This window comes from Monodelphis domestica, chromosome 3 (assembly GCF_027887165.1).
Source record: "Monodelphis domestica isolate mMonDom1 chromosome 3, mMonDom1.pri, whole genome shotgun sequence".
Classification (NCBI taxonomy): Eukaryota; Metazoa; Chordata; class Mammalia; order Didelphimorphia; family Didelphidae; genus Monodelphis; species Monodelphis domestica.
In genome coordinates this window covers 481840324-481912412 of record NC_077229.1, presented here as the reverse complement: position 1 = coordinate 481912412, position 72089 = coordinate 481840324, and positions in this window count along the sequence as shown.

Here is a 72089-nt window from a genome sequence, read left to right as displayed (position 1 = left end):
TTAATATTCCTTTTCTAGAATTTCTTGAAAATGGTAGGAGCATCTTTATTAGGTAATGGAATTCCTCTAATTAGAGTGAAGTTAGACAATCATTTATTATGAATGTCATAAAGAAAAATCATGCATTTACCACATGTGTATAAGTGTAGGAGTTGGGGTGGAATTTAACTGTCATTTTAAGTCTCTTCTGGTCCCATGTTTGTTTGTTGTTGTTGTTGTTTTTTAACTTAGAAACAAAAAAGAGATTTATTAATTTAGAAAGTAATGTTGAGAGTGGCCAGGAGGATAGCAAGGTGGAACAGCAAGATGGGGAGCAGTTCCTTGGGAGGACAGCATGAAAAGAAAGGCTGTTCCCCCATGGGGACAGCATGGATAGAGAGGCTGTCCCCCAGACGACATCAGTTCTGGGGTTTATATACTCTTTAGATGCTATGTCTTGGTGTGGACGTGACCTAGAGTACTAGTCCCTCAGGCATTTGGTGGGGTGAGGTGGTCATCTGACTGGGGCCTGCCTGGAGGTGTAAAGATTAATATCTTTGTCCACTTTAAATCTAGAGGACGAAAGAGGGTAAATATCTCAGGAGCCTAGGTGGGGTCATGGGGTGTTTCTAGGTTAAGAGTCATGAGGTTGCAAAGGCAAGGGAGTTTCCCTGATAATAGTTCCTGAGTTTCTGGGGGTACAGTGCCCATGTCATCTCCCCCATCTCCTAATATGTAAGGGAAAAGGGACAGTGGTCTCAGTTTTCTGTAACTTCTTTACAGCTGAGAATGGGTGTAGAGATGTCCCTGCCTAACATTAGGAGAGAAAGGTATTGACTGTAGGCCGTGTCCAGAGCATCAGGCTGGGATGTTTGCCGAGGTTATGGTGGTATCTGGCATCTGGGTGACTCCCACGAGTGTTTTTACCCTAGAAGCAACTAGAGAGATGACAAGGTTACAAATACAAGGTCCACATATCCCACCACAGGGGAGTAGCCAAAAACTGGAGTGGTTGCTAATCTCCTTAAAGCCTCAGGTCTTGGATATACCCCAGAGGCACTGAGACCTTGGGCTAGAGGCCTGGGGTTGTCTCCACTTTGGGGGTGCTTCATACAGACCCAACAGTTAGAGGGACCCACTTTGGCTAACACTTCCCCAAGCTGAATCAGAGAATTATATGTCCAGCTGGCTGGGTATGCATGATTTAAAACATAGGAGAAGACCCAAAATTTAAGGAAAGAAATAGTTATGGTCAGGTAGTTAAGAGTTAAAGTAAAAGGGGTTGAAGATAGCAGGGAAGGAAAGGCTGTGGGCACAGGGTCTTAGGGACATGTCCTCAGTGAATGCCTGGGTCCTAGGTAGCTGGGAAGCTGCTTGGAGATGTCAAGGATGTCCAGCGACTGCTTCCCCTGATGGGCAGACAGGTCACAAGGGGAGAGTCAGCCTCTATGATAGAAGTTTAGAAAAGGACTGCGGGGATAGAGACAAAGAAAATTGGTACAATAACAATTGGCATTACACATTTGCATTTGGTTATCTTAGCCAACAGACTTCTTCAGAAATCATCTTCTGACAGGAATAGATCCCTTTAGGAAATCGGATTCCTGAGTTGTTTGCAGAGTTGGTATGTGATGTTTCTGTTATGTACACATTAACTATAACATCTATAAGCACTTGAGTAACAATATTTTACAGATGAATTTCTTTAATCCAGATTCTGGGGAAAATTCAGGAGAGCTTTGAGCTATTCCAAGCTCAAGATACAAACTTCAATTAAGGCTGCAAATACAAGCCATTAATTAATAAACTTCACCTACTTCTCAAAGTATGTTCCTAACAGTTTGGGAATGTTCAATCATTAACCTAATAGGTTGTTTGGGGAAATGGAAACTTTAATTTTCCAATTTGTATGTCCTGATTATGGGGATGTCACAAAGGAAGAAGGCTCAGAAGGGAAACTTATCTCCTCATGTCAAAGGACATAGTGAGTGGCTTCATGTACCAAGCAAGGCTGGCACTGCCATTATTGTTTCACTCAAGGTTTTGCAGCCTAGATGGTCAGGAAAATTCAGTCCAAAGTGAGCCTTGGGCTGCCTTCTCTATAAACATCCTAGGACTTTCTCTCCTTAGAGCACTTGCCACTGGATCCCAGAAGCCTTCTTTTCCTTAAAGGACAGGTTTCACCCATTACAGCTCAGAGAAATTCTGCTTATCAGCAGTCCAAAAACAAATTTCCATACCCTCAAACAAGCTTTTCTGACCATTTGCCCTCTCTAAGGATTCCTTAAAGATTATGAGTCTACATTATAGCAATTATTCTTACATATTTTGGCAAAAATTAATTTGTCACAATTTAGTCATAAAACCTGAACAGAAATGTTGAATTCATTAGCTCTACAGTAAATACAAATCAAGGCTAGATCATATCCTAACCTTAAGCCATCTGAAGGAACTAAGACAAGACCAGTCAGGAATCTCTCTAAGGAATTTTCAGAGAAATTTCAGAATTATTTGTGATTTTCCAAAACTACATACATCAATTCTACAAATTATCCCTAACTTAAAGATCCAATTATGAGAGCAAAACATCTATCTGTTTTCTTTCACCTTCTCTCTCTCTCTCTCTTTTCCTTCAAAACTCTCTGCTTAAAAAGCAGAACACAATTTCCATTCTTCCTTCACAAATCTGCATACTCAAGCTTTATGGACTTTAAAGCAAAGTCCCCCTTTCTTCTGAATTCAAACCCAACATACCTCTTCACCTTCTCTGACTTGCTTTTACCATCATAAGTCAAACAAACATTCTATTGGTATCACTTCAATTGCTAATCAGTAACCCATAAGAATTCTGATTTAAAGGATCATTGAAATACTGTATCTTTAGCATAGTACTCATCAGTTATAAATTTCAGTTCATAGAACAAATTGGTAAACTGAGGTAACCACTGAGTATTGAACAAAATCTATGGTAGTCAAGTTTACAATGAGCTTGTTTATATCCAGACAATATTTAAAATACATATTTCAGCAGCAACTCACATAACATTAAAAAAATTTCATAAAGCATTTAGTATTACAAAATCTATTTTAAATTTAGGGATTTGAAACCTTTTAAGGACCATAAACCTTAAAGCAAGCCTTTTGACGAGCAGGCTGATTATCTATTTTCAAGACCAAGAAGTTAAATGTAATAATAAAGTTAGTCCAACTTTAATACATTGGGATGAAAAAAATTTGATAATTTTAAACAAAAACCCATTTTTGGTGAATTTAAATGCTTTAAGGCATTTTTTCCTTTAAACCTCTTATGATAGAAAGGTAGATAAGGATGCAATGCAGTCTTTTTAAGGCAATACTGCTAAAAACCCATTTTACAAAACCAATCTGTGGCTTTTCTATACAAACTGAAATTTCACTGCCTGACAAAATTAAAATTAGGATGTTATTTTTTAAACGCATATAAATACATGATCACAATTTTGAAATAAAATACTAATAAATACCTCTAATAGACAAATTTAAGCATTATTTCCTTTTGGCTAGCAGAGAGGGAAAGAAGATTTATCAAGTCTTCTTATCTCTCCCTGTTTACCTCAAAACAGAAGATAATTAATAGGTTGTTCTACAAGTTGAAAAAAAAAACACCTTAGTTTTAAAAGTGTGAGACATTTAAAAATCCCCAAAATAGGGCTTTCTCACCAGTTTTTCTGTTCAGAATCAATCCTTCTTCCTCTCTGCAGTAGAGGAGGAAGGCAGATCTGATCAGTTAACTGAAAAGCTTCCCCGTTTCCTTCCCCCATCTTCACCTGGGTTTCTTCGGTGGGTCCTTGCTTTAAAATCCAAGTGAAGAGTAGAGTTTGGAGGACTGGGATCCTGGTGAGAGAATAAATCTAAAAGGAAAGGAGCTTCTGTCCATAAAATATGTCCAATTGCCACCTGTTCTTAGAATTTAGGGTAACAAAAAGTCAATTTCCCTCATCATTTTTGTTGTTGTTGTTGTTGTTGCTCAGCTATTTAACATGAGAGAAAACAAACAAACAAAAAAAATCCAAGTGAATTTTCTCTCAGGCTGCTTAGACTTGATCTCTTCCCAACAGGAGAGGCCTGCAAGCATGCTTCTCCCTTTGTCTTAATTGGGTTGGCTAGTCCCTATCTGGCTTGACCTCAGGCTGGAAAAAAAAAAAAAGGATTTACCATGGATAGGCCATGCCTCTTGCTTATCAAAAATGTAACGTGACCAGTCACCATTACAAAAAGAAATTGGTTGCTTTTTCTTTAAGTTGTTTAGTGCCAATTTTTCCAATTTTTAAGTATACACCCCAAAGGGAAATCTTGGGGTTCTCTCTGTCTCTGTCCCATTTAGATGCGAGATGGCCAATTCCACACCGGAGGGTCAACAACTATGTGTCCACAGAGGTTGCCCGACCAAGAGCACTCAGTTCAAGACTGAGGTGAGCACTCAGTGTAAAACTGAGGCGGGACTCCCCATGCATTAGAACGTCTTCTAATATCAGAAGGGGAAGCTGACAGATAGTCCCCAAACTCCAGTGGCCAGACTGATCTGGGGCTGATGGGAGAGAGAGCACGAAAGAGTTCCCACAAAGATATCACCCAAAAGATGGGGGTTTCAGGAGTCAAAGAAAAGGCTCCTTCCTACCTGAGAAGCCGTGTCCTTGTGGACAATCCAGAGTACAGGAGTAGCTTTCAGGAGAGCCAAAAACATTGGGCGTCAAAATGTTATGGGGGTCGATGTGTACCCCTGGGGTTTCCCTCTTTCTTCTGGGCGCCAAAATGTTATGGGCTGGAAGGATACCCTTGGGGTTCGGGAAGGATACCTTTTGCAAGCATGCAAGACTCCAAAACTTAGCTTAGAAACAAAAAAGAGATTTATTAATTTAGAAAGTAATGTTGAGAGTATCCAGGAGGATAGCAAGGTGGAATAGCAAGATGGGGAGCAGTTCCTTGGGAGGACAGCATGAAAAGAAAGGCTGTTCCCCAATGGGGACAGCATGGATGGAGAGGCTGTCCCCTGGTCCCATGTTTTTGTATTTTGATTTGAACTCTGACTCTGTTTCTATCTCTGCTTCTTTTTCTCTCTGCCTCTCTCCTTTGCCATGTAGTTTTCACTTCATTTGCAGATTTCGTATAATTAATTTAAAATTCTCTCAGATTCCTAATGAGGAGCCACTAAAAATTCTGTAACCTTACTGTTTTGGAAGAAAATTGACCTTTTCTAAATTAGTGAGAGGTGGTAATGAAGGAAAAACTCAATCCTTTTTAAGAAAGAATCTTTATTGTTTCTAACATTCATAAACCTTTTTTTAGTTCAAAATTTTCTCCCTCCCTTCAACCTAATATCTATCCATTGAGAAGGTAAGCAATATGATATTAATTATACATATGAAATTTGCAAAATATTTCCATATTAGTTATGTTGTGAAAAAGCACAAAAAATATAAAACATGAAAAAAAATTACATTTAGAGAAGTTCAGTTCCTTCTCTGAAGGTGGATAGCACTTTTTTTCCTCCTGAATGCTTTGAAATTTTATTGGATCATTGTCTTGTTCAAAGTAGCTAAATCTTTCACAGTTGATGATCATCACAATACTCCTGTTATTGTATAAATTGTTCTCTAAGAAGAACTCAGTTCTTTAGAGAGGATTACTTTTTACCATTCCACTTTTGCCTTTAGCAGAGGGAAATAGGAGGAGGGCATTTCTCTTCCTTTTCACTCCTCCATTGACCATCGTATCTTGCATCTGAGTCACTTACCTAAGGTACTCGTCAGGAAGGAGAGAAAAAGAATTCGAACAGGATATATCTTTAAGGAAAGTTACCCCTCTTGGTGGAAGAGAGAACTAGCTCCAAGAGCTATAATTTTAGGAGTTTAGACCCACAGAGTACTTTGAATATTGGAGTATGTTGCCAGGCCTGTAGACTCATAATGCAATCTATGAATGTTGGTTTATGGGGAAAGAGTACATCCCAAAGGAGAGGTGCTATTGTAAAGATTTTCTTCAGTATACACAGATTTGTTATATCAGAGAAATTGTTAGTATAATTCTTTCACACAGATTACCAAGTTTTATTTGCACTTTTTATTTGGGGAGTTTTTCTTGGCTCATGGTGTTTGTAAAACTGCTGCTTCTCAGATTTCCTGATGACCTTTCTTTTAGTAGTTTTATTAGAATAGTATTTGAATACAGTTGTAACAGTTTGACATTTTGCATATTTCTAAAAAATAATCTTCTAGTTAAAGTAATCTATGTCTTCCCCCTGAGATTAACTTTGATTTAACCTGTATGTATGTTGTTTGTACATAGTTGCTTGTATACGGTTATCTCCTCCAATAGACTATGAGTTTCTTGAGAGTAGGAACTGTTTTTTGCCCCCTACCCCATTTTTTGTTTCCCTAGTCACATAATGTGTGATACCTAGTCAGAAACTACTAAATACTTATTGACTGATTTACTGATTGTACAAATAGGATCTGGAATTTAAATTGCTTTGTTTTTTCCAGTAGAAAACACCAAGGTTAGCCCCAGACAGAGCAGCTAGGTGGTGTAGGGGATAGAGTCCTGGGAAACCTCATCTTCATTAGGTTAAATTTGGCTTCAGACATTTATTGAGCAAGTTATTTAGCACTGTTTGCCTTAGTTCCTCATCTATAAAATGAGCTGGAGAAGGAAATAGCAAACCACTTCAGTAACTTTGCCAGGAAAACCAAAATGGAGTCAGGAAGCATAACCAAAATGACTGAACAACCACAAACTCTAAACAAATATAATACAGATAAAATTCATCTATGCCTATCTGTCTTGTTGAGAAAGGGTACTATAATAGGGTAGGCAATGTCCCAGTTTGGGATTAACTGGCCTTCAAGGGTCTCCTCCTTTTTGGTATCCAAAATCATCAAACTTCTTTCTCTGACTTTCAAGATCTTCTCACATTGTTGTTGCTCACCCAGATCTTGGCAATGCCCCATGCTCAGAGCAATCCATTTATTTTTCCCCTCTTGAAATATATCTGTCCTATGACCCATTTCCACAGGCTTTGGATTTATTCTATTCTATTTCATTGAATTCAATTCAACTCAATTCAATTTTATATAATTAAATTCAGATCTGTTTCATTCCATTCCAATGAACAAACTTGTCATCATAGGATGAATTAATATGCACTGAGGTAATAATTATGCTTAATGGGTTACTTTCCCAGGTATATTTAATTGTATTTCAGCAGAACTCCTGGGACCCAAAAGAATGAACTCTAATGCAAGAATTACAGGCCCTGTGGCAATTCAGTAGGCAAGATTTTTGGCAGGTGGGTAATGAAGTTTTGATGAAATAATGAGGGCCACAAAGCTATCCCTATGGAGCTGAAATAAATACCCCTGGATTCAGAAATGCACATTTTGCTACCAATGGAAGGCTTAGATCTGTTTGTTAGCCTAGCAATTAGGTTAGGGATAACAGCCTTACTAAAACTTATATTTATACAAATATTCTTTACTTAGAAAGTACTTAACACACTTATCTTTAGCTTCTATTTTTTATGTCAAAATAAATTCAATTTAACAAACATGAGTACCTAATGTATAGAAACCAAAATAAACACAAAGTTTACATAAGACACTTGTTACTGCCCTATAGTAAATAGAATGCTTAAACAAGTAGTTATGATATTAAATAGACACCACAACTCTATATTTTATTTTATACATGTTTCCTACAACAGTGTTAGTGGAAATTCTTGGCCTTGAAAAGAGTTAGGTTCAAATCTCACTGCCTATATTTATTAGTTGTATTACCCTAGATAAATCACTTAATCACTTAATTTTTTCTTCTGCAAAGTGGGAATAATTATCACAGGATTGTGGTGAGGGTCAAGTGAGATAATATTTTGATTAGAGAAACAAAGAGTCAATACTAATTAGTAATTAATTCCTCATGTCAGCCCTTCACTATTAAATGGCAATACTTGAAACCTCACTCTCTCAATTGCTTCTGTTTTCATTGATCACCTAAAGCTACTCTTAAAAATCACCAATTGCCAATTCCTATGGCAACTTTTTCTTCTTTTTCCTTTTTTAAAGAATTCTGAATTTAGAGAACACCAAATAAAACAGCAGAAAAGAAGATTATACAGAAAACATCAGATCTCTATTATGTATAGCTTACTTTTCAAATATTTAATTAGTTCAACTTGTAACTTTCAAAGTTGATTGAAAACCTTGTTTTCTTTATTAAAAGGAAATGCTTTAATAATCCCATTTGCTTTCTTTACTTTCTTTTTTTTTTTGCTATCCTATCTCTAGCCTCTTCACCCTCTCACTCTACCACAAATGAGGGAAAGAAAATAAACCAAGCCATTGGAAAAAATCTACATAATTAAAGCAAAACAAATTCACACTTTGACTGAGTCCAAAAATGTATTTATTTTTTTAATTATCATTGCAAATCTGATGGGTTTTAGATGAAACTTCTAAGTTGTTTTAATTTGCCTTATTTTCATATATTTATTAATAGCTTGGATTTTTCCCTTTGAAAATTATTTGTTCATATCTTTCTACCATTTGTCTATTGCAATGATTATTTGTATATATATATCAGAATTTTTCCTTACATGTCTTAGATATAAGATGTTTATCAAAGAAACTTCTTTTAACAAAATTTCCCCTAGTGATCTACTTCCCTTCTAATTTTAACTATATTGTTTTTGTTTGTGCAAAAACATGAATTTTGAACAAAGTTGTACAACTTATCTTCTGTGATCCCCTTTATATGTTGCATAGTCATGAATTCTTCTATCTAAAAGATTTTAAAGGATATTTCTTCATTGTTCCTCCAATTTGTTAATGGTGTCACCCCTTATAATCAAGTATCCATTTGAACATGGAAGTAGCAATTAGATTTCATCTTTTTTTTTTTTACCTTTGCAATATCTCTTGAATACTCTTCCTTCTCTTCTAGGATAGTACCACCATTCTGTTGCAGGCTCTCATCACCTCTTACCTGAATCATTGTGACAGTGGTCTGATAGGTCTGTTTGCCTCAAATCTCTCCCCACTTCAGTCCATTTTCTATTCAGTCACTAAGTGATTTTCCTAAAACTCAGATCTGAACACATCATCCTCATACTCAATAAACTCCAATGATTCCCTAGCATATTTAGAATAAAAAACAAAATCTTATGGCAATCAAAGCCCTTCTGTCTTCCTTTTTGAAAGCCGGCCAGTGGTCTCTCAAAGCCAAGGGTCATTTCTGTTTAGGTATGATAGCTTAGACGAATAATGAGGACAAGGGAGACAACTTAGTACTCAGAAGCTGATACTCAGACATCACAAAACTGTTCTGCCAGGTACAGAGTTCATGTTTATTATATAGCTTCAGTGGTCACATGCTTCTTGGCAATCATTTTTCAACATACATGGTTTCTAGCAAGTAATTGGTTGTGTCACACATCAATTTCTAACAGATTGTTTAATTAGCATTTTATGATCATCTTGCATATCACATTGCTACAAAAAAGGGATAGCGATGGAGAGGAATGATGCAGGAAGGGTAATCAAGGGTCAGTTCCCCCTGACCTGTGGGATGACCAGCTAAGAGAATCAGCTTTCATAATCAATCAGAATTACTTAGGAGATAGGTACCAAAAACATTTGTTGCTGCATGCAGGGTTGTTAAGGGGTGAATTTGATAAACCAGAATTAGGAATTTCCTCAATTTTTATGTTGCATTTTTCTTGTGTTTCATTAAAGCATTTAGAAACGTCGCCTGGTTATTGTACACAAAAAGATTTAATGAAGTTTGTCAGCAGCTTGTGTTTTAGAGAAGTGATTGATATGCCTATCATGTTTGGCCTGCAATGGGTGTGGAGAATCTGAATGTAACTCTACTGAGAGAGAAGGGAGGGGTAGTGGGTAATGATCTTTAGATTTTAATTCTGTGAATATGATCTTTGAGGTATTATTTTAGGGGGATTAGAGTGGGGCATATGTATAAATCCTGTGAGTATTTGTTCTCATATTACGTTTCCTGTAACTGGGGAGAGAACAACAATCATAATAATTTCATTAGTAAGGGAAGTTAGTGGAGAAGTCACATAGAGGGGCTTCAGTAGGTGTCTCATCTTTCCTGGGGACCACCTTGCAATCCTCAGTTTCCAACTGTGACCATGTCAGACAGTGTGGTGTTTGATCGCTCCCTCTTTCCTCCAACCCACTGTTTTGATCCAGGGACAGAATCTGGATTGTCCTGTAAGTGGGAGAAAGGAAGAGTTGGGTGAAGTTTAGATCATAGTGTTTCCAGGCTATTCTACCACCATTGTGACAGAGGCTGGCACTAGGAAAAAAAGTGCCAAGCTGAAGAGTGAAATTGATCACATCGATGGGGGAGGGACCCCAGGAGTGGATTCCAGAGGAGGAGGAGACTCTGGCTTGGAGAACAGTGAGGAGCACTCGGTCTTGAGAAGCCATAGAGAGAAGTTGGGAAAAAGACTTTCTCCTGAGGGTTACCTGCTTTTTCTGCTGGTGACTGGAAATCTTTCCCCCCAACATTTCCCAACTGAAGGGACTTTCTGAAGAGAAACCTGAGCAGATGTTACCTCAGCTCCTGTTGCCCAGGGGTGAGTCAACCTGACTTTTTCTCAGGGGGCTCAGGCTGCCAAGGCCTGAATTCCCCCCAAACTTGAGGAGGGAGGAAAAGGGTTTAAGATAGAGACAGGGATACCCTTTTCCTACTTTCCTTTTCCCATTCTTCCCTGCCCATTATTCCTTTTTATATTACCTGATTGAGTTAACATTAAAAGTTATCTGTTTCCCAAGCTGAGTGAGAATGAACAGATCAAGGGGAGACCTTTAGGTCTTGAATAGTGGAGGGGGGGGGCAAGAAGGACAAGAACAAATTGGGGAGAGCAGCTTTAGCTAAGGAGGGAAGGCAGAAGGGGGAAAATCTTCAAATCCCCTCTACTCTCTCTGAGCCAACCTGTTACATCTGCTGTCTCCCCTGAACCCTGCTTTGAGAAGGGGGTTCTCCTCTATTTCCCCCTCTCCATACCAAAAATCCAAGCTTCCCTCGGGCACAAAACTTCATCTTTTATCTTTTTTTAAGACACCATCACTTGCTGAAATTCCAATTGCTTCAATAATAAAATGCTTAATTGTCAGTTGTTTTTAATTCTCCAGTGCCTTCCACTTTTTAGTTTTTTTCCTCCCCCTACCCCCTACTTTTTGGCCTCTAGTGTAATTTTGCAAGTTATATTTTCTTTGATTTATATTTCTTGTTTTTCCGTTTTTGAGACATGTTTACAAAGTAATCTGCTCACATCTTTTTCTATAGGAATACTTCAAATATCTTTTAAAATTCAATTTTCATCATTTTCATTGATGATCAGTTTTAGGTTTGCAAAATATTTCACTGTGGTGTTGCATTCTGAATTCCTTGACTCTTCTAAAGAGGAGCACAGTATTTGTCCTTTCAGCGGTTTCTGGTGGTTCAGAATAATCTTGTGTTATTTTTACTTTTTTTCCCTTTATATTTGAAGATCTTTCACCTGTATAAATTGTTTTTTGTCAAAGAAATTGTCAAATTTAACTATTATGTATCTTGGAGTTAAAATGATAGGTTCTTCACACATACTGAGACAATCTGTAGATCCTTTCAACTGACATTTTGTTTTCTGTTTCCAGAAATCCTGGATAGTTTTCTTAGGTTTTCAGATTTTTTTTAACTTGTCATGTTCTTCCAGGAAACATATAATCCTTAAAAATTCTCTATTCATCCTATCTTTAAGATTTATCTTCCTTGTATGATTATCATATTTTCTTTTAATATTATTCATTTTTACTTTTCTTATTTCAGATTGTCCTGCATTTCTTTTTATTTGTATACCTAACTAGCTGTTTTCTCTTTCATTTATTTGGAGAGATGCCTCTGTGAATACAAGATATTCTATATGTCAACTATTTCTGCTATTCAGATGACAAAATATGCTTTCATAATTTTTTTTCTCTATTGAATCATTTAGGAAAATCCTACTGTGGTTCTTTGCTATCTTGAGTCTACATATTTCTCTGCCTTCTCAGATATTGATCAGTTTTCCTTTGCCTTGCTATATTTATTTTGAGATGTTAGGACTTAAAAAAATTTTTTTAATCTCTTTTCATGTCTTTCACTTTTTATTTGCTTATGCTTTAAATTTTTATCTGTCTTCTCTGTTCTAAGATCTTTGTTAATTTTGACTATTTCCCCCTCATCATCTCTGCTCTCTCAATTGCTGACTCCTTCCCTTTTGATGGAAAATCCCTTAAGGTTGAACCTCAACTGTGCTTCAGCATCCCATTCTTCATTTCTTACAGCATACTGGTACAGTAGGACCCTCATATCTGCAGGACATAGATTTCAAGACCTACCACAGATGGCTAAAGCTGAAGATATGAGAACAACCACTGATCTCCATGTATATGTGCTCTCTCTCTCCACTCCTAGTCCTTGACTCAGTCTTTCATGACCTCTTCCACCCCCACAAAAATAATTCCTTTAAAAAAGTGAAAGTAAAAACAGAAGCCCCTGGCAGTCTCCCTTTTCTCCATTTCCTCTTATTTTCTTGATGAGTGAAATTTATTTCTGTACCCAACAGTATGTTTATATGTATTCTTCCCTTCTTTGACCAATTCAAGATAAGAATGAGGTTCAATAGTCAATTACTTCCACTACTCCTTCCTCTTTATTTATATAGACTACTACTTATATACCCAAATTATGTGAGATAAGTTTCCCTAACTTACCTTTCTTTGTTCTTGGTATATTACTCTCTCCTTCCCTTTCCATTCTTCTTTTAAGATAATCAAGAGCAGAATTCCCATAGGTTTTCTATCTAACAAGTTTCTCTCTGCCCCCTTGTAATACTATTGCTGTTGATAATAACTAACATTCATAAAAAAAAAAAACTTAAATGTTTGTAAAACATTTTACAATTCTTTTTTCATTTTATTGATTATAGGGTTCAGAGGAGTCACATGAATCTAATCATATTCTAATGTAATTAATTTGTCCCTATTTAGTCCTTATTTATTGTTCATTCATATTTATCTTAACTCTTTTGTTTATCCTTCTAAGTTTTTGCTGAACATTGTTCTTTTCATTAGAAATGCTTGGAAGTAATCTATTTTAATATAAAACTGTTTTCTCTTCTAGAATTATATTCATTTTTTTCTGGTGAGTTATTCTTTATTGTAAGCCTAGATTTTTTTGCCTTCTGAAATATCATATTCCAAACTCTCTATCCCTTTTTAGGTTGCTGTTAGATTATATGTAACTAACACTGACTGTAGCTTCTTGGTACTTTAATTCTTTATTTATGGCTGCTTGAAGTATTATTTCTTTGACATGAAATCTCTGGATTTTGGCTACGTTATGGGGGGTTACGTTTTGGTGTTTCTTTCAGGAGGAGTTCAGTAGATTCTTTGTATTTCCATTTTCCCTACTGGTTCAAAGAGATCTAGGTGTTTTTCTTTTATGCTTTACTGAAATATATTTCAACTCTTTTCTTTTTTATCATGGCTTTCAGGTAGTCCAGTGATTCTTAAATTCTCTGTCCTCTATTGGTTTTCCATGCCAGTTATTTTATTTTGAAATATTTTGCATTTTCTTTTACTTTTCAGTCTTTAACTTCATTTTAATATTTCTTGTCTTATGGAAAGAGTCAAGCTTCTACTTGACCGTTTCCAATTTTTAAGTGGCTTGTTGCTTAAGTTCTATAATCTTTATCAAGGTGATAATGTCTTTTCTAATCTTTGCTCCCATAGCTTCATTTCTTTTTGAAATTCTTGCTTTAATACTCTCAATTATTTCATTAAAATGTTTTAATTTTTTAAAAAAAGTCTTGCTGTCCAGCATTCTAACTGAATTTGTTCATGAGCTGTATTTTTCTTTGATGATTTGTGTCTTAAGCATCCCTTTAATCATAACAATTTTTTATGATGTGATTATTTTGTTTATACATATTTCAGATGACTTTCTGACTGTACATTTTGTTAGATCAAGACTATATATTCCTGGATGAAAGATTTGGGTTGAGTCTGCTGGTGCTTTCTTGGGTTATTGAGTGTTATTATCACAGAATCTAAAGGTCAGCTCTAGCCAAGAATCTCCAAGCTCTCTCAGCACTTCCAAAGTGGTCTGATTTAGAGGAAAACCTTATCATCTCCCCCTGTTCTAAAAGTTTATGACCTGGTTTTAGGTTTTAGTCATAGATCTGTGGGCTCACCCTAAACTATTGCTGGATTTAGCTACTATCAGCTATCTGGAAAGTTCTGCTGGCTCAGAATTATAGAACTATGGTCTTTTATCTTCACTCCTGACCTGGTTACTTTTCTGCAGGCTGCAGCTAGAGCTGATGTCTTGCTCTGTTGCTGTATTGAAAGCCACAGAACTTCTGTTTACTTTTGTATTTGTTCTGTGACTGCTCCTTACTTTGGAATTCTACCCTTTGGTGAAGGATCCTTTCTTAGTGCACCCAGAATCTATGCCTGGTATTCAGTAGTGAGTAACTGAACTTTTAGCTGATACATGTTCTTATGCCCAAGAAAAGTTTAAGACCCCTTATGCTGTATTTGGATTCTTTTCTTTCCCTGGTGCATAGTCTCTTCTATCCTGGAATATTTACACAGCACCTGTTCTGGCCAAATGCTGTCCCCTGTATCTACAAACTTCTGTCTTTCTCCCTTTACCAACTAGATATGGGAAAAATTACTTTTAGTTTTTCCTTTGATCTTCCAATTGTTATCCAGTTTTAATGCATTTTCTAGTTCTTTTTGGAGAGATATTTTTGGTAGAGTGCTTGCTGTACTTTCTATTATTCTATCATCTTGGCTCAGAAGATATTGACATTCTGCCCCCAAGTGATTACTGGGAACATATAATTGCCCCCAACTGTGCCTAAAAGTGCCATAATATTGAAGTGGGGCATTTCATAAAGTGAGTCCAAACACCCAAAAATTCAATTATTGTAACCATTATTTATTGATTAATAAAGAATCTACCAGCTGGGATAGACTTCCCTAGTGGAAGCTGCATCAGACTGACATTATAGGATAGCTTATATAGGTTACAAGATACAAAGTTATTTCCTTTCACATACTGGTTCTTATTTGACAATCAAATAAACCTTGTCACAAACACAGGTATGTGCAGACAGTGATGAGTGGACAATCCTCAGGTTATTTTGGGGTTGTTTACTTTCACAGGTACTTAATCACTTATCCCTAGTTAGCTATATGTCACCTTGCATTCCATCCTGACCTCTTTGATATTCCTGAAGTTCCTTTTGTTTCCTGACCTTCCTAATTCTCATCCTTTGGCTAATTAGAGTCTAGTCTGCAGCCTGCATGAGTTGCTTGGCCTCCTGGGGGAGAAGGGGGCATTGGTCTGTTTCCTAAAAAATGCAGGAAGGGATTGATCTTCTTTATCTACTTCAATTTTATTATCTTCCCTTATTCGGAATACTTCAATATTTATACAGAATTTGTTGATTATTTTTTTTTGACAAACACATATTTTCAGACACTGAAAATATATATAATAGATACAAGTATAATGAAAACACTAGTGCTGCCTACACAAATGCCATGGTCCTTGTGCAGAGCCTGCACTCAGGGAACTGCTCCCTTCTTCCTCTTCGGGGCCTCCAAGGACATTTTTTGCATGCTCCACTCCTCTGTCAAGCCACCCAAAACAAGCACTTTCTCCCTCAGCTCTCTCCAGTAATGGGGGTGGGGGTGGAGAGGAGTGATGGGGGAAAGAGGGAGGAAGGGTTTAGAGACAGGTTGAATTTGTCCTCTGTGCACTCCAACCTTACTAGAGTATTTGATGTCCACATTGTTCTTTATTTAAAACATTTCATGAATATGTGAAGAAAAGTTGACATAAAATATGACATTTTAGACTATTAAAGCATATGATGTTTTTGCTGTCTTAATCCACTTTAAAATTTCCTAAATAGAATTAAGTATGATTCCTAAATTAGAGGAACCTGAACCAAACTATCTTATTAGCACAGTAAAATAAAAACATTTTAATATACATGGATAAAATCAAACAATATGACTCAATAAACATAACAAGCATCTCTTTCATTTTATGACATTTTTATCCAATGATGTAAAAATATCATTTGGACCTGATAAGTATAAAATACTTAATATAGGAATATAGACATTAAGCCTTTGTGCTTGAAGCTAGAGATCAAATTAAACTTCAAGTTTTAAAGAAACTGTTTAGCAAATTTGAGAAAGCTTTCAAGTAGGAGTTGCTTGGGAAAGATGGATTGATAATGAATGTGGGTAGCACAGGAGGGAGAGTTATGTGCCTGAGGAAGTCAAATAGTAGGAAAAATTAGAAACAACCCTTGGAGTTTGACTGTTTAGCAAGGTTGAGAAAGCTTTCAAATAGGGGTTGTTTAAGAAAGCTGGATTGATGATGAGTGGTGAAGGGAGAGCTATGTTGTCCAAAAAAGTCAGGAGAGGGGCTATAGACTAAGGAAGTACTGTGTTTGGATGAGGAAACCTTGATTACTTAAGTGGCATTTGCAGATTTTCTGGTGACATGAGGGAACAGGAAATGGTCAAAAGAACAGCAGGATAGCAAAGAGAAAAAGATGCTTGACAAAATATCCTATCCAAGGAGTATTCCCTTTGAGGGGAGGAAGATTTCCTGCTTCTTCATATTTGCTGAAAAGAAATATGGGTAACACTGAGCTATTTATTAATTCAGTAAAGTTTTATGAAGTACCTATTATAGTCAAGTGAAGTCAACAAGTATTTACGAATTAAAGTTAATTGTTAAAGTTCATAGATGGAAAGGAATTGAAAAAAACTATTTAAATATAGGGGTTGAATGGCCAAGAGTCATGGAGCACTAAAATCTCCAAAGAATTAAAAAGGAGATACAGAGAGCAATAGAGAGGAGCATGGTAGATGTGAGTAAGCTAAAGTAAATAACAAAAGGTAAATTTTGAAGAACTGGAGTAAAATATGTCATTAGGGAACTATATGAACAAAAGATGAGCTGATCATATTGAGAACAAGGGCTTACAAATGCATCCAATAGGGATGACAGAAAAAAGTAAGGCAGCAGTTTGGGAAAACTGTGTAGAAAATTTATGGGAGGATATTGATACAAATCACCTATAAAGGGTCAAAATGGATGAATTGTATGTGATATTTACCACTGGAGAGAACATTGAGATTAATGAGATCACAGATCCATTTGAATATTATATGCAAAGCATTATTACTTTAGCTTTCTAAATGTTTCTATGTTCTATTGATTCATTAAACCCTGTACACTTTATTTTCAGATACAACAATATATCTTTACCTAAATATTTCTGGTCCTCAAGAAGCCAGAAAAGACTATTACCTTTAGCCACAATTTTTCCCCCTATAAGATTTTTGGATGATATCTTACCTACCTATAAATGAGTGACAAGGGTAGCATTGAAATAGATCACCTAGCTTACAGACATTTCCTTGACTAAGCTTCAGTTTTATTGTTAAATTTTTTTTTGTTGGTGATAGTTTTATTTTGGAGTTTTATAACAAAGGTTATTATTATCATCATTATTATATTATATTATAAATCATTAGCATCATTATTTCATGGTGTACACAGACTAATAAAAATAAGTTTATGGTTCTCCTATTACAATAATTAACCATTAACCCAACAGGACCAAAATACTTACACTCTCCCATCTCATTCCTAACTCTACCTACACCCGCAAACCCAAACATGTGCCCACATACACATATGAATAAACCTTTTTTACTCTTTATTACTTATAGGATTATGTACTATTACTAGCTTCATCTCACTCTTGTGTCCACTTAAGCTTCTAATATTTTGCCCTTAAGAGATAATCAATTCTACATACAACTTTGTAATCAGCTAATGTTAATTAGTATTCTCAATAATTATAATACTTACTAAATGATTGTCTATATTATATATAACCTATCTCTCTCTCTCTCTCTCTCTCTCTCTCTCTCTCTCTCTCTCTCTCTCTCTCTCTCTCTCTCTCTCTCTCTCTCTCCATATATATATATACCATGCCTTCCATTCTAACTTATGTCTAGTACAAATTATTCCATTTCATTTGGTGTTCTGAACTGTGAGGCATGTTATTACCTTAGTAAATTTTCCCTTCGCTAATGACCCTGCTACAGCTGTGTCCTCATAATTCAACATAAATTATCTATGGAGTCCTAGTCTACCAATGTAGGTCAATGCTTTTACAGGAGAAGTTAGAGTTCTTATTTTTTGAGACAGAGAATATTTTTTCCCCTCAAATACTCTACAGGGCACATATCAAGATGTTTCTCATTTGATTGATATTGCTAGTGGGAATGGTGCAACTCTGATAAAACTTAATTTCATCCTATCTCTTCCTTTCCTGGAAGTGTTAAAGGATATGAAATGGTCAAAAAAGAGACAGTAATACTGCAGAGGAAGAATCCATCAGAGAAAAGCATAGCTGGAGTGGAGGAAGGAGATTCAGAGAACAGAAGAAAGGTTTTTTCAGGAGTGTCCTTAAGAAACCCCAGTGCTACTAGGAAATAGGAAATTACATTAGCACTTTTGCAGTGGCCTCACAAGATATTAAAAAGACTGAGGGAATAGAGTAAGTGCATCTTAAATCAAATAGGCAAACACAGTAATGAATATTTGAGGAAAGAATAGGGAGGGGCCAGTTAGGCTTTGGCTGTATCCCTTCTTTGTCTTCCCTTGGTAACCATAAGGAGTATTGTGACATTTGCACCCCTGAGGTATGAGGTATAACATTCTGTCTATGTTCCCCAATGAGGAAGAGGTAGTGATGACTATGCTTGCATTTTGGTTCTATTTATGCTATTCTTCTATTACATCCTACACAGGTAATGGCTGTTCTGTTCTTAGGAGGAAAATGCCCAGAAGATAAATGGCAGTCCTCAAGGTGGAAGCCAGATATCGATAAACATATGTATGCATATTCACATACATGCATACATATACATATATATGTTTATTAAAAAGTCAAACATTTTTAGCATATAAAATTCAAGGGACTAGGAGGGGCAGAAAGACAGTTATGAGAGCAGAGACTCAGCCAGAAAAGTCATTGCACTTATAGGACTCAACTCAGCCTCTCAGAGTTTTGTTTTCTGATAGCAGCTGTGATAGAGGAATAATCCAGAGACTTTGAAGGACAGAGCCTGGAAGAAAGGCAAAGGTTTCCATTCTCAGTGGGGGATGGTTGAGAAGGCTTGGGATCTTGAGGAAAGAGGAGATTCCAGGTGAGAGGCAGTTGATCTTTCTATCTTGAGAGAGCAAAGGTGATGGTCTGATCAGAGACTGTATCCTGAACTATAAAAAATCCCTCATTGAACTTAATCATCATTTCCCCCCAAAGATACCAAAAAGTGTGGCAAAACTGTGAGAAGAATAAGAACAGCATAAGAAGAAATCACACAGCTCCTGTGACACTCTGGGTCTGGACATTGGCTCTGCTGTGATAGACCAGGGGTCACAAACCTGAACCTCTCAGAGACCAGGCTGGCAAGCCTGACTTTCTAAACTTTGGAGGGAGGGAAAGGGAGATTTTAGACAGACAGGGACTTCCTTTCCCCTCTTTCCTATAGACCCCAACCTGCAGACATCTTTCTTATTTTATCCCTAACCCCAATTGTTAGAATAAAGTTGTCAGTTATCCTAAATTGACTTCCTTGTCATAGTGGAAGAGGGAGAGAGCTGATTTCTCTCTCTTTCACCAAGGGAAGAGGTTCACCCATTAAATCAGTTATTAGAGGGGAGTAAAGGCAGGGTTAGTGGGGAGACATATTTGAAGAAGACTGAAGGGGGGAATCCATCTCACCCTCCTTCTACCTTCTGGGCATTTATCATCAACTCTTTCTCCATCATACCCAAACCAACCCTGTAATACACAGCTCATATCCTTCTTTGAGAGAACTTTCTGGTATATTTCCATGCTGAATCCAGTGTGTCTCCTCCTAACTCAGTTATACAAGTAAGGTCACAGGTCTAGATAGACTTTGCCCAAAGGGTGTGTGCAGTCCTGGGTCTTAGAATTTGGTACCATAACTTGCTGGATAATTAACACTGATATCAAGAATTGAAGTAAGCAAATGTATTCAGAAACCTTTCCATAACCAAGAGTTGAAGTTAACTGGGAATATTTAGCCTGGTACAGAAAAAGGCTTAGGAGGGACATGATGCTTCTTCAAATATTTAAAAGATGATTGTATGGAAGAGAGATTAGGCTTGTTCTGCTAGTCTCCAAACAGTGTTCAATGGTCAAAAATGACAGGCAAGAAAAATTTAGGTTTGATAATAAGGAATTTTAAAAAATGATTTGAATTATACTAAAACTGAACGAGTTGTCTCACAAAGTAATGGTATCATCTTTACCAGAGGTCTTAATTAAAAATCAAATGGAATACCTGGGGATGTAGAGTAAATCTCTGTCAGGAATTGCTTCAACTAGGTCAAAAGTTCCTAGGTTAGGATCTGTCAACTCTCTTTGAAAATATTGTTAACTATATTTCAATATAGTTTCCTTTGTAATCCTATATATTTTATTTTATGAATTTAGGAAAATTATTCTGAGAATGGATCTATAGGCTTCACCAGGCTGCCAAAGGGGTCCATAACCTGTACAAAAGTTGTTAAGAAGTCCTGCTCTACCTGATCATTGAAGGTTCCAAAAATGTGAGATTCTACAATTCTGTGGAATTGACTTTATTTGATTGAGTCAATATGATCATTATTTGTTTAATTCACTTAATGATATCTCATACCTTTTAGCTACTTAGAAAGAAATTCAAAGGGAAATGAGCTTTTCTATTATATTTGTTAAAAGATACATTATATGTATGCATATATATTACATTTTATTTTATTTTTTGCATACTTATTGCTTACCTGGGCCTATGATGTGAAAATCTAGTTTTTTTATTTTTTATTTTTATTTTTTTATTTCTTTTTTTAAATTTTATAATATTTTATTTGATCATTTCCAAGCATTATTCATTAAAGACATAGATCATTTTCTTTTCCTCCCTCCCACCCCCCATAGCCGACGCGTGTTTCCACTGGGTATCACATGTGTTCTTGATTCGAACCATTGCCATGTTGTTAATATTTGCATTAGAGTGTTCGTTTAGAGTCTCTCCTCTGTCATGGCCCCTAAACCGCTATAGTCAGGCTGTTGTTTTTCCTTGGTGTTTCTACTCCCACAGTTTATCCTCTGCTTATGAATAGTGTTTTTTCTCCTAGATTCCTGCAGATTGTTCAGGGACATTACACCGCCACTAATGGAGAAGTCCATTACGTTCGATTATACCACAGTGTATTAGTCTCTGTGTACAATGTTTTCCTGGTTCTGCTCCTCTCACTCTGCATCACTTCCTGGAGGTCATTCCAGTCTCCATGTAACTCCTCCACTTTGTTACTCCTTTTAGCACAATAGTATTCCATCACCGACATATACCACAATTTGTTCAGCCATTCCCTAATTGATGGACATCCCCTTGTTTTCCAATTTTTGGCCACCACAAAGAGCGCAGCTATAAATATTTTTGTACAAGTCTTTTTCTCCATTATCTCTTTGGGGTACAGACCCAGCAGTGTTATGGCTGGATCAAAGGGTAGACATTCTTTTGTCGCTCTTTGGGCATAGTTCCAAATTGCCCTCCAGAATGGTTGGATCAGTTCACAATTCTACCAGCAATGAATTAATGTCCCTACTTTGCCACATCCCCTCCAGCATTCATTACTTTCCATAGCTGTCATGTTAGCCAATCTACTAGGTGTGAGGTGATACCTCAGAGTTGTTTTGATTTGTATCTCTCTGATTATAAGAGATTTAGAACACTTCTTCATGTGCTTATTAATAGTTTTGATTTCTTTGGCTGAGAACTGCCTGTCCATGTCCCTTGCCCATTTATCAATTGGGGAATGGCTTGATTTTTTGTACAACTGATTTAGCTCTTTATAAGTTTGAGTAATTAAACCTTTGTCAGAGGTTTTTATGAAGATTTTTTCCCAATTTGTTGTTTTCCTTCTGATTTTAGTTACATTGGTTTTGTTTGTACAAAAGCTTTTTAATTTGATGTAGTCAAAATTATTTATTTTACATTTTGTGATTCTTTCTACGTCTTGCTTGGTTTTAAAGCCTTTCCCTTCCCAAAGGTCTGACATGTATACTATTCTGTGTTTACCCAATTTACTTATGGTTTCCTTCTTTATGTTTAAGTCATTCACCCATTTTGAATTTATCTTGGTGTAGGGTGTGAGGTGTTGATCAATTCCTAATCTCTCCCACACTGTCTTCCAATTTTCCCAGCAGTTTTTATCGAATAGTGGATTTTTGTCCCAAAAGCTGGGATCTTTGGGTTTATCATATACTGTTTTGCTGAGGTCGCTTGCCCCCAGTCTATTCCACTGATCCTCCTTTCTGTCTCTTAGCCAGTACAAAATTGTTTTGATGACTGCTGCTTTGTAATATAGTTTAAGGTCTGGGACTGCAAGGCCCCCATCATTTCTGTTTTTTTTTTCATTATTTCCCTGGATATCCTTGATCTTTTATTATTCCAAATGAACTTTGTTATGGTTTTTTCTAAATCAGTAAAGAAAATTTTGGGGAGTTCAATGGGTATGGCACTAAATAGATAAATAAGTTTGGGTAGGATGGTCATTTTTATTATATTGGCTCATCCTATCCATGAGCAGTTAATGTTTTTCCAATTGCTCAAGTCTAGTTTTAGTTGTGTGGAGAGTGTTTTGTAGTTGTGTTCATATAATTCCTGTGTTTGTCTTGGGAGATAGATTACTAGGTATTTTATTTTGTCTAAGGTAATTTTGAATGGGATTTCTCTTTCTAATTTTTGCTGCTGAGCTGTGTTGGAGATATATAGAAATGCTGATGACTTAGGTGGGTTTATTTTTTATCCTGCAACTTTGCTAAAGTTGTTGATTATTTCAATTAGCTTTTTGGTTGAATCCCTTGCATTCTTTAAGTAGACCATCATGTCATCTGCAAAGAGTGATAACTTGGTCTCCTCCTTGCCTATTTTGATGCCTTCAATTTCTTTTTCTTCTCTAATTGCTACTGCTAGTGTTTCTAGTACAATGTCAAATAGTAGAGGTGATAATGGGCATCCTTGTTTCACTCCTGATCTTATTGGGGATGCATCTAGTTTATCCCCATTGCAGATGAGATTAGCTGATGGTTTTAGATGTATACTGTTTCTTATTTTTAGGAACGACCCTTCTATTCCTATGCTTTCTAGTGTTTTTAATAGGAATGGGTGTTGTATTTTATCAAAGGCTTTTTCTGCGTCTATTGAGATAATCATGTGGTTCTTCTTGGTTTGCTTGTTGATGTGGTCAATTATGTGGATGGTTTTCCTAATGTTGAACCAGCCCTGCATCCCTGGTATGAATCCTACTTGATCATGGTGAATGATCCTTCTGATCACTTGCTGGAGTCTTTTTGCTAGTATCCTATTTGAGATTTTTGCATCTATATTCATTAGGGAGATTGGTCTATAGTTTTCTTTCTCTGTTTTAATATCATATTGTTTAATTTCCAATTAGTTTTTGATTTGGTTTTCTATGTGCCATTACTGATCATTATTTTTATTGCCTTGTGATCTGAACAGGCTGCATTTATTATTTCTGCTTTTCTGCATTTGTGTGCCATGTTTCTGTGACTTAATGTATGGTCAGTCTTTGTGAATGTGCCATGTGGTGCTGAGAAGAAGGTGTATTCCTTTTTATCCCTATTTATTTTTCTCCATATGTCTATTAGTTCTAATTTTTCTAAGATTTCATTCACTTCTTTTACCTCTTTTTTATTTATTTTTTGATTTGATTTATCTAAATTTGATAATGGTTGGTTTAAGTCTCCCACTAATATGGTTTTACTGTCTATTTCTTCCTTTAATTCTCCTAGTTTCTCCATTAGAAATTTGGGTGCTATATTATTTGGTGCATACATGTTGATTAGTGATATTTCCTCATTATCTAAAGTCCCTTTTAACAAAATATAATTACCTTCCCTATCCCTTTTGATCAGGTCTATTTTTGCTTTGGCTTTATCAGATATCATGATTGCCACTCCTGCCTTCTTTCTGTCAGTTGAAGCCCAGAAGGTCTTACTCCATCCTTTAATTCTGACCTTGTGGGTGTCTACCCGCTTCATGTGTGTTTCTTGAAGACAACATATGGTAGGGTTTTGGATTCTAATCCATTCTGCTATTTGTCTACGTTTTATGGGTGAGTTCATCCCATTCATGTTCAAAGTTATGACTGTCACTTGTGGACTCCCTGGCATTTTGATATCCTTCCCTAATTCTAACCTTTCTTCTTCAGCTCTACCTTTTAGTCCAGTGATTTACTTAAAATCAGTCCCCCTTGTCCCCTCCCTTGATATGTTTCCCTTTCTAGTCCCTCCCTTTTTGTTCCCTCCCCCTCCCCCCTCTTCTTTCCTCCCTTTTTTGTGTTCCCTCCCCCCTACCCCCTTGGTTTTCCCTTCTTCCTTCCCTTGTTGGGTAAGATAGAATTCAAGATCCCAATGGATCTGGATGTTCTTCCCTCTCAGAGTTGATTTCCCTGAGAGTAAGGTTTAAGTTAAAACTCTCTTCCTCTCCTTCTTATAGGAGTTTTCTTCCCCTCCCCTTCCCGTGTGAATCTTTGTGTGAGAAAGATTATTCTATTTGGTCTTTCTTTCCCCCCTATTTACATATTACATTTCCCCCACATGTTAGTATACATAGATTGATATAAATGTAGTCCTTATAGAAGAGAGTTTGAGTAAAAGAAAAAGATAACATTTTTCTCCTTTTCCCTTTCCTTCATATTTACCTTTTCAGGTATTCCATGCTCTTTGTTTTTCGATATCGAACTTTCCACAGAGCTCTGGTCTTTTCTTTGCAAAAACTTGGAAATCTTCTATTTTGTTGAATGCCCATACTTTCCCTTGGAAATATATAGTCACTTTTGATGGATAGCTGATTCTTGGTTGAAGGCCCAGCTCTCTTGCCTTTCTGAAAATCATGTTCCATGCCTTATAGTCATTCAGAGTGGAACTTGCAAGGTCTTGTGTGACCCTGATTGGCATTCCTTTATATCTAAATTGTCTTTTTCTGGCTTCTTGTAAGATGTTTTCTTTTGCTTGAAGGCTTTGGAATTTGGCAATTAAATTCCTGGGAGTTGTCTTTTGGGCATTTAGTGTAGAGGGTGTTCTGTGAACTCTTTCAATGCCTGTATTGCCCTCTTGTTCTAGGATCTCTGGGCAATTTTCTTTGATTATATCTTGTATTATGATGTCAAGTTTGCTGTTTATTTCTGGCTTTTCTGGTAGTCCAATTATTCTTAAATTGTCTCTTCTCCCTCTATTTTCCAAGTCTATGACCTTGTCAGTGAGATATTTTATGTTCTCTTCTAATTTCTTGGTCTTTTGGCTTTGCTTTATTAATTCTTGCTCCTTGTCTTCGAGTTGCCTAATTCTGACCTTTAAAGCCTGGTTTTCCTTTTCACTTTGGTCAAACTGGTTTTGTAGATGCGTGAATTTCTTTTCCATTATTTCCCACTTTTCCTCCCAGAAGGCTTCCATCTTTTTGATCCTTTCCAATTCACATTCTTCATGGGTTTGTGGAGAGGTTCCTTTTCCTTTGGAAGATTTCAGAGCATTTGCTTGTGTTTCCTCTTCTATCTCCTCTGTATTTTGTATTTTTGCTCCATAAAATGTGTCCAAAGTTGCCCCCTTCTTCTTGTTTTTCTTGGAATTTTGGGGCTTTTGTGCTTCTGTGGAGTTTGCCATCTCTATTTGAGTGGGGAGGACTGGCTTTTCTTATCTCTGTCTGGTGTTCAGAGGTTTTAGCCCTAGGTAGATTGTCCGTTCTAGCAGTTGTTGTTCTGTCTTCCGGGGAAGCCAGGAATTGCTGGTGTTTCCATGTTACTGCCCTCCTCAGTTCCCTCCCGATGCTTCTCTGTTGCCTTACTTCCACACTCTGAGCCTGGCTTGGCCCTTTCCATGGGGTGTTTGTTTCTGTGCCTTAGCCAGACAGAAGAGCCAGCACTCTGAGGGGGAAGGGGCTGCAGCTTCCCGGAGCTCAGAGGGCTCCTGATAGGATTAGCTTTCCCTGGGTTGAACTGAATATGCCCTGAGGCAGGGACCTTCGGTGAGACTTGGATGGAAGGATCCAGACAGGGGGTTACAAGCTTCCCCTGTCTCTCTCTGTTTCCCTGCTGTCTGTGTTGGGTGCCCCCTCGTCTGAATTAGGTTGTTTTCAGGAAGAGGTCTTCAGAATAGCCGGCCCTGAGGCTCTGAGGTTCCCTCTGCTGCCTTAGACTCGGTGCTCTGGGTTGGGGGGGATGGGTCCTTGGACCTTCCTTCTGTCTACCCCTTAGGTCCGAGTGTTCTCGAGTTCTGGCTTTTGGGGGAGGCATTACCTTTTGATCCAGGTCCAGGAGGAGGATTCCTGGGGTCTATGCTGTTGTTCGTTTTGAATTTTGGTGCCCTAGGAGCATATAGTTTGAGTTCGGTAGGGAAGGGTTTCCGGAGATCAGAACTTTAGCTTTCTCTAAGCCACCATCTTGACTGGAAGTCTGAAAATCTAGTTTTATACACTCCCTCAGAATGAGTTAGAAGTTAGAAGAGACCTCAGTAGCCATCTGGCTTAATTTAGACTCCGTAAGAATCTCCACAGCTAAATGAAATGATTTTGAATGCCAAATAGAAGTTATTATATGTGATCCTAGAGCATTGCAGTTTATTGAGTGTACGAGGGGGGGTGTTGTCAGACATGCACTTTAGGAAAATCAGATTGACTGGTGAAAGGAAGATATACTAGAGTGAGGAGAGACTTGTGGCAAGCAGACCAACCACAGACTAATGCAATAATGCAGGTATGAGGAGTTTCAGGCCTATAAAAGATCATCTAATTAAGCAAATTCAATTTATATCCATTGTTTTATATATATATATGTATATAAAATATATATTTATATTTTATATAAAATATGTTATATTATATATAAAATATATTAATATTTTTATATTATATAATATATAATATATTATATAATATATAATATATTATATATTATATAATATATAATATATTATATATTATATATTATAATATAATTATATAATATATAATAATATAAAATAATATATAATAAAATATTAATATATTTTATATATAATATAACATATTTTATATATAAAATATAAATATATATAATATATATGTATAACTATATGTTCTCTGCATATAATCCTATTAGATAATCAGTATCTTAATGATAAAATTATAATCATAATAGATTTGATAGTAAGGAATAATTCTAATTATTAATTGATTATGCAACTGTGTATAAGAATCAGCAATCAATAATTATAGTGTATTTAAAATTAATAATAAAGTTCCCTGTAGATATTCTCAACAAGGGAGTTTCTGCAAGACCAGCATCCTAGAACGTATCCAGGAATTTCTACGTGAAGTTGTACTATTCCATCTGCTCTGAAGCTACAGAATAAACTTCACTATCCTCATTATTACCATATATGGAACAGAGGGCTACATAATCTGTCCTACATAAAAGAGATATGACAAGACCTAACCTTTAAAATTTATTTTCTCTCTTTTCTAAATTTTAAATTTTACAAAACCAAATAAAATAAGCATTTCCATAAACAAAGGAAAAGAAGATAGTATGTAAATGAAATAACAAATCTCATATATTTAGCTTACTTTCCTTCATATCTTCATAATAAATTTAGTCCACCCCTACACCAAGATAAATTGAAAATGGGTGACTGACATGAACATAAAGAAGGAAACTATAAGTAAATTAGGTAAACACAGAATAGTATACATGTCAGACCTTGTGATAATTAAAATGTTTGGGAGCAAGGGAAATATATATATCAATTATGACTGCTGAAATATGTTTTCTACTGTGTCTTCGTTTTATATAAATATAAGATGGTCACCAGGGAATATATTCCCAATTTATGAATATGCCCAAGCCAACTGGGTTTTGTAGAGAAATTTAATTTATAATACACTGATTAATCAATAGAAAAAGAGAGAAAGGAAGAAAGGAATAAGAATGAATAAATCAGTTGGTTTTATCACTCACCCAAGATCTCTCTAGGTAAGGCTTCTCATGCCAACCTCAGGCTCCACCTTCAAGAGAGCCTCCTTCCAAGAAATGTTTCCAGCGAATTCTCCTCCTTCAGAGCCAGCCTTCTCTCCTGGTCCTCCCACAGAGCAACCTCTTCAGTCCTCCTTCAGAGCCACCTCGCTAAGAGCAAAACCTCCTCCTCTCTCTCCTCAGACCCCGCTATCTTTAAGGAAACCATCTAAGTTCCCTCCCCTCAGTTCTCACATCTACCAATCACTGTCGATGTCTCCCCTGTGCCAATGGTGGTTCTAGTTTAATCCAGGACCGCCCAGAGGTCTGTGGCTTTGCACATGTCTGTTGAAGGTCATATTCTCAAATAATTAAATCTTGATCCTTTTCTGCAGCCCTTCCTAAATCCTGTTACTCTAAGTAGGGTGGAAATTGTATTTTCCAAGACCTGGTTCTGTCATTCCAAATATCTCTATTGTATCAATTCTAAAATCAATCATGACTCAAAGAACTTCCTGTTCTATGCTTAAGCATAGGTCAAAGCCCTTTCCATTTTTTAGCAAAAGGTTTCGGTCCTAAAGTAGTCTTAGGTAGAGAGGAGAAGGACCCTCCCATGCCAAGGGTTTTCACATTCCAATAGAGTTCTTAATATCAGTAGGAAATTTTTCAAGTATGAAATTTCCCAAGGGGGAAATTTCCAACATTCATAAGTCTAAGAAATTTTAAGGTTTACAACCTTTGGGAAGGGAAAGACTTTAAAACCAAGCAAGACATAGAAAGAGTCACAAAATGTAAAATAAATAATTTCAACTACATCAAGTTAAAAAGCTTTTGTACAAACAAAACCAATATAACTAAAATCAGAAGGAAAGCAACAAATTGGGAAGCAATCTTCATAGAAACCTCTGACAAAGGTTTAAATTACTCAAATTTACAAAGAGCTAAATCAATTGTACAAAAAATCAAGCCATTCTCCAATTGATAAATGGGCAAGGGACATGGACAGGCAGTTCTCAGCCAAAGAAATCAAAACTATTAATAAGCACATGAAGAAGTGCTCTATATCTCTTATAATCAGAGAGATGCAAATCAAAACAACTCTGAGGTATCACCTCACACCTAGCAGATTGGCTAATATGATAGGAAAGGAAAGTAATGAATGCTGGAGGGAATGTGGCAAAGTAGGGACATTAATTCATTGCTGGTAGAATTGTGAACTGATCCAACCATTCTGGAGGGCAATTTGGAACTATGCCCAAAGGGCGACAAAAGACTGTCTGCCCTTTGATCCAGCCATAGCACAGCTGGGTTTGTACCCCAAAGAGATAATGGAGAAAAAGACTTGTACAAGAATATTCATAGCTGAGCTCTTTGTGGTGGCCAAAAATTGGAAAATGAGGGAATGCCCTTCAATTGGGGAATGGCTGAACAAATTGTGGTATATGTTGGTGATGGAATACTATTGTGCTAAAAAGAGTAATAAAGTGGAGGAATTCCATGGAGACTGGAACAACCTCCAGGAAGTGATGCAGAGCGAAAGGAGCAGAACCAGGAAAACATTGTACACAGAGACTGATACACTGTGGTACAATCGAAGGTAATGGACTCCTCCACTAGGGACAATGCAATGTCTCTGAACAATCTGCAGAGATCTAAAAAACACTATCCACAAGCAGAGGACAAACTGTGGGAGTTAAAACACTGATGAAAAGCAACTGCTTGACTACAGGGGCTGAGAGGAAATGACTGAGGAGAGACTCTAAATGAACACTCTAGTGCAAATACCAACAACACGGAAATTGGTTTGAACCAAGAACACATGTGAAACCCAGTGGAATTGTGCGCTGGCTATGGGAGAAGTGGTGGGAGGGGGGCGGGGGAGGAAAAGATAATGATCATTGTTTCCAATGAATAATGTTTGTAAATAACCAAGTAAAACAATGTTTAAAAAGACAAAAAAAAATTTTTAGTCCACAAATATTCTAGCCCCACTCTACCCTAACCTCATTATAGAAGATATTTTCCCATAGACCAGGATGTACATGTATAGTAAGCCTTTATTATTTTACCTTTCAGTTCACTTTCTGAAGAAGAAACTCATAATTTATTCTGCCAGCATTAATTCTGTGACTGTATATGATGTTCTCCTAGTTCATTGTTTATCTCGTGTCCTTTTCTCCAAGTTTTTTTTTTTTTTAATAAAACCCTTACCTTCTGTCTTGGAGCCAATACTGTGTATTGGCTCCAAGGCAGAAGAGTGGTAAGGGCTAGGCAATGGGGGTCAAGTGACTTGCCCAGGGTCACATGGCTAGGAAGTGGCTGAGGCCGGATTTGAACCTAGGACCTCCCATCTCTAGGCCTGGTCTCCAAGTTTTTTTAAAGCCAGTCTTCTCATCATTTCTTATGGTGCCATAGTATTCCATCACAGTCACATACCACAATTTATTTAGCCATGCCCCAGTTGATGGGCATCCCCTCCATTTCCAATTCTTTGCCACTACAAATAGTTCTAAATATTTTGAAACATATGGGTTCTTAACCTTTCTCCCTAATCTCCTTGGGAAATAGATCCAGTGATACTATTGTTGGGTCTAAGAGTCTGGGTATAATTCCAAATTCCTCTCCACCAATAGTATATTAGTGTCCCCCCTTTTCCATATCCCATCCAACACTTGTCATTTTGCCCTTTTGTCATTTTAGCCAGTCTGATGGATGTTTTGGTCTGCATTTCTCTAATCAGTAGTGATTTAGAACATTTTTTTTTCATATAAGGTTCTTACCTTCTCACCAAGAAAAACCTCACCTGGCCGACCTCGAAGGGAAGATCGGATCTTGACCAAAAAAACTACATTTGACAAACCCCCTCTAAACTGAATTTATGTGATCTAATTTTTGTATAAAAGCCATTGATCTCATAAGCTTAGGGTCTCAGGCTATTCTAGGGATGCCTATAGACCACTGACCTCTGTGAGATGTGTTCACAATAAAATCAGTTTCACCCAAAAGGATTGCTGGGGGGGAAAAGGAATTTTCCTCTTATAAGTCTATACCAAGGTGCCAGTATCAGCAGTGAGAAGAGGGAATATTAAGGAGATAATGAAAAGGTAAAAATCAAAAGACCTTAGCAATGAATAAGATGTAGTGGATGAGAAAAAGTGAGCCACTGAGGAGATCATCTAGGTTGAGAACCTGAGGGAATTGATAGGGTGGGGATGGTGACACCCTCAACAATAATACCAAAGTTTATAATGAATTTAATTTTGGAAATGTTGAGTTTAAGATGTCTATAGGATATCTACTTTGAGATGTCTAATAGGCAGTTGGAGATGCAAGGCTAGAGATCAGCAGAAAGGTTAGTGTATATAAGTAGATTTGATAGTCATCAATATTGGAGTGCTAACTGAATCTATGGGAACTGAAGAGATCACCAAATGAAATAGAGTCAAAAAGGGTAACCCTCCTCAAAAGAGTTTAGACCTGATATCTCCAGAAAAAATAAAATTACTCATATCTCTTAAAACCAGAGGGCAAAGTGAAAAGAGAAATAATGCACTTGTCACCTCCTAAAAGAAATTCCAAAATAGTAGTGGAAAGTTTGGAATACGATATTCCAGAAGGAAAAATTTCTAGACTTAAAACCAAAAATAGCTCTCAGCAAAACAGGGTATAATCCTTTAGGTGGTGGTGGATATTTAATGAAATAGAGAAAATAGATTTCAAAGTATTTCTGTTGAAAAGATAAGCGATTATTAGAAATTTTGACATTCTAACAGAGGAATCAAGAGAAGTATGAAAAAGATAGATTAAGAGACCAAACAAGGTTAAACTGTTTATATTCTAACACAGGGAAATGATACATATAGCCCCTTAGAACTATCATCATCAGGGGTCATAGAAGAAGGTTAATTGAACAGAGGGCTGCTTGAGAATTATGTTATATTTTCATCATTTTTGAAATGTAATATTTTTATTTTTCTCAATTGCTTGTAATACTAATCTTTTACATGTGTTTTCTGAAATTATAATATCCAAATTATTTCCCTCCTCCTTCCCTTAGATATTAATTTGATCTAAGTTATACATGCATGATCTTGTGAAACATATTTCCATACTGGTCATTTCATGAGAACATACTTATGTAAAATCAAAATTCAAAAATAAAATCACACACAAATAAAGTGAAAAATAGTATGTTTTGATCTATATTCAGATTCCACCAGTTCTTTCTTTGGAGGCAAATACCTTTCTTTATAATAGGTCCTTCAGAATTGTCTTAGATAATTGTACTATTCAGAATCGCTGTCTTTCACAGCTGATCATTGTACAATATTGTTGTTAGTATATGTGTTCCTGGTTCTGCTCACTTCATTCTGCATCAGTTTATGTATGTTTTTGTAGCGGTTTTTTTTTCTTAGATCATCTGGTTCATCATATTTCTTATAGTCCAATAATGTTCCATTACAATCATATGCCACAATTTAATCAATGGACATGCCATAATTTCCAATTCTTTGCCCATCCAAAAAGACAGTGACTATAAACCTTTTTGTACAAATAGATGCTTTTCCCTTTTTAAAAAAATCTCTGGTGTACAGATCTAATAGTGGTATTACTGGATCAAAGGATATACCCAATTTAATAGCTCTTTGGGCATAGTGCTGAAAACTGGTCACGTTCATTGACCATTTGTCAATTGGGGGATGACTTGTATTGTTATAAATTTTACTCTGTTCTTTTATATAAGAGAAATGAGGCCTTTATCAAAGAAATTTGCTGTAAAAAAGTTTCTTCCAGAGTGTTGTTTCCCTTCTAATCTTGGTTGCATTAGTTTGTGTGTGTGTGTGTGTGTGTGTGAAACCTTTAATATAATTAAAATTATTCATTTACACCTCATATACTCTATTAACTTTTATCCTGTTTTCCCTTTTTGTTCCTACTCTCTCTCCCCTTTAATTCTTTTGCTCCTTAGAAATGTTTATTTCTAACCACTGCTTCCCCCAGATCACTTTCCCTTCTATTAACTCTTCTCATTTCTTATTCTCTTCCTACTTCTCTATAGGGTAAACTATATTTCTGTATACAACTGAGAAGAGACATTATATTTCTCTGAACCAATTCTGATGAGAGTAAGGTTTAAGCATTACCCATCATAACTCTCATCCTTGCCTCCACTTTAATAACTTTTTTACACTTTTTAGTGAGATAAGTTTCTACACTCTCCATTTCCTTTCCTTCATATATCAGTGAAATTCCCTTTTTCACATCTTGATTATATTTTTTGTATATCATGTCTTCATAGTCAATTTATTCCTGCACTATCTGTCTATGTATATGCCTTCTAACTGCCCTAATAATGACAAAATTCTCAAGAGTTACCAGTATCATCTTCCCAAATAGCAATGCAAACATTTTTTCTTTTTTTTTTCTTTTTTTTTTTAATTTTAATATTATTTTATTTGGTCGTTTTCATACATTATTCACTGGAAACAAAGATCGTTTTCTTTTCCTCCCCTCCCCCCCCCCCCCCCCCCCCCCCCGCCTTTCCCTCTCCCATAGCTGACGCATGATTCCACTGGTTATCACATGTGTTCTTGACTCGAACCCATTTCCCTGTTGTTGGAGTTTGCATTATAGTGTTCATTTAGAGTCTCTCCTCAGTCTTATCTCCTCCAACCCTGTAGTCAAGCAGTTGCTTTTCAGCGATGTTTTTATTCCCACAGTTTATCCTCTGCTTGTGGGTAGTATTTTTTTTTTAGATCCCTGCAGATTGTTCAGGGATTGCATTGATACTAATGGAGAAGTCCATCACCTTCGATTGTACCACAATGTATCAGTCTCTGTGTACAGTGTTTTCCTGGTTCTGCTCCTTTCGCTCTGCATCACTTCCTGGAGGTTGTTCCAGTTCACATGGAATTCCTCCACTTTATTATTCCTTTGAGCACAATAGTATTCCATCACCAACATATACCACAATTTGTTCAGCCATTCCCCAATTGAGGGGCATCCCCTCATTTTCCAATTTTTGGCCACCACAAAGAGCGCAGCTATGAATATTTTTGTACAAGTCTTTTTGTCCATTATCTCTTTGGGGTACAAGCCCAGCAGTGCTATGGCTGGATCAAAGGGCAGACAGTCTTTTATTGCCCTTTGGACATAGTTCCAAATTGCCCTCCAGAATGGTTGGATCAATTCACAACTCCACCAGCAATGAATTAATGTCCCCACTTTGCCACATCCCCTCCAGCATTCATTACTTTGCATAGCTGTCATGTTAGCCAATCTGCTAGGTGTGAGATGATACCTCAGAGTTGTTTTGATTTGCATCTCTCTGATTATAAGAGGTGTAGAGCACTTTTTCATGTGCTTATTAATAGTTTTGATTTCTTTGGCTGAGAATTGCCTGTTCATGTCCCTTGCCCATTTGTCAATTGGAGAATGGCTTGATTTTTTGTACAATTGATTTAGTTCTTTATAAATTTTAGTAATTAAACCCTTGTCAGAGGTTTTTATGAAGATTGTTTCCCAATTTGTTGCTACCCTTCTGATTTTGGTTACATTGGTTTTGTTTGTACAAAAACTTTTTAATTTGATGTAATCCAGATTATTTATTTTGCATTTTGTAATTCTTTCTAATTCTTGCTTGGTTTTGAAGTATTTCCCTTCCCAAAGGTCTGACATGTAAACTATTCTGTGTTCGCCTAATTTTCTTATAGTTTCCTTCTTTATGTTCAAGTCATTCATCCATTTTGAATTTATCTTGGTGTAGGGTGTGAGGTGTTGATCTAAGCCTAATCTTTCCCACACTGTCCTCCAATTTTCCCAACAGTTTTTATGAAATAGTGGATTTTTGTCCCAAAAGCTGGGATCTTTGGGTTTGTCATATACTGTCTTGCTGAGGTTGCTTGCCCCCAGTCTATTCCACTGATTCTCCTTTCTGTCTCTTAGCCAGTACCAAATTGTTTTGATGACCGCTGCTTTATAATATAGTCTGAGATCTGGGACTGCAAGACCCCCTTCCTTTGTATTTTTTTTCATTAATTCCCTGGGTATCCTTGATCTTTTGTTCTTCCAAATGAACTTTGTTATGTTTTTTTCTAAATCAGTAAAAAAAATTTTTGGAAGTTCCATGGGTATGGCACTAAATAGATAGATGAGTTTGGGTAGGATGGTCATTTTTATTATATTGGCTCGTCCTACCCATGAGCAGTTAATGTTCTTCCATTTGTTCAAGTCTAGTTTTAGTTGTGTGGAAAGTGTTTTGTAGTTGTGTTCATATAGATCCTGTGTTTGTCTCGGGAGATAGATTCCTAAGTATTTTATTTTGTCTTGGGTAATTTTGAATGGGATTTCTCTTTCTAGTTCTTGCTGCTGAGCTGTGTTGGAATTATATAGAAATGCTGATGACTTATGTGGGTTTATTTTGTATCCTGCAACTTTGCTAAAGTTGTTGATTATTTCAATTAGCTTTTTGGTTGAGTCTCTAGGATTCTTTAAGTAGACCATCATGTCATCTGCAAAGAGTGATAATTTGGTCTCCTCCTTGCCTATTTTGATGCCTTCAATTTCTTTTTCTTCTCTAATTGCTACTGCTAGTGTTTCTAATACAATGTCAAATAATAGAGGTGATAATGGGCATCCTTGTTTCACTCCTGATCTTAATGGGAATGGATTTAGTTTATCCCCATTGCAGATGATATTAGCTGATGGTTTTAGATATATACTGTTTATTATTTTTAGGAATGACCCTTCTATTCCTATGCTTTCTAGTGTTTTTAGTAGGAATGGGTGTTGTATTTTATCAAAGGCTTTTTCTGCATCTATTGAGATAATCATGTGATTCTTGTTGGTTTGCTTGTTGATGTGGTCCATTATGTGGATAGTTTTCCTAATGTTGAACCAGCCCTGCATCCCTGGTATGAATCCTACTTGATCATGGTGGATGACCCTTCTAATCACTTGCTGGAGTCTTTTTGCTAGTATCCTATTTAAGATTTTTGCATCTATATTCATTAGGGAGATTGGCCTATAGTTTTCTTTCTCTGTTTTTGGCCTGCCTGGCTTTGGAATTAGTACCATGCTTCTGTCATAAAAGGAGTTTGGTAGGACTCCCTCTTTGCTTATTATGTCGAATAGTTTGTATAATATTGGGGTTAACTGTTCTCTGAATGTTTGATAGAATTCACTGGTGAATCCATCAGGCCCTGGGGATTTTTTCTTAGGCAGTTCTTTGATGGCTTGATGGATTTCAATTTCTGATATGGGATTATTTAAGAAAACTATTTCTTCTTCTGTTAGTCTAGGCAATTTTGTAAATATTCATCCATATCACCTAGATTGGTATATTTATTGCCATATAGTTGGGCAAAGTAGTTTTTAATGATTGCCTTAATTTCCTCTTCATTTGAGGTGAGATCCCCCTTTTCATCCTTGATGCTATTAATTTGCCTTTCTTCTTTCCTTTTTTTAATTAAATTAACCAGTACTTTGTCTATTTTGTCTGTTTTTTCAAAGTACCAGCTTCTAGTCTTGTTTATTAGCTCAATAGTTCTGTCACTTTCTATTTTATTAATTTCTCCCTTAATTTTTAGGATCTCTAGTATGGTTTTCTTCTGGGGGTTTTTAATTTGTTCATTCTCAAGTTTTTTTATTTGCATTTCCAATTCCTTGGTCTCTGTCCTCCCTAATTTGTTAATATATGCACTCAGGGATATGAATTTTCCTCTAAGTACTGCCTTGGCTGCATCCCATAAGGTTTGAAAGGATGTTTCGCCGTTGTCATTTTCTTCAACGAAATTGTTAATTGTTTCTATGATTTCTTCTCTAACTATCCGATTTTGGAGTATCATGTTATTTAATTTCCAATTAATTTTTGATTTGGGTCTCCATGTACCCTTGCCGATCAATATTTTAATTGCCTTGTGATCTGAAAAGGCTGCAGTTAATATTTCTGCTTTTCTGCATTTAAGTGCCATGTTTCTATGACCTAGTGTATGATCTATTTTTGTGAATGTGCCATGTGGTGCTGAAAAGAAGGTGTATTCTTTTTTGTCCCTATTTATTTTTCTCCATATGTCTATTAATTCTAATTTTTCTAAGATTTCATTCACCTCTTTTACCTCTTTCTTATTTATTTTTTGATTTGATTTATCTAAATTTGATAGTGGTTGGTTCAAGTCTCCCACTAATATGGTTTTACTGTCTAATTCCTCCTTCAATTCTCCTAGTTTCTCTATTAAAAATTTGGATGCTATACCATTTGGTGCATACATGTTGATTAGTGATATTTCCTCATTGTCTATACTTCCTTTTAGCAGAATATATTTACCTTCCCTGTCCCTTTTGATCAGGTCTATTTGTACTTTGGCTTTGTCAGATATCATGATTGCAACTCCTGCCTTCTTTCTATCGGTTGAGGCCCAAAAGGTCTTACTCCAACCTTTAATTCTAACCTTGTGAGTGTCAACCCGTCTCATATGTGTTTCTTGAAGACAACATATGGTAGGGTTTTGTGTTCTAATCCAATCTGCTATTTGTCTGCGTTTTATGGGTGAGTTCATCCCATTCACGTTCAAAGTTATGATTGTTATTTGTGGATTCGCTGGCATTTTGATGTCTTCCCCTAGTTCTGACCTTTCTTCTTTAGCTTTCTCCTTTTGAACCAGTGATTTACTTTAGGTCAGTCCCCCTAGTCCCCTCCCTTGAGATGCTTCCCTTTCTAGCCCCTCCCTTTTTATGCTCCCTTCCCCTCCCCCCTCTCCTTCCCTCCCTTTTTGTACTCCCTCCCCCCTCCCCCTCCTTAATTTTCCTTTCTTTCTTGCCCTAATGGATAAGATAGAATTCAGGATCCCACTGGATCTAGATGTTCTTCCCTCTCAGATTTGATTTCACTGAGAGTAAGGTTTAAGTAATTCCACTTCACGCTCTCTTCCTCTCCTTCTCATATGAGAGTTCTTCCCCTCCCCTTCCCATGTGTATCTTTATATGGGAAAGTTTATTCTATTGATTCCCCCCCTATTTCTTGAAGTTAATCTTAGTATTATCACGGTTCCCCCCTCCCTTTTCCTTTTTTTGCCCCAACTTTCCCCAAATCTTCTTGATTCCCCAATCTTTCCCTATGCATGTTTCTTCTAACTACTCTTATGATGATACAATTTATGAGAGTTACACAAAACATTTTCCCCACATATTAATATATATAATTAGATGTAAATGTAGTCCTTATAGAAGAGAGTTTGACTTAAAGAGAAAGATAAGATTTATCTCCTTTTCCCTTTCTTTCATATTTACCTTTTCATGTTTCTCTTGCTTTCTGTGCTTGGATAGCGAACTTTCCACAGAGCTCTGGTCTTTTCTTAGCAAATGCTTGGAAATCTTCTATTTTGTTGAATGCCCATACTTTCCCCTGGAAGTATATAGTCAGTTTTGCTGGGTAGTTGATTCTTGGTTGGAGACCCAGCTCTCTTGCCTTTCTAAATATCGTGTTCCATGCTTTGCGGTCTCTTAGTGTGTTAGCCGCTAAGTCATGTGTGATCCTTATGGGAGCCCCCTTATATCTGAAGCTCTTCTTCTTGGCTTCTTGTAGGATTTTCTCCTTTACTTGGAAGCTCTTGAATTTGGCAATTACATTCCTAGGCGTTGTCTTTTGGGGATTTAGTATAGAAGGTGTTCTATGAATCCTTTCTATTTCTATTTTGCCCCCTTGCTCCAGAACGTGGGGGCAATTTTCTTTTATAATCTCCTCTAGAATAAAATCCAATTTGTTGTTTACCTCTGGTTTTTCTGGGAGACCGATGATACGGAGATTTTCTCGTCTTCCTCTGTTCTCCAGTTCTCAGTGAGATATTTTATGTTTTCTTCCAATTCATTAATTGTTTGGGTTTGCTTTATTGATTCTTGCTGTTTTATCATCTCACTTTCTTCGAGGTGCTTAATTCTGGTCATTAGGGACTGGATTTGCTTTTCAGCCTTGTCTGCCCTTCTATTGGATGCTTCGAGTTCTTTTTCCAATTGAGCATTCTTATCTGTCAGACAGCTGATCTCTTTCTCCCATTTTTCTTTCCAGAAGGTTTCCATCTTTTGGATAAGTTCCAGTTTGAGATCTTCCAGAGCTTGTTGATAGTTTCCATTTTGGGAGGCGTGTTCTGAATTTTTTTGGATTTCCTCCTCATTCTCCTCTTTTCCTTGGGTACTTCCACCATAAAAGTTTTCAATAGTCACTTTTTTCCCTTTCTTCCTGGAGGCTTGATTTTGGGCCATGTGAGCCATCCCTTTGGTGGTTTTATTTCCCTTTCCTTTTTTGGTCTGGGGTCTGGGTTATAAGAGCGGTTTTTCTGTGAATTTAGGTTGCTTCAGACTAGTTCCTCCCAGCCTCCAAGCCCAGGTATTCAGCTCCGCCCAGATAATCAGCGCGCGTTGTTCAGCGCAGCCCGCCCCAAGTCCAGGTCCGCTGGCTTCTCCCGTGAAAGCGCCCTGAGACGTTTTTTCCTGGCAGTCCCCAGATCCCAAGGACCCTGGAGTGCCCCCCCAGACAGAGACGCTCCCCACTCACTCGCTGTCCCGGTGAGCGCTCAGGTAGCTCACTCTGGTTTAGTGGGGGAGGTGGGGTGGGGGAAGGGCGGCTCAGTTCACTTTTCTGTGCAAGCTTTTCCTTCTTATTTTAGTGTGGAAATGTTCAAGCCCCACGTACCTTTGCCTCTGTGGGGTACTGGGGAGTCCTTCTGTTCCTCCAAAGGTGATTTTATGCTCCTTTGATGTAGTCTATTTCGTTCGGTGCTGGGGAGAGAAAGCGTGCAGCGTCTAGATTGCAGCCATGATTACCTCAATACAAACATTTTGACCTCATGCAATCTCTTAAGTTTTCTCTTTCCTGTTTACCTTTATAGGCTCCTCTTGTTCTGTATTTAAATATCAAAATTACTGTCCATGTCTGATATTTTCATCAGGAATCCTTGGAAATCCTCTATTTCATTAAATAGCCCCCCCCCCACCCATATTTCAAGCTCTCTCATCCTTTAATGCAGAAACTGCTAAGTCCTGTGTAACCCTCACTGTGGCTCCCTGATATTTGAATTGTTTCTTTCTGGCTGTTTGTGATATTTACTCTTTGACCTGAAAGTTCTGGAACTTGGTTTCAATATTCCTGAGAGTCTTCCTTTAGGAATCTCAGGAGGTGATTGGTGGATTCTTAAAATTTTTATTTTACTTTACTTTCTGTTTCAGGAATATCAGGACAATTTGATTTGATAATTTCTTATAATATGATGTCTAGTCTTTTTTATCGTGGCTTTCAAATATTCCAATAATTCTTAAATTATCTCTTCTGGACCTATTTTTCAAGTTGGTTATTTTTCCAATGAGATGTTTCCTATTTTCATTTTCTTGAATTTATTTTTTATTGTTCATTGATGTCTCATAAAATCATTAGTTTCCACTTGTCCAATTCTAATTTTTAAGATAGCATCTTCTTCAATGTGTAAAAAATATTATTATTTAAATTGCAAAGTTTAAATTCCTTTTAAGAAGAATTTTAGGTAAAGAAAGATTCTACTTCTCTGAATCCAGAAATTGAACTGTTGGAGAAGACACTATGAAGAAGCTTCCAGACCACAAGCTGCACAAGAATGAACTTTGGGTGTAATTGATTGAACATTTGTATATATACTTTCATGCCAAAGGGGACTGCCCCCTAACTGGCTTTTTGTCAATGTGTCCAGCAATTATTGGTTTTGTCCTTTTATTTTCTCTTATCCTCAAATTATTGTGATCTTTAAATTGATTATGTTTTCATGATCCTTTGGGGGAAAAATTTTATTTTTTTTTCCAAACAATCACACGAGGAAATGTAAAAATGGAGACTTAAACTCAGCACTCCAGTCCCCAGAAGTCCTTGCTCACTTCCCAGAATGCCTTCTAATCTCACTGAGATTTCCATCGGGGCGAGGTCAAGAATTTCTATTTAACCTGGCTTTAAAGGCTACTGGACGTTTTCCTACTTCCGCTTCAGAACACACGCGGCTCTCCACCTAGCAGGCAAGATGTGAGTGGTCGTGAATAGGCTCTCTGGGCCTAGCACATGCCTTTCTTACTTGTATTTTCCTAAATTCCTTATCTTAAATAAACCTCTAAAAATATAATACTTCTAGAGAGAAACTAATTTCTACCTGCCACAGCTTGGCCCCCTAATTTTAACTGTTACAAATGAACTTTTGAATGTCCTTTCCCACTAGGTCAATTCAATTTCTTAATAAGTTCTTTTCTTCATTGATCCTTATATCTCTGTATCCATTTGGTCAATTCTGCTTTTAAGTGCTATTTTCTTCTTGCATCACTTTCCTTTCCTTCTTTCTTCATATTTCCATTGTCATTCTCATTTGATTTTTGAAATCCTTTTTGAGCTCTTCCCAAGCCTGAGATAAATTTCCATTTTCTTTGAAGTTTTCATGCAGTAACTTTGATCTCATTGTTCCCTTCTGAGTTTGCTCTTTGTTCTACCTTGTCTCCATAATAGATTTTTTATGGTTAGGTGTTTATTTTTGTTTTATGTTTACTCATTTTGCCAGCCTTTTTCTTGACTTTTATTTTTATCTTAAAGGTGGGTTCTGTTTCCAAGATAGAGGAGCACTTTCTAGAAATTCAGTATTTTCTTGCTGTTGTCCTCAAATCTAATTCTGCATGTCTGCAAGTTTAAATTCTTCCAAGGCTATATGATGACCTATGAGCTAAGAACTCTGTCAACTACCTCCCACTAATGAGCTCCATCAGAGTCTGCTGGCTGTTTGCAAAGCCAGGTACACTGTCAAGTCTCATGGCCTCACAGAAAGCTTACACTGGTGCATTGGGTCTCACCAAGGGTCTTATCAGAGGCCTGCACTTGCCAGGTACACTAGGAGGTTGTGTTGGGGTGATTGTGGAAGTGTTCAACTGTTGACTTTGGCAGAACCTTGCTGCTGGCCTAGGCTTGGGTTCAGAATCTTGAGCCATGGTGGAGGGACAGTCTTACTGTTGACCCAAACTGATGGTGCAGCCTTTTTTCAGACTATATTCTTCTCACATTCTTGTGAAAGAAACCTTCTCTCCCTACCTTCCAAATTGTTTTCTGCAGAAAAATTGTCTCGTGTCATCTCTTTGTTAGTTCTACCATTTTAGTATTCATTTTGAAGCTTTATTTGAAGGTGGGCTAGAGGTGGGTATTCAGTAAGATTTGAGTGCTCCTGCCTCTATTCAGTCATGTTGGTTCCTGTTTTGATAATTTTTAAAGAAGAATGGAAAGGATGAGAAAAAGACTGGTCAAGAGTGGGCAAGGAAGAGGAATATTGAAAAAAATTTTCTCACATAATGGAGGGCAGAAGTAGATATCTCTACAGATAAGAAAGAAGTTATGTCGAACCTCACTCTCATTGAATTGGTCAAAGGAGGAAAGATTACACACAGAAAGTTAAGTGCAAAACACATTTCCCTCAATAGGCAAATAAGAGAGAAAAGGGAAAAGGAGGAAGTAGAGAGATAATAGATTAAGTCAGGGATTCATTTTAAGCAAGAGAAACTATAAATAAGGATACTTTCTTTGTTCTTAAAAAAAAAACACTTAATCTTTCCATCCTGCTAATGATTGTCCTATATATCTTTGTGGCTAAACTCCAAGAAAAGGCCAGCTGTTTTTTTCTCCCTCTTCCTTTTCTTAACCCCTTATAATCCAGCTTCTGACCTTGGTCGTTCCATCAGAACTCCTCTCTTCAATGCTGCTGATCACTTCTTAGTTACTAATCAACAAAATTATTAATCATTACTTAGTCACCAAAACCACTGATCTTTTCTCAATCCTCATTCACCTTGACTGTTGCTCACTCTCTCCTCCTTTATGCTATCTTCTTTCTTGATTTTCAGGATACCATTCCTGCTTCTCCTCCTACCTGTTTGACTACTCATTCTCAGTTTCATTTGCTGACTCTTCATCCTGATGATGCTCTCTAATCGCAGGTATCCCTTAGTGATGAGTCCTAGGCTGTCTTCTTTTCTCCCTGTCTTTACTTCACTCAGCAATCTCGTTAGCTCCTATGGATTTAAGTACCATATCTATGCTGATGAATCTTAAGTCTTCCAATCCTTTCCAAATCTCTCTGAAAACTGACAATCTCACCTCTTCAGTTGCCTCTCAGACATCTGAAACTGATGACCATTGGACATCTTAAACTGAACATGGCTCATATTGAACTCATTATCTTTTCCCCTAAACCATTCCCTTCTACCTCATCCTCATTTTCTGACTCCTGGATTATTTAAATGCTCTTCTGGTGGGTCTTCTTTTATTGCCAGTGCCTGGACTATTTGAATCGCATGCTGGTGGGTTTGTATGCCTCAAGAATCTCCCCACTCTAAACCATCACATCCTTCATTTAGTTAAAAAAAAAAGTGATTTTCCTAAAACACCAATCTTACCATGTTATGCCACTACTTAGTGAACTCAGTGACTCACTTCTGGTATGCTTGGCATTCAAAGTCCTTGATAACCTAGCCTCCTCCTACCTTTCCATTGTTATTAGAAAGACTTACTCCTGACTTTCTACCACATACTCTTTAATCCAGTAACACCAGTTTCTTTGCCATTCTTGAACAATATAATTTATATTTTGCCTCCATTTTTCTGTCTTCCATGCCTAGAATGCTCTCTCCTCATCTCCATCTATTGGATTCCCTGACTTCTTTTAATTTCTTGCTAAAATTATATCTTTTACATTAAGCCTTTCACAATCCTTTACTTCTCAGTTGTTTCTTATTTATGTTGTATATAGCTTTTTGTACATATTTATTTGTTTGTTGCCCCATTAGATTGTCAGATCTTTGAGGGTAGGGATTGTTTTTTTGCCTCCTTTTATATATATATGTAGCACAGTGCCTGGCACATAATAGGTGCTCAAAAATGTATACTGATTGACTGGTTCTTTGAATATTCCCTAAATTGCAGAGAAAGGAACTATGGTTTTGAGAAGCCATGATATTGCTCATAAGGTTAAGGCAAGCTAATTGTTGTAACATGGCATTACATATGCCATGTTAACAAATGAAACATCTTTGTGAGAAAGTAAAAATTTATATAAAATATACTTTTTAAGCTACATTTATAGGGAGAGAAAAACTTTTTCATGGGAATATACTATATTTTCAATCTTAGTCAGTCACTTTGAGAACATCTGTTTCTGGTTATAAATGCAAGAATGTGGTTGGACAATAAAAACCTATGACTATCTTAGAATCAATAGCAATAATTCCTAGTTCATGTTCTCTTTAGAACATATCAGTAACAGCATGATCATAGATTGGACCCCAAACAACATGTCAAATGCCCAAAAGAACCTGAGATGTCTAATTTGGGCTCAGTCCAAATTGCTTGAAATTGCTTGAAAAACATGCATAGATCTTCTAACCTAAGGATTAGGGAGCAATTCTCTTAAACATATGGAGAGGAAAACCCTGTATAAATGGCACAATCTATCCTAATCTCTCTCCCAAATTCCAGTCCCACATTATCAATGGTCTGTGGAAAATATATACCTAGATGTCTCATAGGTATCTTAAAATCAACATGTTAAAATGGAAGATTTATTATATTTCCCCCCAAATCCATCCATCCCTTCTCTAAACTTTCTCATTCTTCCAGTCATCCAAGTTCACAGGTATGGGGGCTATATTTCACACTTCTTCTCCTTCACCCACTATAACTGTATAATTTTTGTCATTTCTACTTTTACAACACTGTTCCAGGCTCTCCTCTACATAGCTACCAAATTGATCTTCCTAAAATAAAATCTTATCATGTAAGCAACCTATCACCACCAAGTTAAAATTTTTCTAGGGCTCCCTATTTCCTTTGGGATAACAACCCTGTTTCTAAATTCTCCCCACAGTCTGATTCTATTTACCTTTTTATTCCCCTCTTTTCCATGCTGCTGTTTCTGATCAAACTGCTATGCTTGTTATTCCTTTTGCTTGATATTCCATTTCCCACTTCCCACCTTTGCACAGTCCTATGTGCCTCACACATGCCTATTGGAATATCTAGACTCCTTTAAGGGACAGCTCAGGTGCCACATCCTAAATGAGGACTTTTCTGATTCCTCCAATTATTTACTCTTGCTCTTTCTTGCTATTATTTTGGATTATTTGGATTATTTTGTATATACTCTGCACTTATGTTCACTAGCATATATATATATCTCCATATGTACTTGCCTATAGATATGTGGCTTGAGGGAGAGCATGATAGATATCTCTGAAATATTTTGCACTCCCTCTGTAAGGGAAATTGTGATTCCTGACATGAGGGGAGCCTAGGAAGTTGCTGAGAGGGAGTAATTACTGTAATTACATTTGTCTTTCTATGTTACTGATCTACATTCTTTTTTTGTTGTTGTTGTTCAAAAACAATAAATGTTAGCTTTCTTGGTTACAATCAATTAAAGGGGTAGGACAAACCAAGCTTATATCCTCTAGTCTGAGGAAATCTTTCAAATGCTAGTTACACAGAAGTCCATCATAAATAGTGAATAGTGAGCAATATCTAAGCAAATATCAAACTGAAATTGGGGTTTTATAGGTTAGAATATTTTTTAATACATTAGATATTACTGGATCAAAGAGCATGCATTCTTTTAAAGTCCTTTGTTCAATTGCAAATTGCCTTCCAGAATGGCTGATCAATTCAGAACTCCATCAACACTATATTAGGGTATCAATTGTGCCAGTTACTCTCAGAACAAGGTGCCACACAAAGGATTATGTCACCGGAAGTAGTACTGTACATGAGTGATGGAGCACATTGCACCCACCAATGAGCTGGTGAAATGAAAGAGATGCCCAATGTGCTGGCACCAATGAAAGAGGTGCCCCTTCCGGAAGTGCAGTGGGGGTCAGATAAATGGCCTCAGGCGACTGCATGTGGCCCGCAGGCCATAGTTTGGGGACCCCTGATCCAGAGGGATTTATGAGAAAGAATGCTATCCAAATCCAAAGAAAGAACTGTGGGAGTAGAAGCACAGAAGAAAAACATATGATTCATCACTTGTTTATGTGGGTATTAGATGTGGGGTTTTGGTTTTTAAAAGATTACAAAAGTGAATACTATGGAAATAGGTATTGAGTGATAATACATGTTTAACTCAGTGGAATTGCTTGTCAGCTCTGGGAGAGGGGAGGGCAAAGGATAGGGAGAGAGAGCATGAATCCTATAACCATGGAAAAGTACTAAAATAAAAAAACAAAAAAACCCATAAAAATACATTTGAATGAATTAACTTAGATGAAAATCAGTCGAGTTCTTACTTAAATAAGAGAGAGAGCTCTTCCTCACTCACAGAAACTATGTCTTCACAATTACAAGTAAAGATAAAATCTAAGTAAATGTAGAAATATTAATGGTTTGTGGGTAGGCAGAGTTAATACAATAAAAATGACAATACTACCTAAATTAATTTACTAATTCAGTGACATAGCAATCAAACCATCAAAGAATTATTTTATGGATTTAGAAAAAATAATTACAAAATTCATCTGGAGGAACAAATTAAGGACATCAATGAACAAAAAATAGTAAGAGAGATAGATATAGAACAGTACTAGCTAAGAAACAGTAGTTGGTTGGTGGAACAGATTAAGTACAGAGTATATAGAAGCAAGTGAGCATAGTAATGTAGTGTTTGATAAACAAAAACATCTTAGCTACTGACACAAGAACTCAGTGTTTGACAAGAACTGTTGGGAATACTGGAAAATGGTCTTATAGAAACTAGGTATCTAGTATCTCACTATACCAAGAAAAGCTCAAAATGGGTTTATGAAACAGAGATAAAGAGTGCTAGAATAAGGGATTAATGGATTATGGAAGAAATTCCTTGTCATATATATGGATAGGGGAAGCCTTTATGACCAAACAAAAGAGAGGAAGTTCCATAGAAAATAAAAAGACTTTTTGGACCAATTTTTTTTTTACTAAGTGTCTCATTTTAATAACATGTAAGAAATGAAGAAAAAGTCTACAAGAATATTTTTTCATTATAGCAAAGAATTAGAAATTGAGAAGACATTTATTAATTGGGGAATAGCTAGACAAGTCATGGTATATCAATGCAAAGGAATACTATTATGCTTTTAAAATGATGAAGGGGATGGTTTCAAATAACATGTGAAGACTTGTCTTAACTGACGAAAAATGAAGTGAGCAGGACCAGGAGAATAACTTAAACAATAAAAGCAATATTTTAAAAATAATCAACTTTGAAAGGTTGATAATTGATCAATACAATGACCCATCATAATTCCATAAGATTTATGATAAAATATATTATCCACTTCTAGATGAATACTCCAATGGGCTCAGACTGTAGATTGGTGCATATTTTCTTCCATTTTTCCCTTCTATTTTATTTATTTATTTTTGAAACAACTAATGCAAAAATTTGCTTTACATGACTACACATAATTATGATGGGTTTAACTTTTTCTTGCCTTCTCAATGCATAAAGGAAACCAAGGGGGATGGAGAGAATTTGGAGCTGAAAATAAAATAAAATTTGAAGTAATAAACTTTATACTACTCATATTAGTCCCAGTACTTAAGCAATTTTAATAATTTTGAATCCAGTTTTTCAGGTCACCTTGAGTTTTGCTACATAAGTCATAAATAGAATCAATTTTACTCAGAAATATTTTTCAATGATTATTTTGTTTCATTTTTTATATTAAATCATCAAGTAATAATCACAACTAATGATTTTTAAACTGCCAAATCATGACTTCAGGTAAATTTTCCAACAACTTCATAATTATTCCAAACCTTCTCACTCTACCCCTCCCCTAGCACTGAAATGCTTCAGAACAAAAATTTAATTAAATTCACTTTTAAATATCTATTAGTGATGCTACCATCATTTAAAGTTAATAAAAAATATATTGAAAATACACTGTGTTGTAGTTAACACTAATTATTTTAAGGCAACAAATAAGATTACCAAGACAAAAAAAACTAATTAAATTGTGTACTGGTTATGTTTAAATCAACTTGTAGGCAAAATTCCTGAGAATTTAGCAGTCAATCTGCTCTCAAGAGTCAATATGAGCCAGTTCCTATACTACTACTGCTTAATGCTTTTAATTTATCTAGCAGAACATTTTAATTTCATTTTTAAGAAAGAAAGAAAGAAAGAAAGAAAGAAAGAAAGAAAGAAAGAAAGAAAGAAAGAAAGAAAGAAAGAAAGAAAAGAAAGAAGGAAAAGAAAGAAAGAAAAGAAAAGAAAAAATCTTTCAAGTAGTAAGATTGTACATTGTAGTAAATCTTAAGATAATTTTTTTGGGAGAAGACAGAAGTTATAGTTAATAGACTTATTTGAAGCAAGAAGGGAACTTATAGATCATTTAGTCCAACTCTCTTTTGCAGATAAATTAAGGCCCAGAGAAGTTAACTGACAATAAGAGCACTTAAAATGATGTAAGTTTTCATAGAAAATATTCATTATGCTAGATCAATATCAGAGATTCTTTTGAAAGGAAATTAAGATCACCTTGGCATGGCAGAGCTGAGACACAAATTCAGCTCCTCTAACACTGGATCAAAAACTCTATTTTCCTGACTCAATAAAGTATATTGTCCTTTTGTCTCTCATTTTTAGAAATTAAATATGTTGATAACCTCAGGGGAAACTTAGCAACTCTTATCAGGTAGAATGTATCTCATTAATCACTGTGTCTTGAATTGAGATAATGTTTGAATCATGTGAAATTTTGCTTTAACTTGTTATTTAAGAGACCAAAGGAAAAGCAATAGCCATTAAGTTAGTTATTAAGAGTTAGGCACATGAACTCTTCAATCAAATACTTTTTTCTTGGGTAGGGTTTATGAGAAGTCTCTGATCTGAGAGTCTGAAATTGAACTTTCAAAGTTTGAGATTAGAAAATGACAATAGAAAAGAACAAATGTTGGGGGCGGCAAGCATGCTCAATGGATAGAGAACCAGGTCTAGAGACAGAAGGTCCTGAATTCAAATTTGACCTCAGACATTCCCTAGCTTTGTGACCCTGGGCAATTTAACTTATTTTTCTATTTTGAAAATTTTTATTTAATTAATTAACTTAGAATATTTTTTCTATGGTTACAAGATTCATGTTCTTTCCCTCTCCGCCTTTCCCTCCCTTTCCATAACCAGTGCACAATTCCAATGGGTTTACATGTGCCATTGATCAAGACCTATTTCCATATTATTGATATTTGCACTAGGGTGATTGTTTAGAGTCTACATCCCCAATCATATCCCCATGAAACCATGTGATTAAGCAGTTGTTTTTCTTCTGTGTTTCCATTGCCACAGTTCTGTCTCTGGATGAGGATAGTGTTCCTTCTCATAAGTCCCTCAGAATTGTCCTGGATCATTGCATTGCTGCTAGGGGAGAACTCTATTACATTCAATTGTGCCACAGTATCAGTCTTAGTGTACAATGTTCTCCTGGTTCTGCTCCTTTCACTCTGCATCAATTCCTGGAGGTTGTTCCAGTTCACACAGAATTCCTCCAGTTCATTATTCCTTTGAGCACAATAATATTCCATCACCAACATGTACCACAATTTGTTCAGCCATTCCCCAATTGATTGACACCTCCTCATTTTCCAAATTTTTGTCACCACAAAGAGTGCAGCTATGAATATTCTTGTACAAGTCTTTTTTTCCTATTATCTCTTTGGGGTATAAACCCTGGGCAAGTTACCTAGCCCCCATTGCCTAGCCCTTATTGCTCTTCTGCCTTGGAACCAATATACAGTATTGATTCTAAGATGGAAGGTAAGGGTTTTTTTTTTAATAAAGGGCATTTGAAGAGTCCTTTTATTAATTTTATTTATTAATAGCAGATTTTCATTTTCCCAGCTCAACATGAAATTCCCTCTGTAAGAAATTAAACATTAGCCTTTTTCCAGTAATTGACAAAAAATATCCAAGGAAGAGAGGGAAATGCATTATATATTTTATTGGTTGATTGAAGTTATTTATGGGAACAGCTTGAGGTGTCTGTTGCTATTTTCCACATAAATATTATCTTAAAAGAATTCATAGGGGGCAGCTGGGTAGTTCAGGGGATTGAGAGTCAGGCCTAGAGATGAGAGGTCCTAGATTCAAATCTGGCCTCAGACACTTCCCCCATGTGTGAACCTGGGCAAGTCACTTAGCCCCCATTGCCTAGCCCTTACCACTCTTCTGCCTTGGTGCCAATATACACTATTACTTGCAAGATGGAAGGTAAGGGTTTAAAAAAATGAATTCATAATATAAGGAAAACACTTCTAAGGAGGAACTTAACATAAAAAAGTGAGGCCTCCAGTTTTTAACCTGGTCAACCTAAAGATGATATTTTTTCAGCTCCTAAATAACTTTATTAAAAAATAAATTTTCACTTACGAAATCCAATGTGTTCCACTTTGCTTTTCCACTAACCAGCTGGGCAACCTTGAACAAACCATTTAACATATATGGCTTCTGTTTCTTCATCTTTGGCTTGGAGTAAATTAATTCAGAGACCTCTGTAAGCTCTGAAATTGTATGAAGGTAGCTTCTGTGAATAATCATTTTAAATATAATAACAAATTGATGCTTACCTAATGAATGCTGTAATTTAATTTAGTGGCCAGGCTCTCAAGTAAGGAAAGCTGCTGTGAGAGAAAACAAGAAAGGTTCTGGAATCAGTTCTCCTGCTGGTCATTTCTATCCTTCATTATTTTAATACTTGGATAGACTTTGTAGGTACTTGGCCTTCTGATGCAAATTGCATTCCTTTCATGCTTTAAACTTGGTGACTGTATTTTTCAATATCAGAATTTGATTAGGGAAAAAATTGAAATAAGCCCAAGTAATGTCAGGCTAGAGTTATGAGTCTTAGGTAATTGATGTTTTTACAATTCAGAATCAGGTTTATATGTAAAAATTTCATTTTCTCCACAAATATTTGTTGACAAAGTCTCATTTTCTTCTGAGAAAAATAAGTATGCCATTCAATAAAAAAAACCCACATTGGCAGTAAAAATTTTCCCAAAATTTGCCCACAGTATAAATCTGAAGTAATGACTTGAATGAATAATTAAGTTTATGAGTTCATATTTTGTATGCATACTGTAATCTATAGTTATATTTACATATTTTAAATTAGCAATGATAAGAAGATAAAGATATTTTTATAATAGCTATTTTCCTTAATAAAACCATTAAAATTTTTATTGTAATTTTTTAATTTTAACATTACCTTAATTTCCGGATCTTTCATTTTCCCTACCCCCAAAACAATCCTTTTTTTTTTTCAGAAAGAATAAAAAAAGGGAGGAAGGGGGAAAAAGCAATTCAATAAAACTAAGCCACAAATCAATTAAATTGGACAGTATGTACTATATTTCACATGCCCATAATTCCCAACTTCTACAAAAAAGGGAGGGAAGTACAATTTCTCATTTCTCAAGGTCAATCTTTTTTCATCATTATTGCTCTATGTAAAGTATAATTTCTGTTATTTCTATTTGCATTAACATTGTTATTCTGTATATAATTTTCCTGTTCCTAGTTACTTTGTCTTGAAAAAAATTCATGTAAGTGTTCCCAAGTTTTTCTGAATTTGTAATAATCAGGATATTTACAGTATAGTAAGGACTGTAATTCAGAGGCATTAGACTCCCCATTACATTAATGTACTATAAGCCTATAGAGGGAATGTCTGAGTCAAAGAGTATAGAAATTTTAGCCTTTTTATTTGTGTAATTCCACATTATTTTATACAAGAGTTATATGAAATCACATCTCCAGCAACAATACACTACTGTACCTACCTTCCCATAATCTCTCCATTGTTGATTATTTCCATCTTTTGTGATCTTTGCCAGTTTGTTCAGTATTAAGGGAAAACTTCAGAGTTGCATTTCTCTTATTATTAATGATTTGGAGCATTTTTCTTATTACTATTAATAGTTTACAGTTTTTTTTCTTTTAAAACTATTTGTTCATATCCTTTGAATATTTATCTATTAGGGAATAGCTTTTTGTTTTATATACACACACTTAAATATGCATATAGACATATCTATAGATATATCTATATGCCACATATATGCTTTAATAGCTGAAATAAGACTTTTGGGATATGCTTTATATCTGTTAGTCATTTACATACCTACATACATACATAGATACTAAATGGATATTTTATCAAAGAAATTTGTTTTTTTCTTGGACAATTTCTCTTCTTATCCTACATGCACTAATTTTGTTTTGTGCAGAAGCTTTTCAATGTCATAGGATCAAAATAATTTACTTTATCTTTTATAATTGCTTCCATCATTGTTTGGTTAAGAATAATTTCCCAAATAAATATGTATATATATATATTATGTTTAGTATATATATAGCCATGAAAGGTATATGATTTACTTCTCTGCTAATATTTCTGGGATGATCTTTAATACATCTATTTATAAATTATTATGGCATAGAACATGATGAATAGTGTGGTTATTCTTATAGTGACATGACAAGAATTGAATATTATTACAGTTAGTTCTGCTTACTTTGCATCACTTCCATGTAAATTGATACAAGTTCTGAATTTTTCATGTTTGTTTATATGTACAGCATAATAATGAGCAGCAAGGTGGTGCAGTGAATAGAGTGCTGGTCCTGGAGTCAGGAAGACTCCTTCCCATGAGTTCAAATCTGGCCCCAGGCAAGTCCCTTAATCTTGTTTGTTTCAGTTTTCCTATATATAAAATGAATTGGAGAAGGAAATGACAAACCACTTCAATATCTTTACCAAGAAAACCACTAAACAAAAACATAGTATAATAATATTCAATTACATTTATATATCATAATTTGTTTAGCCATTCCCCAATTAATAATCTAACTTGCTTACAGTTCTTTGCTATCATGAACAATACTGCTATGAATATTTCTATATCCCATTTTAGACCTCATTGTGCAGTAAGTCTAACAGTGGGATCCTTGTATCAAAGAGTATGAAAATTGTTTTCATCACTTTTATAGCAAAATCCCAAATATGCCTGCCTTTCTACCACCTATTCCAACATCAGCTATTCCCACTTTTTGTCATTTGACAGTGTAGCAGATGACCATTCATGTTCCAAAGTCACTCATCACCAGATATAGGTCCATCTTGTTTCCACATTGTCACCAAGAACAATAATGGAGAATATTCCAAGAGACTGGGGAAAAGATAACTGCTTACATTGGCAAAGATGACAATGTTGGAGAGGATATAGAAAGAAACCCTTGAATTGGGGAATTTCAACCACCTCTACTGGAGGTGCTTGGCTGACTTCAATAGCAGAACAGAACAAACAGCACCCATTAGAAGCAATATATTAAATGTCTAAACTCTTGCAAAATGTGTTTTATGCTATGATGATTACCTATCATCCTCCTAGCATATTGCAACCATAGTTATAGGTTAAATTTTCAAATTCTCTCTACATTTCTCTGTTGATGTGCTCTATGGTTGCTTTCTGTATAGGAGTAAATATTTGCAGCCATATCATTTTGTGGTGAGAAATCAAAGAACTTCCCTTTTTGAAGAGACCCAAGCATGACTTTACTTTTATTGTAATTAGCAAGACCCCTGGTAGTATTCAGTTAGCAAGCCAATGAATGTGAGAATGGGAAGCCTAATCCCTAAATGAGTGATGTGGTTATTCTACCATCACAAACATATTGGATGGACATTGGTTAGAGAGTGATGCAGTGTTAGGGCACTTTTGGGCAATGGTACTTTGATGTTAGACCAGTTTGCTAGGCATAAGGTTAAAATTCAAAGTTACATTGATTTGCATTATTCTTATAACAAGTGATAAAAATCTTTTTTTTTAAACCCTTACCTTCTGTCTTAGTATCAATTCTAAGACAGAAGAGCAGCAAGGGCAACACAATTGGCATTAAATGACTTGCCCAGGGTCACACAGCTAGGAAGTATTTGGGGTCAGATTTGAACTCAGATCCTCCATCTCCAGGCCTGGCACTCTATCCACTGTGATGTCTACTGTTATAATGGGAATTTGGTGGGGAATAAACAAGAGGGAAACATGTAAAAAAAGTCAGATTTATTGGTTGGGAAGGGGAGGAAGGAAAAGGGGCTAGGAGAATTATTGTAAGTTATCTTACACTCAAATTTCTATAAATCTATATAAACCTATCTTATTCTAAGCTAAACAGTAATTTTCCCCAATAACCAAGTCTCACAAATGGAGTCCAATCAAATGGGCCAGGATCTTCAGTTGATAAATGTTCAAACAGGTCCATTGGTGAAGTGTGTCCTCAATCGTCTGTTCAAATTGCCAGCAGCCAGTTCAAAAGATTCCTCTCTTTCAGCTGGTATCAGGAAAAGCCAGAAACCTGTTTTTTAAACCTTCAGGAGAGAAGTGCCCAGACAGTTGGGACTTTAGAACCTTTCCCCAGATCTCCAGCCTTAGGCTCCCATGTGACTCTCAGTCACATGTTCCTGTCAATCAGTCTGATGTATGCATTACTCAGTTTGTTGCACAACGTCCTTTCCCTATCACACTACTTACCCCAGTAATAATCTTTCAATAATTATAAATATTATAAAATGTTCTTTTAGAAACTTTTTGAATTCTTTGATCACTCTCCAGTAGGGAACGGCTCTTGATCTTACCTACTTATATTAGTTTCCTATATATCTTAGATATGAGGATTTTATCAGATGTATTTGACTCAAAGATTTTCCCCCCAATAAAAAGCCTTCTTTCTTATCCTTCCTTTATCAACACAAAAAAAATTTGGTTTTTGTGTCATTTAAGTAATGTTTATTTAAAAAAGGGACATGCCATTATTTATAAAATGCTTTCTTAAAAATCAGATTCTTATGAACTTTGTTTTTCCATATGTGCCACCTTTTCCCATCAGCCTCTAAAATTGGACGTCTTCAAGTTGTAAAATCATAGAGTTGGAAAGGACTTTACTAATTATCTCTTTTGCTTCATTTTTCAGATAAGGTCCAATAAGATTAAAGAAACAAATCCCCAAATTTACTCAGATAACTAGTGGCAGAGCTAGGACCTGTGTCTTTTGTCTCTTGGGTTCCATCCCCAGTACAATGCTGCTTCTAAAGTCCTAGTAGAGTTCTGCAGTTGGCTTTGCTTCAAGAATGCCTGTGGGCACTGCATCTTCTACATTTAAAAGACTTTATAAGTCAAAGATATTTGACTTTCTACTAAGTAACATAGATTTGAAAGTCCTGCATCATTTGATTTGTATCTCGTATTCAAACTGTTTATTCTTAAGATAAATCCGAGTTCTTCCAGTAATACATACAAAGAATGAAAAAACATTTATTATATGCAATCTGTTCATTTTTTTTCTGCCAATGAGGAAAAATTTAGACTGAACCACTTCAGTTTTTATCACAATGGACTTGGCCAACTAGCAATTCAGCTGAGACAAATTCTATTACATTATCATTTAGGATTCTTAGAAAGCAATTTACTGTTTGATTTCTGAATGCTGATGGATATGAATTTATATCTGGTATCTATTATTTCAATTATTTTTGAGTTGCTGTAATGGATTTTGTGTTGACTTTGGAATCTTTCTCTTCTCTGTTTGACATTTTAAAGACAGATTTCTTCATTCTGATTCTTCTTAGGGAATTAGGCTAGTAAGTATTTTTCTGATTACTAAATGTTAAAACTGACAGTGTTGCTGGTGATAATCCTTTAGTGGGAGGGGAAAAAGGTTGTCTAAGTACATAAAATAGAAATGCAGCATTTTACAACTATTTTATTAAATCCCTTGTTTGAAGAATAGGAAGGTTGGGTTGCTACATTAAATTGTTGCTTTGGTTGAGATGGTTGTCACCTATTTGCCTCATCCCCCCCACCCCCAGTCCCCACAAAGAGAGAGAGGGAATGAAAGGAAGAAGTAGACAAAGAAAAGGTCCCACACTGAGCTGGACCCAGTGAGAAGAAATAGGTGAGATCAAGAAGTATTTGGATTTTAATCCTTTTCCCAAAGGGAAGAAGGAATGAAAAGATTGAGAGCCCAATCAACTTTGCCATTAGCTGATTTTACTACTAATTTTCCCTTTTCATTATTGATAACTTAAAAGAAAGCAGTCTTAATTGAATGATGAATTTAGAAGCCAGACTGTAGAAGGTTTAAAAGAGATCAAAAGTCAAGCATCTAGTACAGAAAGCTTTCTCAAGGAGATTAACTGCAAAGGAGAAAAGTAGAAATTAGAAAATCATGATAGTGAGCAGGGATGACAGGATGTAGTGAATTTACAAACCTTTTTTTTTTTAATATAGCTTTATATTTCTGAAGCTCTTTATATCCATTAGGCTCATTTATCAGTCTTATAAGATCCAAAATGTATATACTCCATTATCTCTACACCTGTGTTTTGAGACCCTTTTTGAGCTAGCTCAGAGTCACATACCAACCAAGAGCTTTGGACTCTAGATTCTGTTTTCTTTCCATTGTACCATGCTGCCTCTTCTCAAATGAATCACTACAGAATAAAATGTATTTTTTAATATGAGGAAAACACAATAGTATAGTTTAATACAGTGAGGAAATTATGAAAGGAGCTTTTTTTTTACGTTGAAGCATATTTATGAGTTTGAAAGGTGTCCAGTTTATCTTAGCATAATTATAGCATTAACACATGTAAAAGAGAAGGAAAATGGAGGGATACTCTCCTCTCTTACTAATGGAGATGGGTGAAGGGTTTTACCCTACTCAATAGATGTGTTTCTCCAGTGAGAGGCTGAAGGGAGATGCGGAGGAAAAGGGATATGGGGGAAACTGAAGATCTGAGGGAAATGGCTATGTCTCTCCTTTCTTCAAGTTTAGCTGGCCTTAGAGCTGTGGCTTATTCAGGGAGAGACAGAAGAAATCTTGTCTACCTCTCTGCCCAAGGATACACCACAAACTGTATCCTTGAACCTTGAAATGTGGGCTCAACTGCTGGGAGAGATGTTAAATCCCAGACAGTCCTTTCAAGGGAAAAGGTTTTGATTCTGATCCCTTCCTCAAGAGCACAGTGACAAGCTGGATCTTTGCTTGTCACAGACAAAACAAGATTTCACCTTTGATCTTGTTCCTAACACCCTCAACCTCTAACTTCACAAGAAAACCACAACCAACTTAAACTGACATGAATTGAAATTTATTTTGAGAGATGGGGAAGTAAGGGTAGGAAAGATCAGGGAGCAGGATGAAGGGATAGGAATCCCTAGTAGGTATATCCTCCAGTGGTTGGGAATCAAGAGTCTTTGGCCAGAGGCTTGTGCCTCAAGCCTTTTCCCCAACACCCTGTCTCTTAGTCTTTTATAGTACCCTAACTTAATCTAAAGTTACTGTGATCTATCCAAGGGAGGGTAAAATGAGGAGAGCCCAAAGGAGAGGTCAGTTTGATTCTGGTCAAAGAGTCCAACTGCCTCCTTGTCAGTCTTGAGCAGCAGGAGACAAAGAGATAATAAGGAAAAAGACATGTATAAAAATATTCATAGCTGTGCTCTTTGTGGTGGCAAAAAATTGGAAAATGAGGGGATGCCCTTCAATTGGGGAATGGCTGAATAAATTATGATATATGTTGGTGATGGAATACTATTGTGCTTAAAGGAATAATAAAGTGGAGGAATTCCATGGAGACTGGAACAACCTCCAGGAAGTGATGCAGAGTGAGCAGAACTAGGAAAACATTGTACACAGAGACTGATACACTGTGGTACAATCGAAGGTAATGGACTTTTCCATTAGGGACAGTGATCCTGAACAACTAGGAGGAATCTATGAGAAAGAGCTCTATCCACATCCAGAGGAAACACTGTGGGAATAAAAACACCAAAGAAAAAGAACTGCTTGAATACATGGGTTTAAGGCATATTGTTGGGGATGTAGACTCTAACAACAACATGGAAATGGATTCTGATCAAGAACACATGTAATACCCAATGAAATTACATGTTGGCTGTGGGAAGAGTGGGTGGAGGGGAAGGAGGGAAATAATGTAATTATTGTAACCAAGGAATAATGTTCTTAATTGACTAAATAAACTTATTCAAATGGGAAAAAAAAAACAATCTCTGGTCATTTTGCCTGCCCCTAACATGAGGTAAGGCCCATTTTAGTAGCTCAAGTGAAATACAGTTATAATACCAACTCCCACATTTATAAAAATGTGAATGGAAGCTGGGAAGTGAATCCCAGGGCATTGTACCCCTAGAAGCCTCCCCCTGCGCAAAAGGGAACATCTCTCATTTATAACTCTTCAGCTCACTGCTTCCACCAGAATGATATCTAGATTTCTTGATGTTCTAGACCCAAAATAAGTTTTACTTTGTTAAAAAATATATATGTTTACCACGGTTGAAAGATTTTCTATGTCTGTAAAAACTTGTGACAAATGCCCATCAGTTCATAGGCTTTTAAAAATGCCATACAGCAACTCATGTGTAAAAAATGATAGTATGTTTGTTTGCTATTGTAATTAACTGGGCTTTTGAGAACTTGGGGAATAATATTTGTACTACTGTTCTTTATAAAAAACTGTTACCTTGTAAAATTCATTTTCTTGTACTCACAGTGGATCATGGCCAGATATGAAGAGGAAATGGATCTCATTTTTGGTGAGAAAGCCTTGTATTCTATATTTTCTTAGCTGACACAGTTTGTCAATGATTATAAGCTATATTTTTATTTTTAAAACTTTTATTATATTTTTCTTGCATGTGCAATATACTATTTAAGTTTTTTTCCTCTCTTTTTTATATTTGAAGCACATGTCACCAGCATTAAGATTTTCTTTAACTTTTTTTTTATTTTTCAGTAATATAAGTTTAAAATACATTGGCTATAATGTCAATGCATGCCCCAAAAGCTTTAGACTGTAAAAATGATGCCACTAATTGTTTAAAAAAAATTATGGTACTTTGCTTAATGAATCTGTCTGATTCCAGGACAACATATACAAAAGAGCCATTGCACAGGGCCAAAGAAACCAATCCAGGAAGGAAGGATTTATGTACTTCTAAGCCAATAAAAAGGACTTGAACCTAGTGTGAAGACTCAAGGTTGCGACACTTAACATATGTTAAGACGTAGCCCTTCCTTGTATCCACATTCTTTGTGAAAATACTTACAGACGAGTATCCCAAACTTGGCTCCTACTTGGCTTCTATAATCTGGTCCCTTTTCTGTCTTTCATAGTGTGGCAAACTTTCTGTAGTCCTGACTACTGACTAGGTAAATGCATCATTGCTTAGATCATTTTAATTGGGCCCTGATTCAAGGACCTGTTATAGATTTATTTTTCCTTTACTTGGAATTTTTACACATAAGACTTTGATAGTCTATATTTTCATCCAGAAATTTTCTTTTTTATTTGGATTTTTCTGATGTCTTTTTAATTTCTCTTGCCAATTGATTCATATACGTCATAACTCAGCCATGCATCCCTAAGTGATCCTGTGTTTTTCAATCACCCTCTTCAAGGGGGGGAATGTAAAAATATTATTATTTTAAATTGCAAAGTTTAAATTCCTTTTGAGAAGAATTTTAGGTTAAGAAACATGCTACCTCTGCAATCCAGAAACTTAACTGTTTGGAGAAGACACCATGAAGATGCCTCCAGGCCACAAGTTGCACGAGAAGATCAAGAATGAACTTTGGGTGTGGTTTATTGAACATGTATTTTGTATCTATACTTTCATGCCAAAGGGGACTGCCCCCTAACTGTTTTTTTTTTGTCAATGCGTCTAGCAATTATTGGTTTTGTTCTTTTTTTCCCCTCTTATCCTCAAATTATTGTAATCTTTAAGTAGATTATGTTTTCATGATCCTTTTGGGGAAACTCTTCCCAATAGGATCAAATGGGGGGAATGTAAAATGGAGATTTGAACCCCAGACTTCAATTCCCAGAAGTCCTTGGTAGTTCTCAGAATTCCCTATAATATCACCCTAAGTCCTCACCTGAGTTCGAGAATACAATTTGTATTTAAACTGACTCTCTGCCTACTTCACCCCCTCTCCCTGCTTTCACTTCTAAGCACACTCATCTCCCAAGATGTAGTAAGTGAACTTGAATGGGCTTTTCAGCCCTCCTAGACATGTGCTTTTCTTATTTTGTATTTTCTTTATTTCTTAATCTTTAATAAACCTCATAAAAATACAATACCTTTGGCAGAGAAACTAATTTTAATTGTTACAATGGGAAGATGATACTTGTAACTCCTAACAATTTTATCCTTATAAGTATAAAAACAGAGGTCATGGATGTGATTTGACTATTATAGAATGATTTTTTTTTAAATATCATAAAGAACCAAACTTTTGGGAAAAGAATTCACTATTTGACAAAAATCACTGGGGAAACTGTAAAGCAGTTTGGCAAAAACTTAGTATAGATCAACTTTCACACCATATACCAAGATAAAGTTAAAATGGGTACATGATTTAGATATAAAGGAAGCAAATTAGGGGAGCACCAAATAGTTTATCTTCCAGATTGTTTGTTATGTGAAGAATTTAGTTGACAAAAAAAGAGATAGAGAAGATTACAGGAATAAAATGGATAGAAAATAAAATAGAAATTGAAAGAATTCACAGATCACCTCCAGAAGGAAATCCTCAAATGACAACTTCTAGGAATATTTTAAATTCTAAATTCAAAAGCTACCAAGCCAAGGAAAAAATATTTCAAACAGCCAGAAAGAAACCATTCAATGATCAAAAGGCATGGAATATGATATTCAGGAATGCAAAAGATTTGGGTTTACAACCCAGAGTCACCTATCCAGCAAAACAAAAAAGTATATTCTTTCAGAGGGAAAAAATTGACATTCAATAAGATAGAAGATTTCCAAGAATTCCTGAGGAATAAACCAGACCTAAGCAAAAAATCTGAAGTCCAAACATGAGACATAAGAGAAACCCAAAAAGGTAAGTAAGAAAGAGATAATTTATGGGACTCATTAAGGTCAAAATGTTCATAAGTCTAAATGGAAAGAGGATTTCTGTGATGCTCAAAAATTACCCTTAGTAGTAGAGAAGATTCAAGTAATTTATTCAGAAAGAGGGTGGAGAAGTAAGCTAATTATGATGATATGATATATATGTAAATATTATTATATCAAATAATATGTATATATGATATGATATGTATGCATATGAATTATGTAAAAAATCAAAGATTGAAAGAGAGGGTTGCACTGAAGGAAGGGAGAGATAGAACATGATAAATTACATAACATAAAGAGGCGAGAAAAATCATTATAGAGAGGGGAGGATAAGGGTGGTGACAGACAATGCTTCAACTTTACTCTCATCTGTGGAAAAGAGAAATTGAGAAAGCATGCAAATCAGAGAGAGAGAGAGAGAGCTGGACTTTTGTCCTCCTTTCTTCTGTCTTCAAAGCCAAAAGACAACCTCTCCTTTCTGTCTTCAGGTTAAAGACATAACCCTTCCATTGGTCTTTTCCTTCCTCCAAATGCTTCTCCTCGTAACATTCCAAAAAGAATACTCTTGTTTGAATGACAGGTCATCAGTCTCAGCTTTTCCTGTCTTTTTGCATGCTTTCCCAATTTCTCTTTTCCACACATTGTAAAGGATTCAGAGAGGGCAAAACAAGTATACTCAGTGGAGTCTTCTATCTTACCCTACTCAGTTGAGTATAGAAATATATCTTATCCCACAGAGAAGTAGAGGGGAATAAGACAAGGGAAGAGGGAGGTAATTGGAGGGATGAGGAAGTAGGGGAGGGGGATGACAAAAAGCAAAATATTGGTAAGGAGAAATAGAGAAAAAGGGAATAGAGCAGGATTTGAAGGGGATAATATGATGGAGGGCAATACACAGTAATCATAACACTGGATGCAAATGGGATGAATTCACCCATTAAATGGAAGCAGACAGCAGAGTGGATTAAAAACCAGAATCTTATTATATGTTGTTTAGAAGAAACACATTTGAGACAGGGTGACACACACAGATTCAGGGTAAAAGGATGGAACAGAATTTATTATACATCATCTAAAGAAAAAAAGGAGGAGTAGCAATCATGATACCAGATAAAGCTAAAGAGGAAACTGATCTGATTGACAGAGATAAGGAAGGAAATTATATTTTGCTAAAAGGTACTATAAACAATGAAGTTAATATCAATTCTAAACATTTATGCACCAAAAGGTATGGCATCTAGATTTTTTTTTGAAAAATTTATTTAGTCAATTTAGAACATTATTCCTTGGTTACAAGAATCATATTCTTTCCTTCCTTCCCCTCCTCCTACCCCTTCCTGTAGCCAATGTGCAATTCCACTGGGTATTACATGTATCCTTGATCAGAACCTATTTCCATGTTGCTGATGTTTGCACTAGGATGATCATTTAGAGCCTACATCCTCAATCGTATCCCCCTCAATCCATATAATCATGTAATCAAGCAGTTGTTTTTCCTCAGTGTTTCTGCTCCCACAGTTTTTCCTCTGGATGTGGATAGTGTTCTTCATAGATCCCTCCAAGTTATTCAGGAACACTACATTGCCTGTAATGGAAAAGTCCATTACATTAAATTGTACTACAGTATATCAGTCTCTGTGTATAATGTTCTCCTGGTTTCCTGGTTCTGCTCCTTTCACTCTGCATTCCTGGAGGTTGTTCCAGTTCCCATGGAATTCCTCCACTTTATTATACCTTTGAGCACAATAGTATTTCATCACCAACGTATACCACAATTTGTTCAGCCATTCCCCAATTAAAGGGCATACCCTCATTTTCCAATTTTTTGTCACCACAAAGAGCACAACTATGGATATTCTTGTACAGGTCTTTTTCCTTATTATCTCTTTGGTGTATAAACCCAGCAGTATTATGTCTGGATCAAAAGGCAGACAGTCTTTTAGCGCCCTTTTGGCATAGTTCCAAATTGCCCTCCAGAATGATTGGATCAATTCACAACTCTACCAGCAGTGTATTAATGTCCCAACTTTACCACATCCCCTCCAACATTCATTACTTTCCTTTGCTATCACGTTAGCCAATCTGTTCAGTGTGAGGTGATTTTGATTTGTTGTTTTGATTTGCATTTCTCTGATCATAAAGAGATTTAGAACACTTTTTCATGTTTTTCTTAATAGTTTTGATTTCTTTATCTGAAACTTGCCTATTCATGTCCCTTGCCCATTTATCAATTGGGGAATGGCTTGATTTTTTTTTTTGTACAATTGATTTAGCTCTTTATAAATTTGAGTAATTAGCCATTTGTCAGAGGTTTTTGTTATGAAGATTTTTTTCCCCAATTTGTTACTTCACTTCTATTTTTGGCTGCATCAGTTTTGTTCCTAGAAAACTTTTTTAATTTAATATAATCAAAATTATTTATTTTACATTTTGTGATTTTTTTCTAACTCTTGCTTTGTCTTAAAATCTTTCCTTTCCCCAAAATCTGACATATATATTATTCTGTGTTCACCTAATTTACTTATAATTTCCTTCTTTATATTCAAGTCATTCACCCATTCTGAGTTTATCTTGGTATAGGGTATGATAGTATGATATGTTGATCCAAACCTGATCACTCACATACTGTCTTCCAATTTTCCCAGCAGCATTTTTTAAACAATTTTTTATATTTTATTTTAAATTTATTTAAATTAATTTTAACAAATATTTTTTAACAAATAGTGGATTTTGGTCCCCAAAGCTGGGATCTTTGGGCTTAGCAGAGACTGTCTTGCTGAGGTCACTTGCCCCAAGTCTATTCCACTGATCCTCCTTTTTTTTCTCTTAGCCAGTACCATATTGTTTTTATGACTACTGCTTTATAGTATAGTTTGAGATCTGGGACTGCAAGGCCACCTTCCTTCGCATTTTTTTTCATTATTTTCCTGGATATCCTTTATCTTCATCCAAATGATGTAATGGACTTTTCTACTAGCAGAAATGCAATGATCCAGAACTATTCAGAGGGACATATGAGAAAGAACTCTATCCACATCCATAGAAAGGACTGTGGAAACAGAAATGCATTAAAAATATATATGATCATAGTTCAATAGGGATATGATTAGGGTTTTGATGTTAAAGGATCACTCCACTACAAATGTGAACATGGAAATAGGTTTTGATCAAGTTTGGATCAACGTCTCACACCCACACCCAGTGAAACTGCTTGTTGGCTTCAGGAGGGGTGAGGAAAGAGGAGGAGTCAGGGATCATGAATCATGAAACCATGAAAAATATTCTAGATTTTTTTTAAAAAGGAAAGCAATGTAAATAAATAAATAAGAAAAACTATGTTCTATATTTAAGGCTCAGTTTATCAAAGGTATACTTAATATTCAATGTGAAAATTGTGTTTTCATGAAGAAGATTAAAGAGTAGATGTTGAAATTTGTGACTTGAATGCCAAATTATGTAAAACAGTGATTGAAGTAAAAGGAGGATCTGTTGTATGATTTAAAGTATTTAGAAATATAAAAAGATATAAGGTCATGTTAAATTTATTCATTTGTTTTGTTTCAATTAATTTGTAGTACCAATGTATGTGAGCTAAATATGGAAAGTCACACCATAAACAGATCAGAGGATTTGTTTTTTTACAACTATTAGGGAGAAAGATCTTAAGCACAGTAAAAAAATAGAATGGAAAATTTTTATTACATAAAATGTAAAAGCTTTTGCATAAATGAAATCAGAACATTTAGAATTAGAAAAGAAACAGTAAAGGGGGGGAGTAGAATGGAGAATATAAAAAACTTCTCTGATATGCAGGATTTAAAAAGACTTCATTCAAAGAGCCATAAAAACAAAAACAATAGAAAATAGCCCCAGAGTTCATAAAAGAACAAATGTAAACTGCCATAAACATTTAAAATAATGTTTCAAATCTTTACTGAAGAAATATAAATTAAAACAAATCAGAGCTGCTTGTACCCCTTATATTGGCATAGATGACCCCAAAGAGGAGGAAATTATAATTGTTGGAGTTGCTGTGATCAGGGAAAAAAAGGAAATCATAGGAAATTAGTTTGACATTTCATAAAACTGGTAAACTAGAAGAAATACAAGAATGCTTACAAAAATGAAAGATACCAAAATTAACAACAAAAAAGACTATTTAAATTACCTGATATTATAAAAACAAATTTAACTAGCTATAAATTAACTTTCAGTGAAAAACACCTGGATCAGATGGACTTATAAGTGAATCCTTTCAAAATTCCAATACTAGAGAAACTATTTCCAATAATATTAAAGGAAAACATTGTTACAATCTCTTCCCCTGATTGACATATGTACATATATGTACATATATATATATAACAAAATCCAAGAAAGATAAAACAGAAAAAGAAAATCATAGCCCACTATATCTAACGAATATTGATAAAATAACAATGGATACTGATATGAACATTTTATTTTCTTGGTATTGAATTTTCTTTTCCCCCAATTACATGTAAAAACAGTTTCCAACATTTTTCAAAGATATCAAATTCTCTCCCTCCCTTCCTCCCTGCCTTGAGATGGTAAGCAATCTCATATAGATTTTAAATGTCCAGTAATGTAAATCATTTCCCCATATTAATCTTTGAAGGAAACTAAAGGAGAAAAAAATTAAGAAAGTGAAAAAAGATTGCTCTGTTTTGATTCAGACTCAAGTCTTTTTCTCTGACAATAAATGGCTTTTTTTTTTTTAACATGAGTGCTTTGGCTTAGTTTTGGATCATTCTATTGCTGAGAACAGCTGTTATTCACAGCTATTCATTGTAAAGTATTCCTGTCACTGTACAATGTTTTCCTAATTCTGTTTATTTCACTCTGCTTCAGTTCATGCAAGTCTTTCCAGGTTTTTCTTTGTTCCTCCTGCTTGTCATTTCTTATAACACAATAGCATTCCATTACAATCATATACTCTTAACTTAGTCAGCCATTCTCCAATTGATGGATGTCCACTCACTTTACAAATCTTTGTCCCACCCTTAAAAGAGATGTTTTAAATATCTTTGAACATATAGGTTCACCTCTCTTCTTTTTTATCTCTTTGGGATACAAACCTACTAATAATATTCCTGGATCAAATCACTAATTATAAGAGAAATGTAAAATTTTTAAACTCTAAGATTGAACTTTATATACATTGTATTTGCAAAGCTAACAAAAAATGGAAATGACAAATATTGGAAAGGCTACAGGAAAAGAAAGATATTTCTAGAGCTATAAATTGGTATAGTCATTCTGGAAAGAAATTTGAAACGATGCCCAGAAAATTACCCACTGTTCATATGTACATAGTTCTACCTATATATACACCCATATTTATGTTTATATATTTATATATTATTATATTTATATGTGTATATGTATCTATATGTATATAACTTCCCCCAAATTATATGTAAAAACATTTTTAACATTTATCATCTAAAAAGTGTTGAGTTTCAAATTCTCTCACTCTTTTCCACACCCATATTTTTTTAATCCCTCCTACCCCTACCTGTTCCTTGAGATGGCAAGCAATCTGATATAGATTTTACATGTGCAATCATGTAAAACATTTTTTCCATATTAATCATTTTTTGGGAAGAGATCTCAAAATTTAAAAAAAGAAGAAAGAAAGTGAATGAGTATGTTTTGGTCTGCATTCAGACTCCATTCTTTCTCTGAAGGTAGATGGTAGGTTTTATTTTAAGTCTCAGATTATCATGGATCACTGCATTGATGAAAACAACTAGGTTAACAGTTGTTCATCAACAAATATTTCTGTTACTGTGTACAATGCTCTTCTTATTCTGCTCACTTCGCTTTGCATCAGTTCATGTAAGTCTTTCCAGATTTTTGCAAAATCATCCTGCGTATCATTTCTTATACACTATGGTATTCTGTCTCAATCCTATACCACAACTTGTTAAGCCATTCCACAATTAATGAACAACTCCTCAATTTCCAATTATTTGCTACCACAAAAAAGAGCTACTATAAATATTTTTGTACAAATAGGTCCTTGTTCCCCCTACCAACTTTTTAATCTCTTTGGAATACAAGCCCAGTAGTAGTATTTGCCCAGGATTTGAACTCAAGTATTCCTGACTCCACGTCCAATGCTATATCCATTGTGCTACTTAGATGCAGAAAAGAGACATATATTTATAAACATTTATAATGTGAGAATTTGTTTTGCATGTCTGTGGAGCTATATATCAAGAATTCTGTTTTATAATTTTTTAAAATATGCTCAATGGGTTTAGTAGAAGGGAGAGATTAATTTTTGAATGATTATAATTCTTAAAAGAGAAAAATGAATCTTTAAAGATATCAAAGACTAGATAACTCATAAAAATTCTTGATTGGAATCTAAGTATTGTGTAGGAAGTCTGAAATGCAAACACAAGAGAGAGAAATTGAAAGGTAAACAAATGTAATGTTTGGTCAGTCATAAGATTTAATATTTGGGGGAAAGAATTTGACTATTTGACAAAAACTAGGAAAATGGGAAAACAATGTGGCAGAAACTAAGTGTAGAGCAACATCTCATACCATAAATCAGAGTAAGGTCAAAATGGGTACATGATTTATACGTAAAAGATGATATAAGCAAACCAGGGGAGCATGGAATAGTTTACCTTAGAGATCTATGAAAAAAGGAAAGAACTTGAGTCTATAAAAGGGGGAAAAGTCATTACTAGATATGACATGGATAATTTTGATTGAATTTAAAAGGTTTTGCACAAATGCAGTCAAGATTAGAAGTTAAATAGAAAGCTGAGAAAAAAAATTTCCAGCAAGTATCTTTGATAAAGAGCTGATTTATGAGATATATAAATATTTGAATAAAAATATAAGAATACAAATCATTTCCCAACTGGTAAATACTCAGAGAATATGAACAGTCAGTTTTCAGACAAAGACATCAAAGCTATCTATAATCATATGAAATAATATTCTAACTCACTAATTATTAGATTAAACACAAATTAAAACAACTCAAAAGATTGGCTAATATAATAGAAAAGGAAAATGATAAATGTTGGAGGGAATATAGGAAAACTGGGACATTAATGCTTTGTTGGTGGAGTCATGAACTGATTTAACCATTCCAGAGAGTAATTTGGAACTATGGACAAAGGAGTTTACAACTGTGAAAACCCTTTGATCCAACAATTCCATTACTAGGTTTATATCCTAAAGAGATAAAAGAAAAAGGGGGAAAGGACCAATTTGTCCAAAAAATATTTATAGCGTGGTATCAAAGAATTGGAAATTGAAGAGCTGTTCATAAATTAAGGCCTGGCTGAACGAGATGTGTTATATGATTGTTATAGAATATTATTGTGCTATAAGAAGTGATGAACAAGTAGATTTCAGAAAAATCTTGAAAGACTTCTATGAACTGATGCAAAGTGAAGTAAGCAGAAACAGGAAAAATACTGTACACAGCAACAGCATTATTTTATGATATTTAACTGCAAATAACTTATCTATTTTCAGTCATACAATGCTCCAAGATAACCTAAAAAATCTCATGATGAAAATAATGCCATCCACTTCTAGAGAAGGAACTGATGGAGTCTGAATGCAAACCAAAACAAACTCACTTTCTTCATTTTTTTTGTTCCAGCTTTATTCCACATAAGTAATATGGAAATATAAACAAGAAATGATTATACATGTGTCAAATTGTTTACTGATTCAGGGAGAAGGGAGAGGAGAAAGGGAAAGATACAATTTAGGACTTAAAATTTTTTAAATGTCCTTGTAATAGGAAAAAATATTATTAAAAATAAAAAGATAAACATGTATTAAAACAAGGACAAACTAATTACATTATAATAGAGAGATGCTACGTCTGAACCCTACTATCATAATGAGAACAGAGAGAGAGAGAGAGAGAGAGAAAGAGAGAGAGAGAGAGAGAGAGAGAGAGAGAGAGAGAGAGAGAGGAAATCATGTATAGAAATGCATTTCATTCAAAAAAAGGGAAGAAGGAAAATGGGAGGAGAGATAAGGGAAAATTAGAGAGAGGGTGGGTTAAAGAAGGGATTAGTCCTAGCGAAATAAAACCCTAAATGTATAAAAATAGTTATAGCTCTTTCTGATATAGCAAGGAATGGGAATCTGAGGGGGTATTCATTAATTGGCAAATAGATGAATGAGTTATGATAATACAAATATAATTAAATACTATTGTGTTGTAAGAAATGATGAAGCAGGTAGTATCAGAGAAACCTGGAAAGACCTTGTGAATTGAAGTAGTAGTGATTAGAACCAAGAGAATACTTTACAATATCAACAGTAAAGTAAAGATAAACAGGGGGGGTATGGAGTATTCAGGGAGGACTAGCACCTCTAGTATGAGGGCTTGCTAAGTTCTTTTCAGCTTGTTCTTCCACATCTTTGGTATCAACCATTCAGCTTCAAGAAGTTGAACCATGCACAGTGGTCACAATCCAATAAAACTGCCTCTGTGCAGATGTGCCAAACTGGGCTAAGAATAACTAACACAGGGGACAGCTGAGTAACTCAGTGGATTGAAAGACAGGAGGTTCTAGTTTCAAATCTGGCCTCAGACACTTCCTAGCTGTGTGACCCTGGACAAGTCACTTGACCCCCATTGCCTAGCCCTTACCACTCTTCTGCCTTGGAACCAATACATAGTATTGATTCCAAGACGGAAAGTAAGGGTTTAAAAAAAAAGGAATAACTAACAGAATTCAAATATGTTAAGGAGTTGTCTATTCCGAGTATGTGTAGATTTATCCTAATTGAGTGGGTATATGTGAACAATTTGTTCCAATGTCTGCAAAAGAGGTTAAAGCAGGCACTGCAGAACTTGATTAGACATAAAAGATGCCAAGGTTATCCACAGCATCCCAAGTCATCAATAGTCATCTTGACTTCTATCTTGCCACTATACTTTGAAGACTTTGGAAGAGAGAGTGAGGGTTATGATTCTGTGCAACTCTACCTCATTTAAATACAATTCATGTATATATCAATCATCATTTATCAATCATATAATCAAGATATCATCAATCATCCAGAATTTTACTACCCCCAACATGTCATTAGTGCTTTTCTAAAATGAAATATGAATAACAACGAAGACAAACAACTTTAAAATAATTAGGAATTTTGATCAGCATAATGGCAAACAATGATTCCAAAAGACTAAAAATGAAAATTGTCAGGAAGATCTGAGTTAAAATCTGACCACAGATATTTACTAGCTGTGTGATCACAGGCAAATCACTTAACCTCTATTTTTTTTTAATTCACTGGAGAAAGAAATGACAAAACATTGTATCTTTGCCAAGAAAACTCCATGGACAGTATTGGCACTGTATGGTCTGTGGAATCAGAAAGAGTGATTAAAGATTTTAAAAATGATGAAACATTATTCACCTCTGTAATGGAAGAAATGGAAATACAAGATGGATTAGCAGAAAAAGAAAGAGATTTGGAACTTTGGGAACTGTCAATCAACTGAGATGGAGTCACAGTTCCATGGAATTTTGAATGAAGCAGTTGGGCAGCTTGAGCTGTTTTGAGACTCACTTCTTCTCTGACTGTTGAGAGGAAGGTGAAAGCCAGACTCATTCTCTTGGTCATTAATTATTTATATGACTGAGTACTGAGAAGACTTTGGAGCTTAGCTCAGAAAAAACTCTGTCAGCTTTGCTGTCAATATCTTCCCTTAGAGAAAGTTAACTTTATTTCCTGAATTGAACCCATTATGAAATCTCCAATCAAGAGGAATATATAGCAAGTTAGAGAAACCCATTTTCCTCTCTCCCCTTTCCTCTCCTTCCCTCTTCTATGTAAAAGAATAAAAAATCTTTTAGTTAAAGATTTGAGGGTGAGAATTAGTTATTAAAAGAAATCTTCAACCTTACCATTTCTTGAGAGCAGTCAAATCAGTTGAGAGAGGAACAGGAAGTGGTGTGGGGAGAGGAGTGCAAAATCCAATCTTTCCCCTAGCTTGTTTCCTGGTGTTACTGACCTACTACCATAATTCTCCTAGTAGTGGTATCTATTACACCTCCTGGTTGAGTTCTGAGAGGACTAAGAATACAGAATGAGATATATACATCTTTTGGTCAAGGTTAATGTGGATGCTTTTATGTTTATAAGATATTTTGTTTTTCTTTGATTCTCAGTTGGAAGGAAAGATTTTAGCTTTTGCTGGTCAAAAATATTTTTTAAATGACTATTCATTTAAACAATCAAAATAATGAATTAAAAAAAAACATATTTGACAATTTCTGAGGAAGAAACAAATGGATGTTTCAAGAAGGAAATACTTGCTTATTTTCCAAATAGTGATAAAGCAGAGTCATGGAAGTTATTAGGTTAACAATCATCTAGTAAGAGTTAGAAAAAGAAGATTAGTAGTGACGGTTTGTGACTTCTTGCTCAGGGCTTATAAAGCAACTATTTATCAACTTCATAACAAATTAAAGGATTGTTGTCTTCCCATGGTGTATATCTAGGGCATAACAGAAAACTTCCCACAACTTCTCAAATTGAATTGTTTTCCCTGTTGGTGATACTCAGACACACACACAAAATGATGCTGTCAGAAGGAATTTAGGAAATATTGTCAAAAATAAAAAAGTCTAGGGCAAGAAACTGAAGACTCTAGGGGCACAAGATATGTTTTCTTCACTATTTCCCAGTGACAGTAAGGGATGAAGAAAGGATAAATTGATTTAGGAAGCAACACTTGGACAAGAAGATATTATGTGGGAATGGGATTTGGATTTCTGGACTACAGCTTAAAATCTAAGAATAACAGGCTCCTGGCACTGAATAAAGAGTACCTAAATATATTGGAATGAAAGTATTTGCCTAGAGCATT